Source organism: Thermothelomyces heterothallicus, assembly GCF_042370625.1.
Source record: "Thermothelomyces heterothallicus CBS 202.75 unplaced genomic scaffold P884_scaffold_22, whole genome shotgun sequence".
NCBI lineage: Eukaryota > Fungi > Ascomycota > Sordariomycetes > Sordariales > Chaetomiaceae > Thermothelomyces > Thermothelomyces heterothallicus.
In genome coordinates, this window is record NW_027192583.1 from 452,544 (window position 1) to 521,804 (window position 69,261).

Genomic DNA, 69,261 nt, shown 5'->3' on the forward strand with positions numbered 1-69,261 from the left:
GATGGCGCCGAAGAACTTTCCTAAGTCTAGGGAGTAGTTAAGCCCTTCTCGATAGGCAGGCTTACCTATAGCTTTACCTCTCTACCCTTTAGATCTAGTTTATAGTAGGCTAACCTAGCGTTAATACCCTTATATAGACACTCCTATATGAAGTTACAAAACTCCTCCTATTCTATGTTATTAACCTATATATCTCCTCTCTTATAGACCTAAAGACTAGTCTAGAGGGTAGGTAGGAATCAGTCCTATACCTTCTAAACCGTAGATAACTAATAGACCGCCTTCTTCTTCTTAGGCACTCTAGTAAGTAAGACATCGACGTACTCTAGGTAGTTATAGATAGACTTAGCCAAATCTGTATACTAGGAATCTAAAAGATGCTCTAATTCCCGAGTAGAAGTCTCCTATCGGGAATCATTCTACTTCTAACACTCCTTAATAGTAACTTCGAACATAGCCTAATCCTTCTTCTTTGCCTCTAGCTACTAGTCTAAAATCTTATAAAGGTTATCTATATACTACTACTTAAAGTAGGAGATCTTATCTATATTATCTCCTCTAAAGATCTTATATACCTTTGTAAAGTGCTCTAGGTACTTAGTAGTATTATAACTAGAGAAGAGTCTAGGTAATCCCTTATCTATAGGTAAAGGGAATATAACCTAAATCACTTTAGTAAGTCTATCTATTATAATATCCACTTAGCTACGATACTAGACTTCTATATCAAAAGTAAGGTTTCTAAACTCTACTAACTATAGTAATTCTAATAGCGTTCTCCCTAAGGAGTTCTTAGTATATCTAGATATAAGAGGTATAAGAAGTAGTATTTTAGGTTATAATATCTGCTAAACTAATAAGAAGAGAGGTTATAGTAGTTATTATCCTTGGTTACGCCTTCCTATTTAGGTTACTCCCTTAAAGGTACTTTTACTCTCTAAATAGCTAATCTAGGGGGTCCTCCTTCCTTTCTTTAAGTCTTCTTACTATAGTTATAACCAAAGCCTAAGCTAATCTACTATCTTTAACCCTTCTAAGTACGCCTAATAAAGCTATTCCTAACCTTTCTAATAAGGAATACTCTATAGTGCCCTAGCCCCTATAGCTAGAGATCCTAAAGTAATAAGATAGATCTATACTAACCTACTAAAGAGTAATAGTATATAGGTAAAGACGGTCCTACTAGCAAGGGCTAGTACTAAGGTAACTAGGGTTAGGATAGCTACTAGACTTTCCTCGAGTGTCCTTATAACTCCAAAAGCTTATTCCTTAACTCTAAGTAGCTTTAACTATACTAATCGGTCTTCTAAAATCTCTATCCCTCTAGATAGTAGACTAGGGTAGGAACCTCTCGGTGTAACTAGAGGGGTATAGGTTATAGATTCGTTTTTCCGATTCTAAACAAGTTATATATATATTAGATATAAATAGGGGGTGCCTATCTAGGAGGTACCAGGGGGGGGGAATAACAAGGACGACAGACAGTTTTTATAGAATAGATTAATAGTAATAGCAACGGACTGCTATTACAGCATTATTTACGCGATAATAAGATTCTTCTTTCACTTGTAAGTTTGGTTATCTTTTTCTACGTAGGTAGGCTCTTTTACATCTGCCTAGAGGGGCATCGTTATCGCCGTCCCTATATTTGTCACAACCGCTATCTAGGAGGCTAGACTTATCTGCTATATCTACGAGTACCTAGAAATACTAGACACTTTGAGCTAACACTCCTCTCTATCTAACTAGACGGAGGTTTGGTCTTAGGGGTATATGACTACTACTAGGAGAGGCTGGTACTAGTTTATATTTTTAGGGGCTTAATCAGGGAGGAGCTTAGCTCTAGGTCTAAACTGGACTACCGGACCTTGAGAACAGTAGATAATAGCGTTTGTAATGGAGGAGCAAGGATATATATATAGAGGTATATATGGCAAATCTATTAGGAAACTAAGAAGGGCGAATATAAGTACTAAGAGATCGGTATATCTAGTAGTAGGCTAAGAGGTTACTCTTGCCCTAATATAGTAATACTACTAGCGGTAGTAGGAGAAGCGACAAAATGTTAAGACTAGGTAACTTCGCTATCTATCTAGAGGGATAGAGATTTCGGAAGACCGATCGGTATAGTTAGAGCTGCTTAGAGTTAAGGAACGAGCTTCCGGAGTTACGAGGATACTAGAGGAGAGTCTGGTAGCTATCCTAACCCTAGTTACCTTAGTACTAGCCCTTGCTAGTAGGATTATCTCTACCTATATACTACTACTCTTTAGTAGGTTAGTATAGATCTGTCTTATTACTTTAGGATCTCTAGCTATAGGGGTTAAGGCATTATAGAGTGTTCTTTACTAGAAAGGTTAGGAATAGCTTTACTAGGTATACTTAGAAGGGTTAAAGATAGTAGATTAACTTAGGCTTTAGTCGTAACTATAGTAAGAAGACTTAAAGGAAGGGAGGAGGACTTCCTAGATTAGCTATTCGGAGAGCGAAATTACCTTTAAGGAGGTAACTTAAATAGGAAGGCGTAATTAGGGATAGTAACTACTATAACCTCTCTTCTTATTAGTTTAGTAGACTTCGTAACCCGAAATACTACTTCTTATACCTCTTATATCTAGATATATTAAGAACTCCTTAGGGAGAATGCTATTAGAATTACCGTAGTTAGTAGAGTCTAGAAACTTTACCTTTGATATAGAAGTCTAGCGTTATAGCTAAGTAGACATTATAGCGGATAGACTTACTAAGGTTATTTAGGTTATATTCCCTTTACCTATAGATAAGGGATTACTTAGACTCTTCTCTAGTTATAATACTACTAAGTACCTAGAACGCTTTACGAAGGTATATAAGATCTTTAGAGGAGATAATATAGATAAAATCTCTTACTTTAAGTAGTAGTATATAGATAACCTTTATAAGATTCTAGATTAGTGGCTAGAGGTAAAGAAGAAGGATTAGGCTACGTTCGAAGCCGTTGTCAAGGAGTATTAGAAGTAGAATGATTCCTAATAGGAGACTTCTACTTAGGAATTAGAGCGTCTTTTAGATTCCTAGTATATAGATTCGGCTAAGTCTATCTATAACTACCTAGAGTACGTTAACGTCTTGCTTATTAGAGTGCCTAAGAAGAAGAAAGCGGTCTATTAGTTATCTATAGTTTAGAAGGTATAGGACCGATTCCTACCTACTCTCTAGACTAGTCTTTAGGTCTACGAGAGAGGAAATATATAGGTTGATAATATAGAATGGGAGGAGTTCTATAACTTTATATAGGAGTGCCTATATAAAGGTATTAACGTTAGGTTAGTCTATTATAAACTAGATCTAAAGGGTAGAGAGGTAAAGCTATAGGTAAGCTTGCCTATCGAGAAGGGCTTAACTGCTCCCTAGACTTAGGAAAGTTCTTTAGCGCTATTTGTTTAGAGGGATAATATATTCGATAAGATTATTAATAGGCTTATAGACATGCTATATAAGCTTTAGATCAATAGAGGGAAAGTTAGCCAAAGGGGCTCTAATAGAGCTAGGCATACCTATAACTAGATAGGCGACCTAAGTAACGATAAGGTTAAGGAAATCTAGACCTTCCTATCTACTATATAAGAGTCTTAATAAAGAAAGAAGAGCAGATACTAGCTAGGTCTAACCTTTATAAGTCCTTAAGGGTACTATTACTATAGTAACTAGATATACTTTGCCTATAGCTATCCTATCCTTATAGAGGATATCTATAATAGGCTTGTCTATTAGCTTGGTTTTAAATAGATATTAGGGAGGAGAGATCTAAGTCTCCCTAAGAGTTAGAAAGTTAAAATCCTTAGGGAAGATATAGCTATTATAGCTAATTAAGGAGTATAATAGTATATTATCTATACTTATATATCTCTTTGGCTAGACCTTCCTAGCTAGGAGCTATATTAGAGGTTTATAGAGGCTTATTAGAAGGAATATAATTAGGAGTACTATCCGAATTTAAACCTTATTATAGATATTACCTTCCTTTAATAAGTAAAGGGCTTATAGCTACTAAAAGTAGTTAGGATATCTCTTAACTACCTTACTAACTCTAAGTAATCCTCTTTAGAGTCTATTTATAATTATACTAAGGCTAGAGAAATCAATTTCTAGATAGATTATAAGTAGGGAGGATAGACACTTATCTAGTAGGTAAAGCGGATAGTATCTTAGAAGGATACCCCTAGCTTCTCTATAGACTGTAAAGAGTTATTAGCGAGTATGTCTCCTTCTAACTAGATAGCGACGTAGACATTTGGTGTTATCGAGTTAGAAATGGATGGTGAAGACGTGTCTAACGGTAAAGGGGAGGCTATAATAATAGTCTAAGGAACGCCACCTACGAAGCGGCTTTTCGTAGAAATAAAGGATAAACCTATATAGGATGCTATCTAACTAAAGAAAGGGAGTGAGCGTAAGACTATCCTAATAGTAAAGAGGAATCTAGGAGTATTACCGTCAGAAGGGCTACCGAAGTCTAACCCTATTAGCTAAAGGGTTATACCTACCGCTAAGGGGGGAAGTTAGCCTATAAGTAGGGACGCTACCCCTCTAGTTAGATAGAAATAAGCTATCTAGTTTAAGGAGAAAGTAAAATCAAACTAGGAGAACGTAGCTAATGATATAGTAATACTAGTTAATAAAGCTTTATAAGCTAAGACCTTTACTATTAATAAGGTACTTAGAGTCTCTCTAGTGTTTAGAAATACCCTGATCGCTTTTCTAAAACAAGAGTATAAGAATCTATAGGAGCTTATTAAGTATAAGGGCTTAGCTATCCCTTACCTAGATAATCTGATAGTAGCGAAGCTAGTAAGGAACGAGCGTCCTTAGGAGGTTAGGACTAATCTTAGCTATCTAGATAGACGGAGTAGTGATAAGGGGGAAGAGTCTGTGATTATAGTTCTAGTATTTCTAGGGGTTACTAGTGATAGCTAGTAGGCGGTAGCTACTAATAGATTCTAGAGCGAATACCTTACTAGATAGTAAGACTAGCTAGACTTGGAGGAGATCGAAACTAGCTTTAAGGCGCCAATTTATACATTTTCGGCTAGCTAGAAGATCTAGATAGGTATACTTATATAGATATATACCCTACCGATACTATATTATAACTTTAAGGACCCTAGGGGTAAGAAGGTACTTACCTTTATCGATACTAGATCTAAATATAATATAATTACCCTTAGCCTAGCCTAGAAATACTATCTCCTTGTCTAGTTGATAGTAATAATTTTAAGGGGCCTCTATAATAGTAGGCTGTTTACTAGGGAAACTATTAGTATAATTATTCTAGGAGCGATCTTAATCTAGGAGTATTTCTTTATCCTAGATAGGGATACTAGTAGCTATTAAATTTTACTAGGTATACCGTTTATCTATAATACAAGTCTAACGTTTAGCTATAATACTAGCTATCTAGTTATAGCGAACATCATTATTAGGGATAAATTAATTAAGGTATTAGTTATCTTAGACGCTATAGCTTATATAATATTTAAAAGAAAACATTAACTTCTAAGCAAGGAGTTTTAAGGCTTAGTAACAATTATTATTACTACTCCAGCCTTTATTAACATTTAGGACGGTAAAATTCTACTTAGATTTCTTGATAATTAGGCTAATAAAGCCATTTTTAATATAGTACTAAGGATTTCTTGCTTACCTCTTATTAATACGTTTACTAAAATTTTAACGTTTTATCTTACTAGATAGGACGCCTTGATATAAGTATACTAGAAGACGGAGGCTAAAATAGAGGATACTAGCTATCTAGATAGATAGAGAGGGCTTAGGAAACTTACATTAGACGTTAGGAAAGGCCTATAAGAAGTATAGACATTTATTATATAAAAATCTATAGCTAGGAAAGTTCATCCTATAGATACGGCTATTAGTAATGGCTTAGTGCCTGATAGTGACCTTAATTAGAGGGAGTAATACCTAGAAGAAGCTACTAAGAAAATGAAATTCGAATCGGAGTAGGATAGCCTTATTATACTACGGTTTTCGGACCTAAAGCCCGGAACTAGGCTAACGGACAAGTGTCTTAGGAAGATTCTTATAGCTATAGATAGTTTTCTATCTAACCAGGAGAAGAAACTCTTTATATATATCCCATAGAACCAGGAAGTAGCTCTAGCGTAGGATTTCACTAAATATAGACGGATTTACCCTGATATTATTCCTCCTTAGGTTATCTAGACTATTCCTTATATAGTATGGTAGTTAAAGAGTATCCCTATCCTAAAGCTATTAATGCTAAAGGTTATTAAACTCCTAAAGTAGAGAATTTAGTATAGGATCATTAAGCCTAGCTATAGGAGCTACCAGAATAACTAGTTCCTAGTGCTTAAGAAGGACGGTAGTCTCAGGTTAATCAATGACGCCTAGAAGGCTAATACTATAACTATATAGGATACGTTTGTATTACTAGCTATAGAGGAATTTAGTAAAGACTTTAGGGGTTATAAGATTATCTCCCTCTTAGACTTCTTCTCTAGATATAACTAAGTTAGCCTAGACGAGCAGAGTAGGGACCTTACTACCTTCTAAATACCTATTAGCCTCTTTAGGATATATACTCTCCCTATAGGTAGAACGAACTTAGTAGCCTAATTTCAAAGAGCGATAACTAGGATCTTCTAGAACCTGATTCTAGATATCTACCACGTTTACCTTGATAATATCTATATAAAAGGCCTATAGTTAGACTATAGAGGGGAAGAAGTTACCCCTAGGTTATAGAAGTTTGTAGTTAAACACCTCTAGAATATAGATATAGTTCTCCTAAATACTAAACTTACTAGAGCTACTATCATAGCTAGAAAGTCCTAGTAATGCCGGCTATAAGCGGTTTTACTTAGTTACCTTTATATATCTAAAGGGTGCCTTCCTAATGATGCTAAAATTGTAAAAATCTTAGAGTAGACTTCTTGTTCGGATTTGAAGGATGTCTATGCCTTCCTTAGGATCGTTAGCTATTACCAGATCTGGATAGAGCACTTTGCTACTATTACGTAGCCTCTTTACGACCTAATAAAGAAGAATGCCCGTTAGGAATAGGGGCCTACTTAATAGGAGGCTATAGAAGAACTTTAGAAGTAGATAACCACTACCCTAGTCCTTATACCACTTGTTTTTAATAATCCTAGATATAGTTAGATATACCTAATGACCAACGCTAGTCTATTTAGCTAGGGAGGGGTTATTAAATAAGTTGGCCCTGACAAGAAGAGGTACCTATACCGTTTTGAAAGTGAGATTTGGTCCGAAGCTGAGAAATGGTATAATCTGACCAAACGGGAGCTTCGGGGACTGCTTTTCCTATTAAAACACTTTAGGCGTTATCTCTTTAGCATTTACTTTATTGTGGAAACGGATACTCTTATCCTAGTTTATTAGCTAAACGGTATAGCTAGTGATATCCTAAGAGCCTTGATAATATAGTGGATTACATAGATTTGGCTATTTGACTTTAAGGTCAAATATATCCTAGGTTCTAAGAATATAGTGGCTGATAGCCTTTCGTAGAAGCCTCCTAGTCCCTCTAACTAGAGGGAGAAAGCGAACGAGGAAGATATTAACGATTAGGTTAACATGTAAATCTATACTAATTATATTAATGATCCTCCTAAGCCTATAGACCTAAACCTTAAAGATAGGTACTTTAACTACTCTAGAGCGATCGTATAGTACTTGGCTACTCTAGAAGAACCTATAGCTATTTGACTACACTAGTAGCGACATTTATTTAAGAAAGAAGCGCTTAAATACTTTGTAGACAAGGGATATCTATTCCTACGCCCTATAAATAATAGCTAGAACCCTTGCTATATAGTAGATACCCCGGAAGAAAGGAGAAGAATCTTCTAGTTTTGCTATAACAAGATAGGCTATAAGGGCAGAGAAGTAACTTACTAAAAGGTTACTAACTACTATTACTAGAAGGGAATATATGTTAACGTAGTAAAGTAGATTTATACCTGCCTAGAATGTTAGGCATAGGATACCTAAAGATTTAAGGAGGTACATTTATATTTATAACCTTCTCTAATTCCTTTTATAAAATGGTACCTAGATATCTAGTTTATACCCTCTGACTAGAGGGGGAAGCCCTGTTTCCTTCTCAAGGTATATGACGATCTCTTAGGATTTGTAGAAGTAGAGATTCTACCTAATAAGTTGGCCAAAGCGGTTAAGAACTTTATTAACCGAAACATTCTCCTTTACTAGGGACTCCTAGTAGTTATAGTCATTAATAGGGGATCTGAATTTAAAGGGGAAGTAAAGGCTATTTTGGAAGAGCTAGGAGTAAAACATATAGTCATTTCTCCCTATAATTCTAGAGCTAATAGTATTAGTAAAGCAGGGTATATACCTATTATAGCTACCCTAGCAAAGATAACTATAGGGACTAGAAAGAACTAGTAGTAGCTTCTTCCTTACGTCTTATATACTAACTAAACTACCGTTTGAAATAGCTATAGCCGCTTACCCTTTAACCTTATCTATAACTATAACCCTATTAGTCTAATCGAAAACGATATCCTAACTTGGTAAATTCTTTACTAGGACTCTATAGCCGTCTAACTAGACAGGGAAGATTAACAAGAAGCCCGCTTATAACTACTAGAGCTCTATACTAAGATGCTATTAGATATAGAATTTGACCTGGAAATTGCTGCTAAAAAAGTTGCTAAGGTAAGACACCGAATAGCTAAGTGTTGGAACGAAGCTTATAGTTAGAAATTTAGAGCCGAAAACGCCTAAGTCAAGGTCAAGGATCTTATCCTAGTATATAACAATATCTGGTAGATTGATATAAGTTCATTTCGAAAACTTTAGTACTAGTAGTATAGTCCTTACTACGTTTAGGAGGTTAGGAGCCAAAATACCTACCTCCTAGAGACTCTTAACGGTATAACTATAGGGATACTATACGCTATAAACCATATTAAGAAGTTCTTTAAGCAGGATAGAGTTTAGCTCGAAGCCGACGGATCTGACGGTTTCCTAGCTAACTAAGGGCCTTAGACCTGTAAGATAAGATCTTTACTATCGGAAGCACTTAAGGAAATGGTAGTAGAAGAAGAGGTACCTAGACAAGCTAGTTAACTATAGCCGACCAAATAAATTACTAGATCGAAAGCCTATAAGTAGCGATAGTAACAATAGGAGCTTATAGTCAAACTAACTAGAGGGAGACTACCCGGATTCTAATGTTTTAGTTAATAAGAAATGCAAAAAACAAGCCTTTAGATTTTACTTCTAGTTACTCGTTACTACCTAAGCCCTAGAAATTCCCCCCTATTATATAAATGTCTACTCCCCTATTCTACCCCTTAAGTATCTGCCTTTACCCTATACCTACCCTAATCATATATAGCCTATTAATTCTTAATAGCCTCTTCTAAATCCGATGAGATCTATATACCCTTCTTCTATATAGTAAGCTAGACGTTCTTTGGCTAACCGTTTAGGTTAAATTTAGCCTGCCCTAGGAGCCAAGGGTTAGGATCTTAGGAGCCATTATTAACTATATCTTCCTAGGAATACTTCTTGTCAGTCTAGTAGTAGTTTCTATACTATCTGTCTAGAAGGGGACCTATAGAAACGTAGCTATAGAACAGCTATATAGCGTAGATCGTTATAGGTTTCTTACTACTAGGAGGAGTGACCTTAGTGGTCGACCTTCGGTATAACTACTCGTAGGCTTGGTACAGCGCTAGATTCCTATTCCCTAGTTAGCTCTTGATATAACTAGAGGGAGAGACCTATTCTTATATATCTCTAAATACCTAAATAAATAGGCTAAGGACTTAAGCCTAGTAGGCGACTATAGTATAAATCTACTAGCCAAATAGACTACTATTATTGATTTCTATAAACACCGAGTAGATTTGCTTTGCTAGGGCTCCCTTGTAATAGTAAAAGAATTCTATATAGGAAGGAGCAAGCTTTAAGATTCTAAATAGCCTCTCTAGAGTATCTAAGTTAGGGTTTAGTTCCTAGTAAATATAGGGAACTAGCCATATCTTTAGATGCTTAATAGTAAAGAATCTATAATATAGAAGGAAAAGTTTATACTAGTACTATATTAAGGCTACTTCTAGACTATCTAAGGGTATAAGAGGATCTTCTAGGTAAGCTGCTCTTACTACCTATATAAATTTAGGAGGCGTAAGAAAACGGTTGTCCTAGGTAGTCATTAAATTTACCGGTTAGTTAGTTATCATAGGAAGAACTAGCTTAGTATCTTTGTTAACTTCTATATCTTCCTAGACAGAGGTTTTATATCTCTAGCGTTTAACTCTCTTAGTTACTATAATGTTCGAATTTACTTACAGGAGCTTATAGCAAGTTCAAAGGGGAAGTAATATAAGAGAAGGGCATTAGCCGTCTAGGTAGAGGAAGATTAATATAGAAGAGGAGTAGGTTAGAGGATTAGGGAGCTAGAAGAAGTTAGGGAGAGAAGAGGGCTATTTATCCTTTAATACCTACCTACTTTAGAGTTCTAGAGCTATAGATTCCTATATAAAGAAGGTACGCCTAGGCTAGAATGACCTACTATATAATAGGTTATACCTCTTTATTACTACCAGATAAAAAGCAATTTAGGGTTATACCCTAGAGTTATAATAAAGAATGACCTAGTTATACAAGGGCTAACTAGGTAGCTACTTCGGATAGCCCCAGAAATAGTAAAACCAGGTTAGAATAACTAGATAGGGAAGGAATCAGGGAGGGACCTAGAGGTCTATAAATACCCCTAACTTAAACCCTTCTCCCTCCTCTAACTTCTAACTAATAACTAACCACTTTATAAATTGGCTACTTATAAAAATACTAAATAAAATATTATCTATATCTAGTTAGAAGGCTAGAAGCCGATAGGTAAGTGTTCTACTAAGCGATTCTTTTCCGAATGTTAATAGTCTAGGTTTTAAGCGACTCTATATAAGCCTTCTAACGTCAAATACCCTTGGCGATAATATTAGAGACTTAGAGCGCCGAAGAAGAGAGGGATCGGTACCTCTCTATCTGACTAGAGGGCCGAACTAGCCAAATACTAGCCTGCCTTTACTACTCCCGGGGGAGGACCCCGAAATATTAAGACAGTTCCTATAGTACCTCCTTATAAGCTAGACTCTAGGACTAGAGGCCGGAAACTACCCTAGACCTAGCGATTCTGATAGGCTTTTTAAAGAGCTATATAAGGGGCCTATTCCCTACCTAAGCGGGGTGCTATAATAGAGGCCTAACTAGATTATAAGCCCTGGTTTGTTAGCAAACGAGTAGATTGTTAGCTACCTCTTTCCCTTATATATAGGACTATATAGCTAGGGGGAGATATACTTTAATATACCCTAGTATAATATTATAGTAAGCCTCTATAATATTAAAGGGCTTATATTAAGAAGGGAGTACCTAAATAGCTTTAACCTCCTAAATCTCCTCTACTATATATTAGTAGCTTATAAGCTATATATATATATCTTCCTAGACGCTATAATCGACTAGCGGCCTAAGTAGGTAGCTCTACCCCTAAGAAAGTAAAAGGAGGCTATAGGCAAACGCTTTTAGGTCCTTGTCTACTACCTATAGGAGTTATATTAGGTAGTAGCTATATATAATTAGATAGAGTACTATATTTATTATATAGATTTGTACCCCTCTGATAAGTAGGCTCGTAAAGACCTATATAAGGACTTATAGGACAAGGTTATCTACCTAAGCTCCTTTTTCCCTCTACCTAAGGATACCTAAGTCTAGGCTATAGTATAAGTAACGTTAAGATAGTAGGGATAGTAGGAATATGGGATCTAGGTCGCTAAATTCTGTCGATTCTATTTCTAGGAGATACGACAGAAGGATAAGGCCTATCTTAAACTCCCCTAGTAGAAGGGCCGTCTATATATAGGGCTAAAGATAATAGCTACTAAGAATAAGATGCTAATACTTTAGCTCGGAACGATCCGGATAGCTCTAGGCTATTAGCCTAATAATCCTTTGTACGTAGAGAAGCTAAAGACTCTATAGGGTAATGTCAATCCCTACTAGCCGCCCGGATGGCTAGTAAACGATAGGTAGTAGAAGCTACCTATCTAGTCGCTATAGCTAGCCCCTAGATATATAAAATTGGTTATCTCCGTCTAGATAGAGGAAGAAGATAATCCCCTACCTATATAAGAGTAGCTAAAGGTTAAAAAGGATACCCAAGTTCCCTTAGACGTAGCCGTCTAATAGTTCCTTAGCAAAGCGCCTAAAGGACTTAAACTAGCCTAGCTCTTATAATAGGCGCTTAAGTATCCCTATAAACTAAAGATAGACATCTATTAGTAAGTAGTAATATAGGTAGAGGAGTAAATTATAGCTACTAATATATAAGGATAGATATAAGCCTTAGGTTCCTAATAATAGTAATAGATATAATACTAGGCTAAGTAGAAGCCTTTAATAGTATAATAGCTATCTAGTCAGACCAAGACAAGTATATTAGTATAGGCTAGATCGCCCTAGACTATTAAGAAAGGCTAGGTATATCGGCGTCACCCTAAGGATGATCCTGCTAAGTAGACACGGCCCCCTCTCTTTAAGTAGTCCGGGCCTAAAGATCTAGAGCTAGCTCCTAAATACCTACCCTAGTTTATAGGCTAGGACGAGCTAGAGGCCGAGACTAAAGCCTAGTAGAGGCATTGGTAGTCTAAGAAGCGACCATCGCCTAAGGGGGATAGTAGGGCCAAGAGAGCGAGATAGTAGGAGGCTAGAAAGGAGGGCGTTTAAGTGTCAAATTCGCTAGTAGGAGCCTTAGAGCGAATTTAAAGGGGAAGTATAGACTAAGGTAGGAACCTCTTAGTATAACCAGAGGGGTATAGGTTATAGATTCGTTTTTCTGGTTCCGAACAAGTTATATATACACTAGATATAAATAGGGGGTGCCTATCTAGGAGGTACTAGGGGGGGGGAATAACAAGGACGATAGATAGTTTTTATAGAATAGATCAATAGTAATAGTAATAGACCATTATTATAGTATTATTTACGCGATAATAAGATTCTTCTTTTACTTGTAAGTTTGGTTATCTTTTCCTATATAGGTAGGCTCTTTTATATCTGCCTAGAGGGGCATCGTTATTGCCGTCCCTATGTCCGTCGTGACCGCTATCTAGGAGGCTAGACTTGTCTGCTATATCTACGAGTACCTGGAAACACTAGACACTTTGAGCTAATACTCCTCTCTATCTGACCAGACGGAGGTTTGGTCTTAGGGGTGTATGACTACTGCTAGGAGAGGCTGGTACTAGTTTAATAGATAGCGAAGTTACCTAATCTTAACATTTTGTCGCTTCTCCTACTACTACTAGTAGTATTACTATATTAGGGCAAGAGTAGCCTCCTAGTCTACCACTAGATATACTAATCTCTTAGCACCTATATTTGCCTTTCTTGGTTTCCTAATAGCTTTACTATATATACCTCTATATATATATCCTTGCTCCTCTATTATAAACGCTATTATCTGTTATTCTCGAGGTCCGGTAGTCTAGTTTAGACCTAGAGCTAAGCTCCTCCCCGATTAAGCCCCTAAAAATATAAACTGGTACTAGCCTCTCTTGGTAGTAGTTACGTACCCCTAAGACCAAACCTCTATCTGGTTAGATAGAGAGGAGCGTCAGCTTAAAGTGTCTAGTGTATCTAGGTACTTGTAGATATAGTAGATAAGTCTAGCCTCCTAGATAGTGGTTATAATAGACGCGGGGACGGTGATAATAATGCCCCTCTAGGTAGATGTAAAAGAGTCTACCTATATAGAAAAAGATAGCTAAACTTACAAGTGAAAGAAAAATCTTATTATCGTGTAAATAATACTATAATAGTAGCCTGTTATTATTACTATTAATTTATTCTATAGAAAACTGTCTATCGTCCTTGTTATTGTTCCTTGGTACCTCCTAGATAGGTACCCCCTATTTATATCTAGTGTATATATGACTTGTTTAGAACCGGAAAAACGAATCTATAACCTATGCCCCTCTAGTTATACTAAGAGGTTCCTACCCTAGTCTATTATATATAAAGATACTACTCTAATCTAGGTATAAGTCGCTAGTTAATATAATTGTTAAGCTAGGTTTGTACTAGCAAAAGTACTATTTAAACTAGCTATAGAGTATCTTATTAGGAGTTCTAAATAAGTAAGTATAGCTTAGGCTTATTATATATAAGTACGCCGCTACTTGTATACTTTCTAACTAGAGCTTTGTAGGTAGATTCGCGCCGTTAAGTATCTTGATTAAGTGTAAGATTAGTTCTTGCCCTACTTGCTCTGCCAGTCTATTAGGCTTATAGGTATATAAAGGTAAGAGTTTAAGATCAATCCTACTCTCTGCTACCTAAGTCTGGTAGCGTATTAGCGCTCGCCCTACTAAACTAATTATCGTAATATCGTTATCCTACTTGATCTTATAGATAGTAAGCCTGTATTGGCGTCTTACCTAGCTCTTAAAGTTCTAAATAACTCCTATAATTTAGTCTAGCGACTTCGTTATTAGAAGGAAAGGGAAGAGCTTCCTACTATACTTGTTAATAATTATAAGTAGCTATCGCGATCTATCAATCGATTCGGGATAGTTAAATAGATCCTAGGCTACTCGCTAGAATAGACGTATAGACTTCTACTTAGGTAGCGTTTTCCTAGAGATAACCTTACTTATATAAGTACAAGTATAGCTCTCGCACTTAATATATATTATCCCCTTAATATAGACGTTTCTAGTATTATTAATAAGCGCTTTTAATGCTTCTAATCTAAGGTAGCTAGCTCTTAAGTATTAAAGATCCTTAGTATCCTCTCTTATAGTAGGTAACACTTATATATATAACCTTCTACTATATATAGTAAACACATTCTATAAAGATATATAAACGTTTATGATACCCGCTTTACTAATTAAGATATAGTCTAGGAAGCTCGAGTAGTAGGAAAGTAGCTTATATTCAAGGAAGGTAAGATTATACTTATATTCTAACTTATAAAGAATAATATTATTTTCTAATGTTCTAAAACATAGTAAGTAATCTAAGCTATAGTACTAAGTACCTACCTTAAGTAATAGAGCTTCTAAGATAATATTAATATAGAACCCTTTGACGATAACGATATCCTTAAGCGTTAGGCTCTCGGTATATAGTCTATATAGTCTATCTAGAACGTTCTTAATTACCTAAGTGCCCTTCCTACTAATAGGAAAGGTCATTATACCCGCTTTAACAAACTTAGGATCTTCTACCTTAACAAATGTCTTAGGTAAAAGGAACTTCTTATTATTAACTAAGTAGGTCACGCTATATAAGTCTAGTAAAGTACTTTCTAAAAGAGGATAGCGCTATAGAGTAACTATACTAAACGTCCTATAGTAAGTCAAGAGCTTACTAAGTAGTTAAGGGCTAATAATTAATATATTAAGGGAACTAGGGTATCCTACCCCTGATTACCTAAAATAGGATAGCTCCCCTTACTTAGTAATAAGTTAACTTTTTAATCTAGCCTACTTTAGCTTGTTAAGCTCCTAGCAAATCCTCTTATACTCTTTATTAGAAAGGTATAAGCGTTACTCGTTACTATAGATAGCTTACTTAAGCATATAATAATCTACTAGATCCTATAGATATCTTAGATACTTATAAAGGCACTTCGTATTACGCTACTAAGCGTTATAAGAGTCTCTATACAAGTTTCTACCTCTCTCCTTACCGCTCTTCTAAGCTATAGGAAGTATTAGTATATTAATTATTAAGAAGATTCTATACTTCTAAGAGACTCTAGGTTATATATTATTATTAATTAGGATCTCGGCTATCGTAATAAGGGAACTAAGCTCTAGAAGTAGCTTTCCTAGACCATTAGTAACCTTGACTTTTATCCTCTTATACACTGCCTAGACTAGTAAAATATATATACTAATAGCGTTAAGAAAGGTATATAGTCCTTATATACCCTATACTTCTAGGATATTATATTAGATAGCTCGCTAGAAGGCGACATTAAAGTTATATATCTAGTACTATAGATTAACTCCTAAACGCTTAGCTATATTAAGACTAGCTATATATTACACTATAACTATTATATAAAGTATCGCGATAGATGGTATAAGTATAGAGCAAAGCGCCTAGATAATCCCCCTAATAAGGTTAATATCCTTCTTCCTATACGCTTTTATAGCTTTATAGAGTTTAGAATCTATAGTATATACTAGCTAGCATTATAGCTATCCTAACCACTTACTAATATCTATAATATATATAATATTCTTATAGAAGGAGTCTTCTAATTATATAAATTTAGCTATAATAGCTTCTTCTAAAGGTATTAGATTACTAGATATCAAGGGTAATAATCCTCCTCCCTAGAGTTACTCCTATAACGCCTAGATAAGGTTATTCCTAGCTTGCTCACAAGTTAGGCGCTCTAGAACTTGCAGATCTAGCTCGCGGTTGCTATTAGGGTCGACGAAGTCCTATATACTGGCGAATTTAGCCTATGACTATAGTTTAATATACCACAAGTTCTAGGAACTAGGCCCTATAAGGTATATAGAAGTCTTGACTAGGATCTTAGACATGGTAGACAGATGTATCGTCGAATACGTATAGAAGTAGGGTAAGAGAGTTCGTAATAGAGGAAGAAGCTACTACTAATATTGAAGATACGTCGGCAGAGGAGTAGTCAAGGCGCCGGGCTTATAACTGCCGAACGTAGTAATAAGCTTCCGGGAGCATTGAAAGCAGTCTGTAGTAGGTGGCTGTACGAAGGAAAAGAGTGCCTTATTGAAACTATCTACAAAGGAGACAAAACGACTGATATTTATAGACAAAGGAACTGGCCAATGCGTTGGCGACGACGCCTTATACGCTGTGGCACGTATGTGGCTAATACTCTTAGAAGCTCTACAGCTTCTGACACATCGTCATCGGGGGCGACCGCCTGTTCTTGTTTGGAGGAGAGATGCATCCCTCCCGGCTGCCGGTTCCCGACCTGTGGGAGGACATTCTGCAGAAGATCAAGGCCATGGGACTGAGAATGGTGTCCATGAACATACACTGGGCCTTCCATCCGCCGGCTCCGGGCAGGGTAGACCAAAACACCGGCCCCCACAACATCACCCGCTTCCTCGAGATGGCCCGGGAAGTGGGCTTGTACGTGTTGGTCCGGCCCGGGCCCTACATCAACGGGGAGCTGAATGCCGCCGGGTTGGCGCCGTGGGCGACGACGGGCGAGCACGGGTCACTGCGGCTGAACGACTCGGCGTTCACGGAGGCATGGACGCCGTACCAGGACGGCATAGCCCAGGTCGCGCGGCCGTTCTAGCTCACCGAGGAGGGGACCGTCATCATGTACCGGATCAAGAACGAGTACGGGAACCAGTGGCTGGACGCAACGGCCAAGGTGCCCAACCCTGAGCCCGTCTCCTATATGGAGGAGCTGGAGGACAACGCGAGGAGGAATGGCATCGTCGTGCCCCTCATCCACAACTCGCCGAACCTGAACTCGCCCGTTTGGTCCCAGGACTACGTCACGGTCGGTGCCGGCGGCGACGTCGATATCTACGGGGTAGACAACTACGTGAGTACAACCACACGATGACACCCTCGTGGCCATCCACAACGGAATGAAACAAGAAAACCGCTAACCACGGGGAACTTTCCCCTCCCCGCAGCCGCAATGCTGGTCCTGCGTCCTCGAGGAGTGCGGCAACGTAACCCCCTGGGCGGTTTCTGACTACTTTGGCCACTTCGAGAAGGTCTCTCCCAGGCAGCCGTGTCTCATGCCCGAGTTCCATTCCAGGGAGGCTCCTTGCAGCCCCCGGCCGGCCCGGTAACAACGTCGCCCAGAAGATCAGCATCCCCAACCTGTACATGATCTACGGCGGCACCAACTGGGGCTGGCTAGCGGCGCCGTTCATCGGGAGCAGCTACGACTACGGGGCTGCCATTTCCGAGGACCGGAGCATCGACGACAAGTTTTACGAGATCAAGAACCTCGGATTGTTCACCAGGGCCGCCAACGAGCTGGCCTTGACCGAGCGGGCGGGGACGGGGCTCGTGTACACGAAAAACACCAACCTGTTCACGACCGAGCTCCGGAACCCGGAGATCGGGGCGAGGGTCTACGTCATCCGCCATAACAACACGGCCTCGGATTCGGAGGAGTGGTTCATCCTGCAGGTCAAGATCAGCATTGGCGAGTTCTACGTGCCCAAGATGCCGAGCGCTGTCGTGCTGAGCGGACACGAGGGCAAGGCCCTGGTTGCCGACTTTCACTCTGGCAATCACACGCTGTACTACGCGACCGCCGAGGTCCTCACGTATTCCATCATCGACGACAGCAAGGCGGTGCTGGTCCTGTGGACGCCCAGTGGCCGATCGGGCGAGTTCTTCCTCCGGGGTGCCAAGAAAGGGAGAATCTCCTAGGTCCGTCGGCGACCTTGGTCACGCAGGAAGAGGGTATAATTGTCGCATACACCCAAAAGGGGGAGAGGGCCATTCTCAAGTTCGACAACGGGGTGACGGTAGTGCTCGTAGACAAGGCAGCTGCCTACAAGACCTGGGTCCCGGCGCTGACCAAGGATCCTAAAGTTCCCGTGGACCAGACTGGAAAGTCCACGACGGCCTCCCGGAGCGCTTCCACAACTACACCGACACGGGCCCGGCGTGGATCCTGGCCAACGCCAGCACGACCCCAAACCCGGTCGCCGGCCCGGACACCGCCACCACTTCATCTTCTTCCTCATCGCTGTCTAGCAGCGGAGATGACAACACGCGGCCGCCTCGCCCGACGGGCGTGTTCCTCAACGTAAGGGGCCACGGTGCACGGGTGTTCGGCGTACCTCAACGGGGGGTTCCTGGGCTCGTGGCTGGGACGGACGGACGCGGCGGCGGCGGCCGCCGCCGCCGCTCGGCCTTGCGGGAGGGCGAGAACGTGCTGCTCGTGGTGCACGACGACACGGGCCACGACCAGCTGGAGGCGGCGGCCAACCCGCGCGGGGTGCTCAACGCCACGCTGCTGGGGGGGTGGTGCCGCCTCCTAGGGAGGAGGAGGGGGAGGGGGAGGGGGAGGGGGAGGGGGAGGAGGAGGCACCGGGTTCTCCGCGTGGAAGGTCGCCGGCACGGCGGGCGGCTCGGCAGCCCCGGACCGGGCCGGGCTGGACCGGGTGCTGCGGACGCGCTACAACGAGGGCGGGCTGGCGGCGGAGCGACTGGGCTGGCACCAGCGCGGGATCGACGACTCGGCTTGGGAGACGGCCGAGGGCCCGACGGTCGGGTTCGAGGGCCCCGGCGTGCCCTTCTTCCGCGGGTGGTTGCCGCTGGACGTGCCGCGTGGGATCGAGCTGTCCCTCGCGCTCCGCTTCAAGCCGGCCGAGGAGGACGTCGAGAGGGGGAACGCTGGGGTCCAGGGTTCTCCTCTTCGTCAACGGCTGGCAGTACGGGAGGTAGGTATTACCCCTCCATCGCGTCCGAGGATACATTCCCCGTCCCGCCCGGGGTGCTGGACTACAGCGGCGACAATCTGATCGGCTTGGCCGTCTGGTCGCTGCAGGAGGAGGGAGCGCGGGTTGATCTCGACGTTGTGGTCGGGTAATATGCGGCGGACTCGTCACTGGACGTGAAATTCGACGGCAGCTATCTGCGGCGGGGATGGGATCCGGTGAGGCTCGAGTATGCGTGAAGGAAGGGAGCTTCAATGGTTGTAATTAGAGGAGGCTTTCCTCGTGTGACTGCGTACCAAGTCATTGTCTCCCGAGGCACAGGAATTATTTTTTTTATTTTTATTTTTTTTTTACTTTTTTTGGCAATTTGAGAAAAAAGTGCACGTGGCCATTTAATTAAATGCTTTGAGCAACCGGAGGCGGAAGGAGCAAACTGTCGAAAGCAAAAGCGACGCCGCAATTGCCCGCCAGCAATTGCACCTTAAGTATGGGTATTCTGACACAAACAGATCGAAAGGCCGTTCCTACAACTAATTACCAAGTCGTCCGAGAATGGAGAGGTCAAAAAACGCGAAGCGGAAAAAAATATGTGAATCATTTCTGCTCAGCCGATTAAAGCCCTACCCTCTCTCTCCCCTTGGCTCTTTCAATCATGCCTTGGATCTTTGGGCTGTGTTCTGAGGCGCGATCCGCTCAACACCTTCCGATGACCTCCGGCAATATTGTTCTTCACGACATTATCATAGCCGCCCACAACCATGGCTTGCTCCACGTTTGTCTTCTCTCTCTTTTCCGTAGCGGCATCATTGCAAGTGAGCACCTTTGCTCAAACAAGTTCAGCTCCCGGCATTCGCTCGCTTGCAGACCCTGACCTCAGGAGGCCGCATTCGCCGCAACCATCAGCTCAAGGACTCCACCTGACCTCATCCGCTGGGAAGGTCCCGTCTTCCCCGCCGAGCCACACCGTACCCTCTACGTTAAGGACGTCGACGTAAGGCTTCTTCGGTTATGGAATTTAAACCTCGTCACGGGCTGGGTTGTTGACGTCTCTTTCCCCAGGATCTCTGGAACAAGTTCCTTGAAACAAACAGCAACTGGGTCGCCGAGATGCCCGATCCGGATGAGACCATGAAGCATTTCGGCGCCAGAACTTGCGACGCCGATAGCGGCTTAGCCACCGGCAACTCAGACGAGGCCACGAGTCTTCTGACCCAGCTGCCCGCTCTCAACGAACACTGGACCCTCGGGGCCAACATGTGCCACCGCATCGGTTGCAGTGAGAGCACGGGCCTATACTGGTGCAATGTGAGTCTCTCCCTTCTTACACAGTGCCTTGGGAAGGTAAGGGTGGACGCCTGTGTGTATGCTGATCTTGGTTTCGTAGGGAATAGGACAATGCCTGGGGCGTTCGAGTGTCTGCCAAGTCTCTCTCTCTACCTCCATGGCTCCCATATCCGGGATATGTGCTGCCACGGAAGCGACGGCAGTCTCTATTCGGGCGACCACATGTCCGACGTCGAAGCCTTCCCTGACAGCGACCGCGAGGCTGCACACACCCGCATCTTGGCGGGATATGGCCGCTTCTCTGATCCCGCAAATGTCGACCCTTTGATTTACCGCTTTACGTGGAAGCTAGGGTGCTGCCGCGCTTAGTAATTAGCAGAAGGCGAGTAAGAGTTTACAACAGATTAATGAAACGTTTTGTGCGGCTGGATCCATTTCTTCGGCCTTTGTTGTTGCAGTGGCGTTCTTTCCTCTTCGTTTTCTTTCCCGGTCTCGTTTGTTGACTTTCTCCTCGGCTGTGTGCCAATGTGCCTGCTGTCAACCTGTTTAGCTTAATTGCCATCCCGACTTAAGTGTTGGTCCTCTTTGCATGTAGTCACACGGCATGCGATCTCTAGTGAAGAACGACAGGGACAGCAGGCCCGCTGTTTGGATACTTCAGAGAAAGTCGTGTGGCGCGATAATTAAGAGAGAGCGGCAAGACGGCAACACATTCGATTTCCGACATTCTTTCCAATCTGATTCAGGATTTGCCTCTTCCTCTTCAACTTAAACCAAGAGCCGTCCGCGAAGGACCGACATTGCATAGGCATACGCGCGGAGTCGCATGGTCTGCAACATTGTCCCGGAGATTGGCCAACCATCGTAACAAGGTTGGCTAATTGGGGTAATAGTAACAAATCTTGTGAGGGGGAACCCGGCAGACGAAGTCAATAACCGGCTAAGATTTCGCGTCTTGGTTGTAACACCCTTATTATGCACCACGGCCACGTCTTAGAGAAAAGCGAGAGGAAGAGATAGTTGTCTAATTACCGTTAACATGATATCCGAGAAACCTCCTTTTTCTTCTTCGCCACACACACAAACACACACACACAAAAAAAAAAAAAACAAAAAAACAAAAAAAACCAGCAACCCCCAATAATACAGTATGATGGCCGACTCTGCCATCAGCAAGCGCCGCATCCTCACCGAGAGGCGGGTCGTGTTCATCTGCTTTCTCGTCGCGCTCGGCCAGTTTCAGTACGGCTACGACTCGGCCGCCGTCGCCGGCTTCCAGAGCATGCCGGGCTTTCTCGCCGTCCACGGCTACGCCGACCCGGCCAACCCCATCGGTTTCAACATCCGCACAGACGTCCAGCGGCTGATCCAGTCGCTCATGAACGTCGGCGGCTTCCTCGCCGCCGTCGCCATCTACGCGGCCCACACCCGGGTCTCGAGGAGGGCCGGGCTGTGGGCGGGCTGCGCTTTCGCGTTCGTGTCCATCTCGCTGCAGCTGGGGCTGCGCAGCCTGGCCGGCCTGTACGCGGGGCGGCTGCTGCTGGGCGTGTCCAACGGGCTGCTGGTGCCCTACTGCCTCACGTACATGGCCTCGTCGGCGCCGTCGCTGCTGAGGGGCCCCGTCGTGGGTATGAGCACCTTCCAGACGTCGCTCGGCGCCCTGCTCGGGATCGTCGTCGACAACTACTGCCAGCCCTACGGCGGCGCCGTCTCGTGGATGATCCCGCTCGCCGTCATCTACGCCGTGCCCGCCTTCCTGACCGTCCTGCTGCTGTTCCTGCCGGACACGCCCCGCTTCTACGTCGCGCAGGGCCGGGACGAGCAGGCGATGAGGGCCATCCGCAGGCTGAGGGGCGTCCGGGACCAGGCGCGCCTCCGCGCCGAGGTGGAGGACATCCGGAGCGCCTACCTGATGGAGCGGGAGATCCACGCGGGAGTGCACCTGAGCGACATGTTCAAGGGCCCGGATCTCCGCCGCACACTGCTCAGCTACGGGGCCAACGTGGCCGGCATCGCGACGGGCGTCACCTTCATGTCCGGCTTCTCGGTCTACCTGTTCGTGCAGGCGCGGGTGGGCTCGCCGTTCGACTGGGTCATGATATCCCTCGCGATCGCGCTGACGGGAAAACATGCTGGCGTTCCCGGCGATGCGCTGCTTTGGGCGGCGCGAGCTGCTGGTGGTCGCCTCGCTCGTCTCGTCGGCCGTGATGTCCGGCATGGCCGTCGTCTACACCGTCTCGGGCGGGCACTCGCCGGGCGCGAGCAAGGCGCTCGTCGCGCTCAGCATCGTCTACACGTGGGTGTAAGGCATCGGCCAGGGCCCGGTCCTGTGGGCGCTCGGGACCGAGATCCCCTCGCAACGGCTGCGCTCGCAGACGGTCGGCACCGCGTCGGGCCTAAACTTCGTCGCCGCCTGGCTGGTGTCCTTCTTCACGCCCTACTTCATTAACCCCGACCGGCTGGGGTGGGGCCCAGAGTACGGGTACATCTGGGGTGGAAGCAATCTCGTCGTCGCGCTGTGGGCGTTCTTCTTCGTTCTCGAGACCAAGGGCAGAAGTCTGGAGCAGCTGGATGAGCTCTTCGAGAAGGGAGCGGCCGCTAGGAAGTTTTCTTCATTCACTCTGGAGCGGCAACTGGTCGACGACTATTCCGGGGAGACGGTTCGGAAGAGGAACGACGGCATCAAGGACGAGAAAGTTGGCGTCGTTCAGTTGCTGGAAAATCAAGAGAAGAGGTGAGACAGCAGCATAAAAGAGAGCTGATATCGTTTTTAACCCCGTGGCTTGCGTTTTCTTTCCCACTGTGTTCTATGAACAAAACGACTTGATCCGAAAAGGTCAGCCAAAGTGTGTGTTTGCCTCGGGCCATAAATAGGTTTCCGGAAGGGAGTTGATCCGGTGCTGCAATCAAAGCTGTCGACAGAGAGTGTCCTCGTTCATATACTTATACCATATAATAATTCCCTGATTGTAATAGCACACAGAACATAATTAATGCAGATCATGGGCCGTCACCTCTACACGCCGAGGCTGCTGTTCCGCAATTCCCCACCTACTCCGTCCAAGGCTCATAGTCACTGAAGTATTGATCGTGGATCCTCCTCGCGTATTCCATAACGACGGGGAAGCTGCGGATGATTTCCTTTGTGGTCGGTGCCCTACGCCGCCGTCAGCAACCAACACTCCCTTAACTGGCCGATCTTTGGACAAACATACTGCTTGCAGCTCAGGGACGCGACGACAAACCCAAACACAGTGGCATCGGCCTCGGTAGGGGCAGCGCCGCCCAGCGCCCAGAAGGGGCCGTCCCTGCCGGCCTCTCGCGCCTTGTTACGCGACTGGAGCAGCATCGCATTGACGCTCTCCCAGGCCTCCAGCCGCAGCGCCTGGACCTCGTCGGCAGTGAAGCGGAGCACGCCCTGGCCGTGCAACGTGTTCTTGACGTTGCGGTACGCGAGCAGGCCGACGACGAACCGCACCGGGAAGGGCATGAAACCTAGCACGCTGTCTCGCATCGCGTAGTAGTTGTCGATCCAGCGCTCGCGCACCTGCCGTCCGTCAAGACCGGCTCCTCTCCGACATGGCACAGCAAAAAGTCGCGCAAAAAAGTCCGAGCTGGATGGAGTTATGAACGAACCTGGTAAAAGTACAGCTTGTCCTCCAGCAGCGCCCGCAGCGCCAAGTCACGGGCCCTCTCGGCCGGCGTCAGCGCCCCGTTCAGGTCCGGCAGGTAGCCCTCCTCGATGAGCCTGCGCGCGATGAGCGTCGAGTCGGCTAGCTGCTCGGGCCCCGAGCCGGTCGTGTTGTTATCGTTGTCGCCGCCGCCGCCCGAGCCGCCCGCCCTGTCGAAATCGAGGTATGGGAGCTTGCCGCGGGGCGCCTTGAAGATGGAGCCCGTCTCGACGCGGTACGGTAGGCCGCCAATACGCAGACGCGCCTCGAGTTTGTTGACGAAGGGCGAAGCGGTATAGCAGCCCCGGGAAGGGAACCCGCGGTAGAGGGTGAGCGAAGGGGTCGGCTTGGAATTCGCCATCCTTGCTGTCGTCGATGGTACTGTATTATATGATCGTTATTTTTTTTTTTGTTGCTATTGGTCTTTTCTTATGGGTGATGGCCTCTGTGTGCGTTTGCAGTTGAAAGGAGGGTCGCCCCTCGAGTCTTAAAACTCAAGAAAGTGACGGCTCAGTCCAGGGAACGCCCTTCAACTATGGTGAAGGTAGACATTACCGAGGGGGACTTCGTTGCAAGCGCGCAAGTTTGCGCCTCGTAGTAGAGATATGCAGCCACGCGGCATGGGTGGCATCATTCTTCCAGGCAGCAGCAGGTCTTTCTGAGAGACGGGACGGCAAGGGTGGGTCACACCGATGTGCAAGGCTATTTATTTATTAGGCTGCCAGCGCCCTCTGGTGCCGTTGCCGCCCCCAAAATGCTGCGAGAATCCTTCTCAGCACTAAACCCCGGCACTTGCATCCAGCTCCCCATCCTTTGGTTCTGGAATGGCGGATGCAATCCACCAAGTACAAGTAAGCGAAGGCTTGTTTCCTTTAGCGCCGGACGATACTCGCCGAAGTGAGTCATTGTCCGCTTCCCGCTGCTTCCTCGCTCGCAGCCGGCTGTTGGCCGAACCACGCCTGCTGCTGCTGCTGCTGCTGCTGCTGCTGGTACTGTGGATGCAGCAGTTGTTGCTCGTTCCCATACTGCCCATCACCCGGAGTCGCACTGTGTTGCACGGGCAGCTCGTACCGGTCATGCCAGGCCTCGGGAAGCTCCGAATGTTCGCCGCCGGCGCTCGGAAGCTCCGACACGTACTTGTAAGCTCCGTGGCCCATAATATATTGAGACGGCGGCGCGCCGGTGGGGGATGTTTCTTGCCACACGGGTGGTGCTGCAGGCCCCTCCTTTGTCCTTCGGTTCCGGATAAACAGAACAATCGCCAGTATGCCCAGGAGTACGCCCCCCAGCACCGCGCCGACGGCGATCCCGGCTGTTGCGCCCGTCGACAACCCGCTTCCTCCCCCCGACTGACCACCTTGGCCAGAAACCGTCGGGAGGGAATTGAATGAAGCGGAGTTGGTGTCGGTCGACTTCGGACCATCCTGGGCACTCGACGCCGATGTGGGCGGTCGGGTGGTTGAGGTTACAAGGTCCGACGACCGGAAATTCAGCTGGAACATGGGCGCCAAAAAGACCACCTCCTGCGTATATGTCTGCGCGGCAATCTCATTCGACCCGTCGTCCGTTATGGTTGTCGGGACGTCCACGAATGCCGGAAAGGTAGCCTGGGCGAGATCAGCCAGCTGTGATCCGGAACAGAAGCCGGTGGCAACTCTCAGCCCCGTCTCGACGGCGATGCAAGTGTTGCCGTTCTTGTTGGTGCACTTGAACCCCCTATGCCAGCCGGGTCAGCCACTGCTTTCTAAGGCCCGTCATGGCTCTGTCGGGGAAGGAAACATGACATACTCGGGACAGCACCCAACTGCCGTCTCTCCCGGGATCAAGGTGAACTCAATCTCCCACTCTGGTCTCCCGCCGTACTCGGCCGTGCAAGCGGTCGTGTAGCCGGATGGGCATACCAGCCCGGGAGAGTAGAAGCCCCATCCGACAAAAGGGTGCTGGGGCGGCTCGTTCGCCTTGACGGCCGGAGGCCAGCACATGGTATGATCCTCGGGCTGGCCCGACACGCATTGCTGACCTCTGAAGCCCTCGTCGCAGGTTGCGCAGTTCCGCACATGGACGGTGCAGCTATCTGGCATGGACCAGGCCGTCGTTAGCGGCCCAAGCAGCGTGCCGGTTCTACCTGTGAATTCGAGCGCCATTGCGCGTTCGAGAGGTCGCTGATTCTCGAGAACACGCAGTGTATTCCGTGAGATGCTTGGTCGTCCCTCCGTTGCGCGCCTATGTGCGAAAGGGACCGAGGCCTTGACAACCGTTGGGGGGCGGGCCTGCTTCCTTCTTCAACGAAAGTTTATTTCCGCCCATTGGCAAATTCAGCGTGGATGCACCCAAGCGGCGTAGTCCACGGCAAACCAGACTACACTGTAAAACTCTCGCGCTGTCGTGCCCCCCCCCCCCCCCCCAAAAAGCAGGGTTCACCAATCATTCCTCTTGCCTGGTCTGCAGCTGGCGAGAAGGAAATTAGCTGTCAGCGGGATGCCCAGCACTCCTGCCCCCAACTTGGACCCTGAGCTTGGCGATCAGGGAATCCAACATCTTTGCCGCCTCACATCATTCCTCCATGCCCCTCTTCCACAACAATCAAAACATACAGAGTACGGAGCAGTACTCTGGTATGTACAACTACCTAGGTACGGATCATGGGGTAATGAGAACCTTCCGTCGGCTTTGGTAAATGCTGCATCCCGCTCGCGCATCAGAACCGCACGCCGGAACGCGCCCCCTCGCCACTAGGGCGGGGCTGAAAGCGTTAACCGCCAGATAGCTCTAGTGCTCTACTAACTAAGTAATTAATTACACCTCTCACATACATACAGTTTGGGTCATATATGTTTCTGACCCAATTAATGTGGGCGCCTCGTGGAGTGTACGGACGTACTGCTGTGCCTTGGAAACACATGGTTATTACCGAGAATTTGGCTCAGATACTGCACCCCCTTTGAAATGCTTACTATGTAATTAGGGTTTCATCTCGATCGAGCTACACACCTAATCAAGCAGTCCCGTTGCCGTCCACGAATATCTTAGTGGCCATCGATTTCAGGTTATTAATTACTAGAACACAGCAATGGCGTTGGGCGGCGAGGCCACTAGGCCCGGGTGGTTCAAGGGAGCCGAGGTCAAGAGGAAGCTGTACCTGCCCGTCTTCTTGGCGTACTCGCTCAGCGCCTTGAGATCCCAGAGCTCCCCGATGGGCATGCCGAACCGGTTGAGGAACCACGGATGCAAGACTGCGGTGGTTAGCCTCCCAGCAGCGGTTCAGGGGCGAAGACAGGACACTAACCCAGGTCCGAGACTCCGCCCACAGTCCCATCCGGCTTCAGCGCGGGCACGGCCTCGAACGCATGGGAATCGCCGGCCACGGCCGCGAACCGGCGATTCCACGCCCAGCGGGCCGTCTCCACGGTCCCGTGCACGCCCGATAGGGTCCCGGCTCGGAACTTGGCCATGTCTTCCGGGGTCGGGGCCTCGAGGATCTCCGTGTAGCCGGTCCGGATGATGAGGATGTCGCCGTGCTTGAACTCGACCCCCTGGTACTTGGCTACCTTCTCGATGTCCTCGGTCGTGATGCGGTACCCGTCGAGGGGGTGGAACGGCGTCCCCGTGGTCTCCTCGTGGTACCGCTTCCAGTCAATGAGGACGCCGCGCCCCACGACGGCGCCGCGTGAGTGCCAGTGGTCGATGGTCGGCAGCGCGTTCTCGGCGGTCGACTGCGCCGACAGGGCCTCCTCTGTCGTCTTGACGCCGTTGTACGCCGTGCCGTTGGGCGTCACGTGGCAGAGGCTGTCCCACTGGCTGCTGAACTGCGTGTTGAATTCGAGCTCGTCATCCCACCCTTCAAAGGGCACGCCGAAAGTTTCTCCCAGGTAGAGCGGCCGGTGTACGGGCGGTTTGCGGCCCGGGAGCTGAAACTTGATGCCGTTCAGTGGCCAGCTGCCCTTTTGTCAGTCCTCTTCTCGCCTTCGTAGGATCCGATCGAGCAGGTAATTATTAGCCGACGAACGCACTTGAGAGAGATTGATACCCCGTCCTTGACCTCGGCGGCGGCGGCGGCTACAATCTGGGGCGTGAGGAAGTTCAAGGTACCAAACACGTCCTTCTTGCCGTCCTTGTCGAACAACCCCCAGGCACACCCTTGGGGCTGCCCTTCGACCTTGGGCAGGTCGTCAAAGTCTGGAACCGAGCTTGGATCCATGACGGAAGGCTTGGCCGCGCAGCAGTGCTAAACAGGAACACTAATTTAATCAGACCACTATTGTTAGAGAGTGTGTTGGGGGAGGTATTGGTGACTTGGTGTGGTGAAAGTCCAGAATGGATCGTGGAGCAGGCTGTTTTCTTTGCGTACTTGGCGTGAAGTTGACATGGAGAAGTCGTATTAATTAGGGACATTAAGACTCTATTAAGACGGCCTCCCTCCTGGGCGCCTTGGGATTATCCCGCCAAACTCCCCGATTTGTCTGTTCCCCAAGAGGACGACCCCGCTCGAGCACTTCCCTTTCATAATACCGTTGCCGTCTTATTATAATTACTATCCGACTCTGCCAAGACGAGTGACTGGCTGACCGGTAATTATGGAGAGATATTTGATCCGTCCGACCTGCCTAGCAGGGGGCATCTACCCTATTGTATGTACGGATTATTAGTGTGAGCAGAGAACAAGTTGTCAAATGTGAGAACTTGCCCCCTTTCTGCATGGGGCGGGGAACACACACAGACAACTTAATCGATCCACCGTGCTTCTTACCCCACCGTTGTTACATCCGCCACGATCCCATGGAACTGCACCGCATCGGGCTTGTCGTCCCCCGGACCTATTGGAAGAGAAAGCCGCGGGTGACTGGAGCACCCCGTGCAGTCGGTCCGTAGGATGTCTGAGACGGGGTGCGCGAGCAGAACCGAATACGACGCTCTTATTCGGTTTCGTTTTCTGAGTTCTGGACCTCTTGTGTCAATCTTCAAGTCCGTGCGTGCCGGTTCCATGTCCCGTGGCCCAACATTACCCAGCAGTGCTGGGGTCGAAACTTCGCGTCCGCATCAGACGGTTTCTGGGCCGTTTGCTCTTGGGGAAACTGTCCCATATAAGCCACTCGCCCATCCCTCTTTACCCAACACTGACTTGGCAGCGTCCCGAATGACCAGACCCGTAATGGCACCCTCAGCTGAAGGCGCCAGCGGCGCCCCGACCCCCGAAGATCTCAAGCTGCACCAGCTCTCTCAGAAATACACGGCCGAAGCAGCCAAGCGTTTCCGACCCGAGGGACTTGGCCAGTTCATCCGGCTCAAGGAGGTCGGGAATGAACGGTTCCGCGCCCTCGCAGAAGATCCTTGGGTTGATCATGCGGCGCTGAACGCGAAGGAGCCGGTCAAGGACGGCTCAAGGTATAAGTTCATCATTCTCGGCGCCGGGTACGGAGGTTTGCTCTATGCTGTCCGTCTGGTCGAAGCCGGGCTGGCGGGTGGGCCGGATGATATCCTCATGGTCGACGCCGCCGGCGGGTTTGGCGGCACGTGGTGGTGGAACCGATACCCCGGCCTGCACTGCGACATCGAGAGCTACAGTTACATGCCGTTGCTCGAGGAGACCGGGTACATGCCCAAGAGCAAGTACGCGGCGGGGCCGGAGCTGCTCGAGCACGCGTACCGCATCGCGACGCAGTGGAAGTTGCATGACAAGGCGCTGTTCCGGTCGAATGTCAAGACCATCAGGTGGGATGACGAATCTCGGTTGTGGAGTCTTGAGGTCACCGAGGGCCGTGGTCCCGCGCAGCAGAGCCGTGAGCTGAAGCTCCAGGCTCGGTATGTCTTGCTTGCCAGCGGCATCCTCACCAACCCCCAGATTCCCAAAATCCCAGGCCTCGAAACCTTTACCGGACCCGTTTTCCATACAGCGCGCTGGAATTACGACGTCACTGGCGGGAGTCCCACGGATGAAGCCCTTAACCGGCTCGAAGGTAAGCGTGTCGGCATCATCGGCACGGGCGCGACCGCGATTCAGGTAGTGCCCAAGCTCGCCAAGTACGCGAAGGAGTTGTACGTGTTCCAGCGCACGCCGTCTGGGGTGTGGTGGCGGGGCCAGCGCCCGACAGACCCGGCGGAGTGGTAAGCCGACCCTAGAGAGAGCTCTCTCATCTCGGTCGCATCAGGAAGTTGTTGACGTTCGCATCCAGGAAAACGAAAATTGCTAGGAAGAAGGGATGGCAGCGGGAGCGGATGCTGAACCTTGACTCGTACCTGACCGACGCCGCCGAAGAGGGCCAGGAGAACATGGTTGCAGACGGGTGGACCGAAATGCCCGCCTTTTCTGCCGTTATCGGCTCTCCAAGACATGGAATAGTCGAGCCTACGCCGGAGAAGATCGCCGAGCACCTCGGGCGGCTGTACAAGCTCGACCTGCCTCACGCCGAGGAGGTGCGGGCGCGGACGGACAGCATCGTCAAGGATCCGGAAACAGCTGCCAAGCTCAAGGCGTGGTACCCAACATGGTATGTCGTGCTCCTTCTCGGAGGATTTCCAGCTGTCGGGAAGGGAAGAGAAGAAAGGCTGATCGTATCCCAGGTGCAAGCGGCCAACATTTAGCGACGAATATCTTCAGACATTCAACCTTCCCAACGTGCATCTCGTCGACACGGATGGCAAGGGTGTAGATGCGGCCAACCCGAGCGGGCTGGTGGTCGCGGACAAGGAATATCCTCTCGACATCCTCGTCCTGAGCACCGGCTACGTGACGCCGAGCATCGGCGGAGGGAGCCCTGCAGTGCGCACCGGTGTTGACATCTACGGCCGCGGCGGTAAGTCGCTGGACGACAAGTGGCAGGCCCATGGTGCGGCGACCCTGCACGGCGTGTGTTCGAACGGGTTCCCTAACCTCTTCTTCACTCCCCTGTCCCAGTCGTCCCAGGCGGCCAACAACGCCTTCACCCTGGATGTTGGCACGGAGCATATCGTCCAGGTCATCAAGACAGCCGAGGACAGGGTCGGCGGGGATGCCCTTGTCGAAGTGACGAGCGAGGCCGAGGAGGCCTGGTCCTTCGAGATCATGAAGCATGCTGGCTGGTTTGCGAGCGTCACTGGCTGCACGCCGGGCTACATCACCTCCGAGGGCGAGGCTCTGCGGAAGTCGGAGGACCCGATGGAAATGGCAAAAAGGGCCAGGAGTGGGAACCTGTCCCGAGGGATGGCGTCGTACATGAAGTTGTTGCAGGAGTATCGGGCCGATGGGTCGCTCAAGGGATTCGATATTTCCTCGAGAGCTTGAGGGGCTCGGAGATGCGCCGAACTGCAGTTAATTTCAAGTGTCGAGCCATCACTATGCTGTTAAGCTTTATATAACCTTGGTCAGCGAATTAACTACCCCCTGACCTCTTCGCTTGTTGCGGTCGGTCGCCATGCTCAAATGGGTAAAATGTCGATCGAAGTGCTAAGTGATACGTATCTCTTTTCCACGGTGGCTTGAAAGCGGGAACCTTTAATTTTCTGGATGAACGATAAAGAGAGTAGTGATTTCAACCCATGTGTGGTCATTGAAAGTCTGCGAGATCGATTTGAAATCAGTGATAGATGGTGTTGCTGCTTAGAGCAACAGTGCCGGTTTTTGCAATGTAACTATGCATGCTCCGTACCATGAATACAGTACGAAAAACAGTACTTCTTTGAGCACAGCTCTGTGTGATCTGTTAGGTGGGGTCGAGCACTGCCGCCGGAGCAATCCTAAGCTTGCTCCTTCTGCCACCGGAAACAAAAACCATCGTTTATTACTCCCTCAACTTGCCTTAGCAATTCGCTCAATTATTCAAGTGCTACTGCAACCGGCCTGTCAGAATCTGGAAGGGACCGTTCGATCACTCTTCCGACCACGAGTATGAGCCGATCTACCCCCCGCAAGGCGCGGCACCGCCATCACGCGAGCAACAGCGGTCCCCGCCAAGTGGCCGCCTCGGACTACGAGTCCGACGCTGCGCAGTACATGGAGAACCGCGAATCGCTGCCGTCTTCGAACCCGCAGCCCGCCCGTGACAACACCGAGCTCAGTCTGCGGGTCCTGCGCCGCTATCAACCGAGCATCCGGTCGATCCTGTCCATCGCCGCCAACGCCGTGGCCTACAATTTCCTCGAGTCTACACAAGGGTGGGAGAAGCACGGCGCCGAAGGCACCATGTTCGTCTGCGAGCAGGAGCCGCTTGTCTTGCACACTGGCGAGGTGGTGCCTCGCGTGTGCGTCTTTGTGCTCAACCGCCGCAGCATGGAGAATCTGGAGATCGACCTCTTGAGAGTGACGGACTGCGAAGTGGTCGGGGAGCTGATCGTTTTCCGGCTGGAGGACGATGCCGCAGGGACCAATATCCAGGGGGAAGAGGGAGCAGCGGCTAAAAAGATCCTCGGACTCTGGATTCACGCCGACGAGACCAACACGCGGGAGGTGCACGCAAGCCTGATCCTGGGCGCCTGGCAGCAGGGCCGCCAAGCCCTAGAATCGTACCTCCAGGCCACGACGGCTACTGCACCGGGAAATGGCGCGTTTGTTCCAGATGTCCAGGCTTCTATGGCGCCCGGGGGCAGCTCCATTGCTGGCAAGCGGTTGAGCGTATCGGAGCTCTTTGGGAAGAAAATTGGCGCATGAGGGCACGGATTTTCTCTCTTGCCGTGTTGCTGCAACTAGCGGATATCGGGAACGGTGCCCGACAAACAGAGCGAGGTTTAACGCGCGCGGCGGCGCGACGCCGGGAGCTGACCCGCCGTTGGGTATCCAGGTTGTCTAGGACCCAAGGCTTTTGTTACAGTGGCAGCTCCCCAGCATTCATACTGTGTCGTGGGCACTGTTCTTTATTAACCTTGGGTGTCTGTCTCCTCTGACGTTCCCCGCCTTCGCATTTGCCGATGAAACAAGCAACAGCAATCGGGACAACATGCCAACTCACACAGACGGTGACGATGCCATCGCCTCCGCTGTGAAAAGACAGTTGATCCTTGTCTCGTCATTCCAAAGATGGTTGGCTCGAAACATCGGGGCCGACGGAGATCGCAATGACATCATCGCCAGGGTCCAAAAGCGGCTAGACAGCTACCGGCAGTGGCTTGATGCTGGACATGCGTTGGAGAGGCCATCTGAAGATTCTGAGCCCTGGACCATGAGCGTTCAGGTTGCCTCTGGGAGTGACGATTCGGAGCAGGTGGTAGTGGTCACTGGGCCAGGATCGGGTGATCCTATTCGAATTATCGCAAAGGATGACTCGGAGCTCAAGTACCTAATCAGCGTATGTAGATTGCAGCGCCGAATGGAATCAAGAATGCTAAATGCTGACCTAGCATAGGACAGCTACCTAGGGCACATGACGAAAATCGTACGCAGCCCGCCTAAGGTCCTTTTGACGAGCAGCAGTCCTAACGAGCTATCTACGGTTCTTAGTGCCACGCCTTTGCCAAAGCGCAGGATACCTTGCGAACACTACTTCGCACCGTCAGGGAATTAGATGAAGAAACATCCCATCTAAGGTACCTTACCCACCAAAAACAGCGTGGTGTTCCCCCGGGGCCTTGTTAACGGTTTTTCATCAGCCAACCAGCGGAAATTACTGTCCGAACATATATTCGCAGTCTCCAAGAGTACAACGACATCAAGGATATTGGACAACAGCTTGTCGGCCTCATCGCTGAGAACCGGGGTGTCCCAGTTCGGTCCCTCTACGAAGCGGGCGAGTTTGGCCTCAGCTTTCCACAGTAGCTTTCCACAGTAGGGCTGCGTCTTTCCGACCCGAATCCTCGGACTTGGGAAGCTCTGAACAATGGCATTTTGGTATTCTGTACAGTAACGACCTGTTTCTGCGGCAAACGAAGAACTCCGGGTGCGATTTTCGCTAATTAATCCCTCGCTGGACCCCCTCAGCGAGGTGACCTCAGAGACTGCCAAATCCGCCGCACGACTCCTTCTCCAATCGCTCGAGTCATTGCAATCCGTGCAACAACCCCATTCAGTTCTTCTCGCAAGCAACAAAGTTGTTCCCGCTGGCACCGGTGTGCGTGATGAGGGCGTCAAAGTTCCCGCTGCCGTCGAAGATGACGCGATCCGGCCCGGGCGAGCCGCCGCTGTACACGCTGTGGCTCGACAGGATGGGGAACTCGTACCACGGCCCGGCAGTCGGGAAGTCGAATCCTTCGTAGTTGTTGTACCGGTGGGGGTAGCTGTCTGGGAATTCAAGTAGAGTCAGCGTTATTCTTGTGGCGTCTTTCACTCCTTACTATGTCCCATGTTACAAGAGCGCTTGCTGTCGCTCTTGGGTAACTAAGTAAAATCGAGGCGGCAGATGGTGGGTGAGGGATCAACTCACTGATGTCGTCGCCGGACTGCTGCAGCGAGTAGCCCTTGTTGAGGGCAGCGTTGATGTGGCTCTGGTCGTAGCACACGCTCCCGCATGTCCAGGCGCAGGCGCGGGCTTCGATGCGGCCTTCGGCCTCCACCGGGAATGGCGCGGCCGAAACGGTGAACGCCGACACGAGGGTCAGGAGGGCGGGGATGAGCTGAGACAGGAATGTCAGCCCAATCGAGGACTCAGGTGGGAAGCGAAGCGTGGTTCTTACGCGGACCATGTTTTTTCTCTTTCCGGCCGACTGTGAGAGGAGCAGCACAGGAGTTCTGGGGGTCTAGAGGAGCGCGAGTGTCGACGAATGTCGAGAGGTGGAAACGTTACTACTACTACTATTACTACTACGCTCGGAGGAACCTGAGATGAAGCTCAAATTTATAATTATGTGCTGTTTTACTTGGAAAAGCAGATCACGGGGTTGTATCCAGGAACGGAAGGTTCGATAACGTGCGGACTAGTCCATGTCGATCCCCTCAACCTCTTCAGACGACCCCATCTCGAATGTTACGGCACCGTTCTCGCTACTGATAGGCGTTCAAGTCCCACGGCGGCCATCCAACCCTATCAATTGATGCACATGTCTGTTGCTGCTACGCATGCCGTCCGCTAACCCTGAAATCTTACCGAATCTCGGGTTTTAGGCGGCGGAGGGGGGAACCCTTAATAATGGAACTTTGGCGCTGGCAAGCCCTCGGACCTGACTGTTTCACGTTCTGAACCACGGGGTCCTCCTGCCAGCACGAGCGAGGTTCTCGACACTGATTGGGCCGCAGTTCGCCTGTCTCCCGCGTGGGGCTCCCGTAGATCGGCATCGGCGCGTGCGGCACGGGCGGGGAGTTGATTTTGCCTTCCGAACCGGGAAGCTCAAATGGCTACACTACGGAGTACAACTAGTTAGTAGTGTGGTGTAGGAGGGGTCGCTGTCGGGTTGCGACCTGGGCCTGGCCGGCGTGGGCTGCTAGCTAGTTTCGCGCTATTAATATGGCTTCTGCTGTTAATTATTACACAGTAATTATCAGTTGGCGGACTCCGACAACGGCCTCGCCCGATCTCTTCTTCCCTGACATCCCGCGCCCTTCGACAACTTATCGCATTGAGACAGAGAGAGTGTGTGTGCGACCCGAGTCACTTAGGTACTTAATTACTTGCCTTAGGGCGAAAGCCGGTCTTTCTCATCGGATTATGAATCTAGTCCGAGGGAGGAGTTCTGCATGTATGTATGTACATTTTTATTGGCCAAGGGAACTAATATTAATTAACTAACTGAATACTACGATAATACCTGAAAGGTTTGTCTGTGCTCACCCAAATCTTCTTGTCGCCGTTTTCCTTCGTCGCAGTCTTCTCATGACACCTAACTAGTTCCGAGTCGGGGAAACGCTTACCTGATGGTGCTAGTGAGGCGGGCTCTGGTCCCGGCGGTCGAGTGAGACGTTGATAGTGGCCACCGAAACAAAGTTCTGAATGAGAACGGGTGGTGGCGGTGAGCAGACCTGGGATGGAAACTGGTGATGACAAACACAGGCCGGGATAATATGCTGCGGAAGGTCGGCGTTGACTCCTTGGAACGCTCCCGCGTCGGTGGGCAGCAGTAGTTGCTGCTGGTTGGCGAGCTGCCAGGGCTGACTGCTGTCGCACTCGCGGACCCGGTCGAACCGGTCGTGTCGGAAGGCATGGCCCATGTCAGACTGGTCGAATCCAGGGTAGGCGAACCGTCCATCCCGGGGCTGCAACTCGCTCAAGAGCATGTTCGGGTTCTGCCTCTCGGCCGAAAAGCAGTTAGCCCCATCAGATTCTGGTAGACTCTGGAGACTGCAAGCGTCGTGGGGCGTTTGCTCTTGCGATGTGGCCTGGAACATATGCAAGGGGAGAGGGTTGTCTAGATGGCCAGCGTTTGCGTCTTCAATACCCGTGACTTGGTCGTCGTCCAAGAACCAGGCTTCCACATCAAGTCCGAGTTCATCAACACTGGCGTCGGCCATGTCCAGATACTCGCTAGTCTCCGGGCAGAAGAAGTTGACGGGCTCCTGCTGGCTAGGCTCGGTGAAGGCATCAAAGGGGTCGACAGAGTAGATAGACATGCCCACCTCGTCCTGGAGCAAGCAATAAGCTTCGCCGGAGCCGTCTCCCAAGCAATCGGCAGTGATCTCCTCGGCCACAGCGGGGCCATTAGTTACTAACAGGCAGTCTTCTTCAAGGAAGTCTGTCTCCCGTGCCGTGACTGCAACAGCTGGGTCGGGTTCTGGTACGGCGATACTTGGGCATTCAGCATATTGCTCCCAAACTGGGGGATTGATCGTGGTGTCGTACGCGTCTTCTTCCATGCGTGGCGGCACAAGCTCGAGTGCCGTGGCGCGGACGGTTTCATACCTTGAAGATGGCCCCATCATATCCCACGCTCGCTCGGACGTTGTAGGGAAACGGAAGGGTAAGAAGGGGAAATCGATCAAGGTATTAATAACGGGTTCACGCCAATAACAAGAATGTTGCAAATATGCTAATCTTGGGATTAATACGATCTGGTCATCATGTTGGCTTGGGAGCGGGAGGCGATCATTTGAGCTGGCTATTTGTACCCTGTGCGGGCTCGGACTTGCTGGGTCAAAGAAGGAAAAGAGCATGTGTTGATGCAAGACCAGCGATGCTTCGGCGCTTTGTTGTGACAGACTCGACAATGGCATTGTCCGACTCGGCAGTTTCGAGTTCATGATGATCGTGGTTAACCCAAACAATGAGACCAAGTTCGAAAGCAAAAAGCCCTTGGTCACTAACCATGTGTCACAAAGAGTCCGACCATGCGGCTTCGGGTGGGTTGGCGAGGTGACCAAGATGGTCCACAAGAAGGAAGATTGTTGAGATTCTCGCGTATGTACAGTACAACAAACAGGAAGTACCGTAGGCAAGAGAGATACCACGATGATGAGCCAAGAACACGTCTACCCAACGGCCATCCATGGGCCACAGACGCTTTAGCAGGTGAAGACGCTGGGGCCGGGAATCTGGTAGCTGGTGACGGGGGGCCAGTAGATGTTGATCGTGACTCCGGGGTCGGTACCCTGTCGATCACGACCGCGTTAGTAATGTTGTAATTAATCATTACACAGGGGCGGTAATTAATTCGGGAAACAGCAACATATATTAAACAACGTATGTACCTTGTAAGCGCCCGGGAAGCTGACGGTGGACGGCGTCTTGCTGCCGGTGCCGCCGACGACTGGAGAACAAGAAGTATCAATGTTAGCCATCCCATCTGCCCCGCCGCTTATTTTTTTCTTTGTTTTCTTTTTCTTTTTTTTTTTTCTCTGGACAAACGTACTGTTGAGCTGGGCGCACTCCATGTAGAACTGGGCGCCGGGGTAGTTGGAAGCTCCGTGCAGGGCAAGCATCTCGGCGCGGAGGAGGTACTGGCCGGGGGCGATGCACTCGGGGATCTTGATGTTGTGGCGGCCCTGGCCGTTGATGACGCGCTCGGTGCCCCAGACGCCGTTGGTAAGGCCGTCCTCCTGGATCTTGAACCAGCCGCCGCCGACGCCCGAGTCGGTGGTGGCGTTGTCGACCCTCTTGAGGTAGGCCATGGTCGGGCCCTTGTGGCTGCTGTCCATGACGTCGTTGGGGGCCGAGCCGGTGGTGCTCAGCATGTACCGCCAGATGGCCGTCACCGTCTCGCCGGCCCGGACCGTGATGACCTTGTTGGTCGGCGTCGTCGGGTTGGGGGGCCCATTGCAGGCGATCGAGTTGGACGTCACGTCCTCGATCGGACCGTTGTACGACGGCACGCGGACACCCTGCCCGATGCCCTGGTTGACGCCGCCCACCTCGAGGGACGAGAAGATGGTGTGGGCGCTGGCGGCACCGGCCAGAATCAGGGGCGCGAGAACCTTCATGGCGGGCAAGAAAAGGAAAAAATAATAATACTGGTTGTTTATGGCAGCGGGGGCACCTTGGATGTCAGACGGAAGTAATAACGAACCAGAGGATGCTGTCCTGCTGAGGGTGGAAGCAAAGGACGAGTGACCGACACGGCTGCTGATATCTCTAGAGTTATATATACATATGTATATGTGTGTATGAGAGCATGCTAATCTTGTGTGGTCTGCTGCTACTCCGGATTTGCCGTTAATTATTTGCTTCTCAACATAGGGTAACCCCCCCTTTCTCCCTTCGCGCTCCGGCATTGCTTTCCGCCTGTCCTGCCCCGATCTAGAGCGCATGTTGGGCCGGAACTCTTCGTGAAGACGATTTCGGTGGCAAGTCAATGGCCAAGGCGGGCTCGAAGAGCGAGAAGCCGGGTTGACTGAGGGCGCGATGCAACATCTCGGCATCGAGTCCAGACCCTGCAGGGGTTGCCGACTCCCAAAACAGCCTTTGCCTGGTTGGCGGAGGCTTATGGTCCGGGGCCCGGGGCATTGTAGCAGAAGGCGGCCGGTCGCCCTACCGAAAATCCCTAGACTGGTAGAGCCAAGAATCTGGGCTGTCATCTGCAGTGTCTGGGCTGACCTTCTCTGTAGTTTTTTTGGTTGCCTCGAACTGGCAACCTCCCACTCAGAAGGTCTGCTGCCTGATACCCAAGACGGAGAATGTGGTCCCGCATGGCCGGCAACGACCATCCACCGTCACCATCAAGAGGGCCCAGATACCCGGTTACTGTCGTCTAAACTTGGATAACGAATAAGAATCCTGCTCGCGATGGGGCGCCTTCTCCTTCTCTTTCTACCACACGCGCACCAAGCTATTCTCCTATATTTTCATATCGCTCGGGCCTCTTCCCTCCCTTCCCCTCAAAATAAGGTCAGGCATTGATCTCGCGCAATAATTAGGTAAAAAGGGAAAAGATGGTAGAAAGGACCAGATTCCTGCTTTCCAGCTTCGGCTCTTTCTAACCTCTAATTAGCATTTGCTTCTTCTCTTGCACCTCCGCTCGCAAATAATTATCTCAAAAATGCCTTTTTTATTGGCCTTTTTTATTGATGACGACGAAAATTATGACGTGTCATTTTCATGCTCTTCGAAGGCTTCTCTCCTATCAATTGGTGGTGATTGGAATGATCACCTAATACTTGGCGCCTCTTAGACCTTGGGCAATGGAATGATCGATTTCAGGGGCTATTAGCCATTTGCTATGAGTTTGTGCGACGGCGACAGATGGCGAAACAAGAGCGAATATGATAAATACATACAACACTTAAACACCCTCTGTAATGACACTTGGGAGCTATCTAAGTATACGCCCTTGTCTGGCTCTGCAGCCTTGCAGTTTGTTGCTTCGCTCGCGTCTGCTATTGACGGGCTGCTCTCAACTTAACACTCGGAGGTCAGACCATTCTTATTCTTCCGTCAATTGATAATACCGGACACGAGAGCACTTTTGTCGTCTTATCAAATAACTATCCGCTCACCCCATCTCCACAGCACTCAAAAGAACCCCAAACAGAACCGCCCGGTGTGGATACAATTCATCGTGCCCTGCGTCAGACAACCAATATCTCTGCCATACGCGAGTCCATCATCACATCGAGGATCGCGAGGGACCATCTGCCCCGACACCATCGGCGGGGTTCGCCAGTTTCAATACGATTTAAGCCTTCCTAGCCATCTCCTCTAACCGATAGTGATTTTACCTATGCTATAATTAATACGGTGTTTATTAAACATGTCGCATAGTGGTTCACTCTTTTGTTGCTCCTTACAACAAGATGTCTAACGTCACACTTGTAGTGTGAGTAATACGTGCACCGCGCACAAAGAACTTTATTATTATTTTTTACCGCCGTTAGAGGGAATTAGACCTTTCTGCCCTTGTGTCTCGTTGCTTATTAGGTGGTGAACGCGACGGCCAAGGATTGCTGAGAAAAAGGTAATATATAATAACATTTCTTAGGCTGACAAGGGTTAACACATCAGAGGTAGTGTTGAGTAATGCGCCAGAAAGGAAAGTGAAAGAGCTGTGGTTGACAACTGTTGCCTTGCGCTGGCAATTGACACAGCATGCTATGAACGAAATCGGTGCGAAGGTGCCCAAGTTCTCAGCAGGTATGTATATAACGTTACAGTACGGATGGCAAACACTACAAAGCTGACCGCGCACGGGTGACGGAGAGTCGGTGTTTCAAGAACGGCGGAGCCCCACATTCCCCACGCGCGTGCTCCGGCCCGCTGACGGCATCGGCCTACCCATCCGCCATCGCGTATCGCACTTCGCTCAATCGGTTTGCAACAGGCTGCCCCTGCCAGCCACAGTCGTCGGCAATTGGATTAGCTGTCATGTGGCCACTTTATGCCTTATAAACCTCGCGCATTCCCCCCCCCCGGCTCCTCAACCCAGACTTCTTCTGCCCGCGGATGCTCGAATCAACCTCTAACCTCGCCGAATGCCTCGATCGATCGTTGCGGAGCTGCCGCGCCGTCTGTTACGACAGAGAGCGCGCCCAACCCTGCCAACCCAAAACGCGCCCGCCGCATTAGCCGCCACAGGCATACTCAGTTTCGAGACTCATCGTCGCCCAGCTCGGCGAACCCGTCGCTGATGTCGTCATGGGTTCATCGGGAACCCCGACGGGCTCGACAAACGCTGATGCCGTCGTCGATCTGTCTTCTGCCAATCCGTACTCGCTTCACAAGACTACACATGCCCGCCGCTCAGAGTATGTGCGTCCGCATCGCATGCGAATAAAGGTCGGCACTTGGAACGTTGCTGCATGTCCCGGCACGGATAAGGACCTCGCAAGGTGGTTTATCGATGGGGAAGGTCTGGACCCCTCACTCGGATCGTCAAAGCCGCCGGACGATGGTGGACCGGCAGGAAGGAGAGGCTTCGATGGTCCTTCCCGCGGCGAGATCCCGATTGAGCTTGCAGAACGTGGCAAAATCGGCCTCTATGTTCTTGGCCTCCAAGAGGTTAATGACCTCGCGGCTCCGAGCCAGTACATGTCCTGGATCTACGCCGCGGACGATTCGATGATGGGGAAGTGGAAGGCGGCTCTGGAAGCGGCTTTACCACCAGACTACCAGCTCGTTGTCGCTGAGCAGTTGGCCGGACTCCTGTTGCTGGCTTACGCCTCCCCAGAGATCGCGCCGACAATAAGCAATGTCAGCACGAGCTCTGTCGGCACTGGTGCCCTGGGATATTTGGGGAACAAGGGGGCTGTGTGCACCCGCATAGTGTTGGGAGAAGTCACCCAGCTGTTGTTCGTGAACTCGCACCTGGCGAGCGGCGTTGAGGACTATTATCTCGAGCGTCGGGTAAGCCAGGCCCAACAGATCATGAACCAGGCCCGTTTCGAACCTATCGTCATTTCTGGCGTCTCCGAGGATGAAAAGACCAAGATTGGGGATGAGGACTTTGCGTTCTGGTTCGGTGATCTCAACTTCCGCCTCGACCGGCTTCCGGGTGACGACATCCGGCGGCTCCTGATGCTCCATACTCAAGGAGAATACGACCTGTCCAAGAGGGAGCTGCGCCGGGAGAGCTCGCTTGAGGGTGAACCCATCGTGGTCCACCGCTCGTCTGATAGCACTGACGAAGTCACGGACAGAGATCCCAACCGAGAACCCCAAGACCGGTCCGACGACAGGGTTGTTGATGCCAAAGGAACCGACGATGACTCGATCAACCTTCCGGACCCAGACGACTTCCCGCAGGACCCGCAGGAGGATCCCGCGTCCCTCCAAGCCACGCTCAGCTCTCTCCTTCCCCATGACCAGCTGAAGCGACTTATCAAAGAACGCAAGATCTTCCACGAAGGCTGGCGCGAAGGGCCAATCACCTTTCTGCCTACCTACAAGTACGATGTGGGCACAGTTGCGCTCTTCGACTCCAGTGAAAAGCGCCGGCCGCCGAGCTGGTGCGACCGTATCTTGTACCGCACACGCAATGACATCGAACAGTACAAGCGTAAGGCCAAAGAAGAGGAGGAGGCGCGCAAAAAAGACGAGGAGATGAAGGCGCGGGGCATCGAAGAGGCGGTCGATGACGACGTGCTCTTTTCGTACGATCCTGAAAACGACGGCGAGGAGCAAACGAATAGTGCAAAGGACCTAGGATGCGACGAATATGACGACGCCGAAGATGGCGGCCGTGATCAATCTCCGGATCCAACCGAGGACGACAGGATACGCTTGGAGCTCTACACCTCTCACCAACGAATAACATCATCGGATCACAAGCCTGTCAGCACCATCTTCACGCTCTACTACGACGCTGTCGTGCCGGAACTAAAATCCAAGGTGCACGCGGAAGTGGCGCGAGCGCTGGATCGGGCAGAGAACGAGGGGCGTCCGGGAGTCACCATCGTGGCTGACCATCATGATCCCCGAGGTGGATCCCGACGCGGCGGCTCTGACTCCCCTACGCACGTTGATTTTGGGGAAGTCGTGTTTCTGAAAAAGTACACTTTCTCACTCACGTTAGCGAATACGAGCAGCGTGTCTGCAAAGCTATCGTTCGTCGAGAAGCCGGCAATCGACGATTCAGGGAATGACGAGTCAGCGGAAGTACAATGGTTAACGACGTGCTTTGTGCGCTCCGAGGTTGCTGATGATGACACCGAATCCGTGGACTTGGGGAAGGAGGTGACGCTCGAACCTGGCGAGACGCTCAATGCTGTGCTCGAAGCCCAGGTCACGGATATTGCACATTCCCGGATGCTCAACGAGGGGCAACCGACCCTGGAAGACGTTCTAGTCCTCCGCGTCACAGACGGTAGAGACCATTTCATCCCCGTCCGCGCATCCTGGGCTCCAACATGCATAGGACGCTCTGTCGATGAGCTTATCCGAGTTCCCGACGGGGGCATACGGGCATTCGCCCTCTCACTCTCGGAACAAAAGGGGGGAAGGACAGGCGCGATCCCATACGATCTCCCAGTTCACCGCCCGGCTCCCAAAGAGCTCTTCCGACTGACCGAAGCCATTGAAACCACGACCCAGCGCGCCCTAGCCGACGCTCAGATGCTCGACGATTGCAGCGTCCCGTCAGACCCCGGCTGGCCCTTCGACGAGGCTGCTTGCAAGTCGACAGATATCGACACCCGCACTTCCCACATCATCTCTCTCCTCGACGCCCTCGACCAAGACCAACCCCTTCCCGCCGTCTTCGCCCCGGAGACGCCCGCCCTCCACCGGCTCGAGTCCCTCGCACAGACGCTCGTCCTCTTCCTGCGCAGCCTCACCGACGGCGTCGTTCCCACCCCGCTCTGGAACCGGATCGACCAGGCCGCCCCTTCCATCCCCTCGCTCGCCAACCCGGCCAGCCCGCCCGCGGACGAGGCAACGCTCGAGAACGACCGCACCACGGTCCTCGACATCCTCCAGTCCGCGCCCCACCACAACATCTGCTTCGTCTTCCTGACCACCACCCTCGCCAGGGTGGTGTCGGAGCTCTCTCCCCTGTCGAAGGCCGACTTGGCCGTCCTCAAGAGCGCCGAGGCGTCCCTGCCGAAGGGTGGCGCGGGCGCGGCGCTCGGCGGGGTCCTGGGCGGGGTCGGAAGGAGATCGTTCGGTTTCGTGCGCAAGGCGGGTGGTGTAGGTGCAGCTGAAGCAGCAGCAGGAGGAGGAGGTACACCCCTGGCGGCGGCGTTGGCGGCACTGGAGAAGCGACGGGTAAGAGAGAGACGGGTGGCTGAAGTTCTCGGCGAAATCGTTTGTAGGGGTTCGGCCGGCGGCACGTCGGCGGAGCGAAAGTTAGGGGAGGCGAGGAGGAGGGCGGTCGTAGAGTTGTTTGTGAGGCAGCGGGGGAGAGGTGAATGAATGAGCGATTCTTCACCCTCTGAGTCTTGTCTGTCTGTGGGATATACCTAATTATCGGGCGTGATCTTTTGATTTGTGCCGGTTGAGCTTGCTTGGGTGAGGTCGTTAAATACCGATGAGGTTCACGGTGGGCGGAGTATTTAATAGGGGTCGTCTTAGGCAGAACTTCAGCTTCTGGGTTAATTATTTAGTGGTACAAGGAATGGCGTCGCTGATTTCAAACTTTCGAGCTATACCGTCGAGTTGAATACCCTACCTATATACGGAATACTTTTGCTCGCATTCCGTTCGCTACCCCGTCCCACAGGACCATGGGGAATCTCGGTTTACCTGGTAATATACTAGACCTAGGCTCAGCCACCAACGATCAGTTGGTTTTGACGTTCTTCCCGAGTACTCCTGTATGAGTCTTATCTTCTTACAGCCCTTTCGCGTGACAGGTCGTCACCAGCGCAGCATCCAATTCCAGCTACTGACACATTGATGATTGCCAAACGCAGTGATGAGCTTCCGGGAGCGTTGAAAGCAGTCTACAGTGGGTGGCTGTACGAAGGAAAAGAGTGCCTTGTTGAAACTATCTACAAAGGAGACAAAAAGAGTGGTATTTATAGACAAAGGAACTGGCCAATGCGTTGGCGACGACGCCTCATACGCTGTGGCACGTATGTGGCTAATACTCTTAGAAGCTCTACAGCTTCTGATACACCCCCTAGTTAAACGTAGTAGTCGTTTAACTACGCTTTGTGGTGATACTGTTCCTGGTGTTATGTCCTTTGTCGCTCTTACCTCGATAGCTCCTTTAGGGGGCCTGCCTTCTGTATTTGGAAGTCTGAAAGAGTCGAGTATAGTAGAGCGATTCCTTTAAAGCTGTAGTTTAAATATAGCTATTGTAACTATAGTAGTGATAGTATTATTAGCTTTAATTGTAATAATAATAAAATAATGCCTTCTATACTTATATCTATAGATAACTTATCATCTATACCTATTGTAAATAATATAGCTCCTTCGAGCTTAACTATAGCTGCTACCGGGCTAGCTCCTGCTCCTATTATACCTAGGAAGCGTAAGCATACTAAAGGGTCTACCCTATAAGTGCTTATTCTATTGCTAATTTCGTGGTATTTTAGCAATTCTAGCAAATCTAGTGGTTTTAAGCGACTTTGCGTGGTTTGGTTTCTTTTAGTTAATTTGATAGCGGTTCTATTATAATTTCTAAGCGCTTTACTAGTCACGTTAAGATTATTCGAGTTAACTAAATATAGTAATATTAAAGCTAACAAGCTTTGTAAGGTGCCCTATAAAAAATATATATAGTCGGCTCTAGTAAGATATTCCTTTAGTAAATATTATAATTATTCTAGTATTAGCTCCTATTACTACTATTATACTTATAGTTACTATAAGTATAAGGATATATATATTAATTGCCTATATATCTAATAGCTCTTGTAATATTTATATTAACTATAATAGTAGTCCTACTTCTTATATTAGGTTAGTAAAGAATTTAACAAAGGCTTTACTAGATAGAGCTAAGGCTTCTATAAGTCCCTAGATCCTATCCTCTTATAACAAACCTAACTTAGACTTCTTCTAAAAGGGTTCAGACAAAGGTAAGTAATACAGGACAAGTATATAGGTCGTCTAAGGGATTCGGTAAAGCCAAAGGGTTTATAATAACAGAGTTATCTTTTATAGTAGTACGATACTTATTAGGAGTACTATAATTATAAGTTACTATCACTAGTAAACTCTAGAGTCTACTAGAACAAGTAACTAGCTATCTAATATACGTATCTAGTTCCCTTATTCCTAGGTGTTCCCCCCTTAGGTTCTGATCGTATGATCGCTACTACGATCCTTCGATCATTGTTTAGGTGCTCGCCTTAATCAAAGTACGATCACTATAATCACTTTCTAATTAGTCCTTAGGTCTTGTAGTTCCTAATTGGTTCTATATACCTTATCGGGTCGCCTTATACGGCTATATCGTGATACGATGCCCCTCCCCTAGGTCTTTTATCCTCGAAAGACTTAGGTCTGTTTTAAATAATGCTAATACCCCCCCTTGCTTATATATAGTCATGTTCCTTAGTCCCCTTCCTTTCTTCTTTTATGATATTATTAAGATAATTAATTGTATAAGAAAGAAGTTAAAGTCTAAGCCTATTATATTGACTCTTTGTATTAACTATCTTCTAGCTACGATTCTTTCCTTAGATAATCTTTTAATAATATATCTTTATATGTTATATAAGTCTAAAGGCCTTAGTTTATACGAGGTTTCGAAAAGCGATTCTTCTTGATATATAGAGTATATTTATAATAAGCATTTAAATTATAATGTTCTTAGCGTTTCTCCTACTTAGCTTTAGTCTATTATAGCTTAGTATTAAAAACTTAAAGATAAGCTTATAACTACTAAGGAGTAGGTCCTTTATCTTCGGAAATAGAAATAAATGTAGTTTAAAAAGATAATAAAGGCTATTACTTAGGGTATTAATAGTATAGAGGAGTTAGAGTAAGTAGAATGTAAGGAGGCTAAAGCGGTGGTAGTAGTAGAGGCTTCTGGGATTATTACGTCTTCTTTAACCTTATCTCGCTTATCTACCGATTTCGGATAGCTTTAGGATTCTATATATCCTAAAGTTCCTTTAGATCTGTCCTTACTAGCCGATTTCGGGTTGGTTTTAGGTCTGTCGCTTTCGGTCGGTTAGGGTTCCTCTAATAGAACTATTGAAGTTTCTTAGGGTAATTTAGGTTTTTAACTAGTTCCTATAAGTTGTCTTCTAGTCTAAAATTAAGCTATTTAACTAGATACTATAGTTCCCTATTAATAATATATAAATCTAGAATTTCTTTAATATCCTATTTTTCCTCTTTGTCTTTTACTTCGATATTTATAGCGATTTTAGCATTCTCTGGCGCTAGTTCTAAAAGTGAAATATAAAAAATATCTATCTATAGTTATATAGATGATGGTAATAATAGTCAATAGTTAGATATCGAGATTCGTTCTTTGATAACGAAGGGTCTAACCTTCTTAAAGTCTAGCTTTGTACTTGGTTGCTTGGTTCGTAAGTTTCGTATAATTAGGTAGACTTTATCTCCCCTCTCTAGGTAAGGTCCCTTGAGCCTATATTTATTATAGTAGTTCTTTATTCTGGTTCTGATAAACTTGAGTTCCTTTTTAAGCTTTTTGTATAGTATATATATCTATTCTACTTTGACTATTGCTCTTAGTACTATAACCTCTAGTCCTTGCCTAAGGTCTACTTTGTATCTATAGTTTATAAAGAATGGTATGACTTTAGTTATTTCTATTGGTGTTATATTATAGGCGAGTTATACTATTAGTAGTAGTATGACCTAGTTATCTTGTTAGTAGTTAACGTAAGAGCGGAGGTACTGCTTGATAACCTAGTTTAGTTGCTCTGTTTATCTGTCGGTTTATAGGTAATATGCCGTTGATAGCTTACTATTAACGTCTAATCGTTATATTAATGCTTGCTAGAACTTTGATACAAACTTAGTATCTCTATTGGTAATCTATTCTTATAGCTAAGTATATATTAATATAACTTGCCGATAGATTATATCTACTAGCTATTTAGCTATCTAGGACTCCTTATAGGAAAAGAAGTATGCCTATTTAGTTAGGCGATCTACTATAATAAGAATACTATTATAGATTACTCCTATAGCTATATCCTTAGATTCTAGTAGCTTTGTAATAAAGTCTATCGTAACTAAACTCTATAGTTTGTTAGCTATTAGCAGTAGCTAAAGTAGCCTATATAGCTTATATCATACCGTCTTACTTCGATTATAGATATTATAGCTCTATATAACTTCCTTGACTTGTACCATTATTTATAGAAAGTCATAGTATTTCTTAACTTATATAATAGTCTTTATAACCCCTTTATATCCTCTAAGTTTTAACTTGTAAAGTTCTCGAATTATTTGTAGCTATTAGTCTTTATCGTAGATATACGCTTTACCTCGGTACTAGAGTTTCCTATCTTTTTCTTCTACTCCGTTAGGTACCATTGGTCCAGGTGCTACTTAATACTATACCTTGTTAATCCTTTCTTCTCAAAAGATTACATAGTATTCTAGGAACGAGTCGAGTAGATTATCTTCTATAGGTGTCTACGTTTCGTGATATAGCGTTCTATCTATTCGTTCCTTAAATAACGGTAGCATTATTTCCGTTCATCCTTCTATATAATCTGTTCGTTGGCTTAAAGCATCCGCTCGTACGTTCTCTTTGCCTTTCTTATAGCGGATCTCGAAGTTAAATTCTACAAGGAATTCTACCTATTATATTTGTCGTCCATTAAGCTCCTTTATCGTTATAAAGTACTATAAATTCTTATAATCTATATATACTTATATTAGTTCGATCGTACTACTAAGGTATAATCGCTACTCCTTAAAAGCTTTGATAATCGTAAGTAGTTCCTTATTATGGATTAGATAGTTAAGATATAGTCTATCAAGCTTCTTTAAAAAGAAGGCTATAGGATATAGCTTCCCTTGCTTATCTCGTTATCCTAACTGTCCTCCGATGGCGTAGTCTGAAGCGTCCGTTTCTACCTTGAATAGCTTTTTAGGGTCTAGTAGTACTAGTATTAGATCCTTGGTGATGGTATTACAAATCTACGTAAATGCTTGCTTGTATCGCTCTTCCTATTAGAACTTAGCGTTCTTCTTAGTAAGCTTGTATAATAGTTATATAATCGCTCTAAAGTTCCTAATAAATATCTAGTAGAAGTTTGTAAACCCGATAAAACTTCGTACTTCCGTGATAGACGTCGGTTATAGCTAATCTTTGATAGCTTTAACCTTTAAGGGTTCCATCCGAATTTATCTTAGGGATATCTTATATCCTAAAAATACTGTCTTCCTAACATGGAATTCGCTCTTTTCCTTATTAACTAATAGCTTGTATACGTATAATGTATCTAGTACTACTCTTACGTGTTTTCGATATTTGTCTATCGTCTTAGAGAAGATAAGTATATCGTTAAGATAATATACTATAAATTTATTAAGAAAGGGTTGGATAGCTTAATCAATTAGGGCTTAGAACGTTACTAGTATATTTGTAAGTCTAAATGGTATAACAAGGTACTTATAGTAGCTATAAGGTATCCTAAAGGCTATTTTCTACTTATCGCCTTCTTTAATCTATATATAGTTATAGGCCGATAGTAAGTTAAGATACGTAAAATATTAAGCTCCTACTAACTAATCTTAGAGCTATAAGATTAGTAGTAACGGGTATCAATTCTTTATAGTCTATTTGTTAAGTTACCGATAGTCAATATATAACTATAGCTTTCCGTCTTTCTTAGGTATAAACAGGATTAGGTAACCTACTAGCGATGTCAACAGGTAGATATATCCTCTTCGAAGGTTCTCCTCTAAATATCACTTAAGTTCTTCGTTCTATATCTAGCTTATAAAGTAAATTTTAAAGAACTTTAATTATACTCCTTCCTTAAGCTTAATCTCGTAATCCTATAGGCCGTATTCTAGTAGTCCTTCTAGGTATTTCGGTTCGAATGCTAGGTATCCTTTGTATTCCTTTGGTACTTCCCTAGTCTTGTCTCGTTTCTTGGTTTTCTAATAGTATACAAATTTGGTTCCGTCTATAGCGATACTAGCGATTTCTCCTATCTTAACCTACTACTCTAATTGCAGTGCTTTACATTTGTCAACTAAGAGAATAGCTATCGGCGGTTTAGCTCGTTCCTCTTGTCGTAACGTTGGTATTGTTATACCGCTTCTTCTAGAGTCTATAGTAGTCTATCTACTACTACCCGTCTCTTATAGTAGATCTATAGGATATACCTTCCTTTAAGCATCGTCTATTCGCGATCCTTATATACTCCCTATCTTGCTAGTTAAGTACGACTCCGTTTGGGGTTATAGGTAACTACTATTCTTCTAACTAATGTCTAGGTCGTAGTCTTTATACTATAGTAGTCCTAGTATTATATCTTTATCGTTACCTATATTTATAATGCTAAATACGACTACTATAGTCTTCCTTACTATAGTGATATTAATTGGTTCGGTCTCCCTATATACCTATTATGTCAGGAATAGCCCTTTAACTATACTATGTTTCTATTTCATTCTCTAGGGTATCTATAGCTAATTTACAAGTATCGGCGAAATTAGGTTTATCTCTGCTCTACTATCTACTAGTATAAGTATTTCGTACTACTTCTATTATACCGTTATCTATAGTCGCTTGTCTTGCCGTCGTCGTCTAAAGATTACAGCGATTTCCTATATTTCTACTAGGAGGTCTTAATATAGTAGTCTCTTATACTAGTTCCTCCTATACTATGCTACTACTTGCTGCTATATAGGCGTTAATAGTTTTTAGGCCCCTTGAAGGGCCCTGACCCGTTTCCTAGGTTAGTATTAACCTCTTCGATTGTTCGACTAATAGCAGCTTCGTCAATTATACTTATTTCCGCAAGCCATTAAGCGCTTATAGCTTTCTACTATTAGGTCTATTCTGCTTTCCGTTGTATACGCTATAGCTTTATCTAAAGCTCCCGAATTCGCGATTTCTTTTCGTCTATATAATAAAGATAATCGTTACTCTAGCATAAGTCCTATATATCTCGTCCTGTTCTATAGTACCTAGGCCAGGCTTGTCTTAGAACTACTATAATGCCTTCTAGACTCCGGGTTTCGATCTTCTAGAGTAATTCGGCGGCTCTATTTCCCGTATTATGGACCTATTCTATAGGGCGTAAACTTCTGTCCCCGTTTTCCTATCGGGTTAGCTAGTAATTATTTTTAAATTTATTATAGAAGTGGTATCGGCATTTATATATTATATACTAGAACTAGAGCACTTGTATATATACCTTATATCAAGGGTATAGTTATATAACGTTACCTAGAATATATCGGAATTCTTTTCTAAATCCTTCCTACTATATATAGATTATAGGTACCCTAATACTAAGGTAGGAATGTTTCTTCTAGTAGCTTTCCTACGTACGTTCGTCTTTTCTATAGTTTATATATATAAATTAGTACTCCGAGTTCCATATATTATAGCTAAGTTGCTAATTATCAAAGTACTTAATATAACTATTAGGTCTATTATATATTATAGGCTATTCCCCTTTGATGGTTTTTATAATACGTCAGAATTCCCTTATTTCGTTCCTTATCTTATTACTCTACTAGGCAAGTCGAGTTAGGCGTCTATCTCATTCGTATAACTCCGTATTAAGCTAGAAAACTTTATTATAGTACTATTCGATCCGTTCCTAAAGGAATAGGATATTCGGTCTAGGTCGGTCAACTCCTTAGATATTAATTGTCCACGATCTATCCTACCTCTACATGACTATAAAACCCTATTACCTTAAGACTAGGAGAATCGAAATCGGTAGTATATACTCCCCTACTATATCCTATTCGGCAATACCTATCTCGGGGTCTATAGTAACTAGTTCGGAGTACGGCGTCTATTCGTCTTTGCCGTTATTATCGTGTTCGAGACTGTCTATATTACTATCCCTATCTTCGTAGCTTATAGTTACTACTTTGACGACGTCCTTAGTCTTGTCAATAACTATAGTTTCCTTTCCTAGGACTAGTTTCTAATCTTTCTTTAGGCTTCGACATTCTTACTTATAGTATCCTTTCTTTCTATAGTTATAGTAGGTAGCGTTAGACTTGTCTTTGGCTATCTTCTTCTTGTCTTACTTCTATACTATATCTATATCTATAGCTCTAGGATATATTCTATATAAGGTACTAATATACGCTCGCTTTTTCTTATCATTAGCCTTAATCGTAGTTCCGTTTATTCGACCTTATTTCTATTATTCCCTTATATAGAGCCGATTATCGATTTTGATAGCTTGTATAATATATTCGTCTAGAGTTTTAGGCTAGTTATACTTATATAGCTCGTCTTTGACCTTTTCCTTTAAGCCGTTATAAAATAGTTATATTAACGCCTCGTTGTTAAACTAAGACTTAAGTATATCCTATCTAAACTATATAGCGTAGGAGGCTGCTAACTTGGCCTATCGAAGGTTAGTAAGCCTTTCTTAGGTATGAATCTTCTTGTCTTTGTCGCCAAAGACCTTCCAAAGCTCTTCTTCGAAACAGTCGTAGGACCGAAAGACTACCTACGTAAACGTGTCTTAGTCATCCTTGTCTTCCTCGGTAAGATAGTCGTTCTATATAGGTTTAAACTATCTAAGTGCCTTGCCCTCTAGTCTTGTAGCTATATAGAGGACTTTGGCTTTATCATCCGGAAACTTATTATTATTAAGCTAGAAATAGGATTAGAGGTTAGTTAAAAACCCTACAAGGTCCTCCTTGGTTCCTCTATACTTGCTAGGCGGTTCGATCTTAATACGGCTTACTTTAGTAGTCTCGAGCGCCTTGATTTTAGCGTAGGCCTTGTTAACCAGTTTCTACGAGTACTTTTTACCGTTCTCGAGTTCCTTGATTCGAGCTTAAGCAGCCTTATCTCTCTAGTCTAACTCCTAGATTTGCTACTAGAGTTAACTAAGCTAGGCGAGTAGCTATTTGGCTATAACGCTAGTAGTTATATCAATATCGAGGTCGAAGTTACCTCTATTCTAAACTATAATAGAACAAAGGGAGTGATAGTAATATATAACGAACCTAACTTAGACTTCTTCTAAAAGGGTTTAGACGAAGGTAAGTGATATAGGATAAGTGTATAGGTTGTCTAAGGGATTTGGTAAAGCTAAAGGGTTTATAATAATAGAGTTATCTCTTATAGTAGTACGATATTTGTTAGGAGTACTATGATTGTAAGTTACTATCGTTGGTAAACTCTAGAGTCTATTAGAACGAGTGACTAGCTATCTAATATATATGTCTGGTTCCCTTATTCCTAGGTATTCCCCCTTTAGGTTCCGATCGTGTAATCGCTGCTATGATCCTTCGATCATTGTTCGGGTGCTTGCCTTGATCGAAGTATAATCACTGCGATTACTTTCTGATTGGTCCTTAGGTCTTATGGTTCCTGATTAGTTCCGTGTGCCTTGTCGGGTCGCCTTATATAGCTATATTGTGACACCTCTACCCCTAATATATAGGTAAGATAGAGATATTAATAGTTATATATAGGATCTTAAGAAGTTATATATAGTTCTTTGGAATAACCTTAAATGTGTTAGCGTTTCCTCTGAGCAAGTTAAGGATGATATAGAGGAGTACGAGGTTAATAAGGCTAAACTTATACGCTTTACGAAGATCGTCTACTTTATTTACGATATCTTCTACTAGCTAGGTAAAATTAAGGAAGGTTGTAAAGCTTGTATTAGCGTTTCTAATAATATGTTAGGTACTATACTATTATCTAGTAAGGATAAAGGCAAGGGTAAGGCTATTGATCCTAGTGATAGCTAATAGTAGTAGAAGGTTATATTAATATATCTAGGAGTACTAGGCAGAGTATTAGATAGTATCTTAGGTACTTATATACGTGCCTTGGTTTGTTTTCTTGAATTTAACTTATTTGCTACCTCCTAGTTATATAAGCCTATAACTAATATCCTAAAGGTTAAGGTATATTCTCTAGCGCTCGAAAGCTTATTAGCTAAGTCGTTTCGTAAGCCTATCTATTAGTATCTGACTAGTTAGTAGATATATAGCTTTAAATGTTCCTTTTACTACTTCCTAGTATAACTATATATTATAGATATCTATATACTATAGATAAGTATTAATACGTTCGTTCTTAGCTATTACTAGTTATATAGTTTACTAGTTATCATAGTAGATGTTCTAGAGTTCTCTAAGCTTAAGATCGATATCTATAAATAGCCTTTTAAGTGTTATAGCCTCTCTTACTATAAGGGAGAGCGTTAGAAGTTCTACTTTAGTGCTCGACGTTATAATAGTATCCTAGTACGATACCTTCTATATAATAGGACCGCCAAATAGGAAGAAGATATATCCCTATAACAAATACCATATATCTAGATCATCTATATATAAAGCGTTACTAGCGATTATAAGCGTCAGACTATCTAACGCTTACTTGCCTCTATACTAGATTAATAGGCAAGAGCTCCTAAATAAATATCTTACTACTTACTATACCTCTAATAAGTAGTCTAGTCCTAGGTTAGTCAGGTATTAGGATAATACTAAATAGGTATATATAACGTCTAGATATAGTATAACTATATAATAGACTAGGGTAGAAACCTCTTAGTGTAACCAGAGGGGCATAGGTTACAGATTCGTTTTTCCAGTTCCAAACAAGTTATATATACACTAGATATAAATAGGGGGTGCCTATCTAGAAGGTGCCAGGGACAACAAGGACAAGAGACAGTTTTTTTTACAGAATAGATCAATAATAATAGCAATAGACTACTATTATAGTATTATTTACGCGATAATAAGATTCTTCTTTCACTTATAAGTTTAGCTATCCTTTTCTATATAGGTAGACTCTTTTATATCTACCTAGAGGGGCATCGTTATCGCTATCCCCGTATCTATTATAACCGCTATCTAGGAGGTTAGACTTATCTATTATATCTACAAGTACCTAGATACATTAGACACTTTAAGCTAATACTCCTCCCTATCTAACTAGACAAAGGTTTAGTCTTAGGGGTATATAACTACTACTAGGAGAGGCTAGCACTAGTTTATATTTTTAGGGGCTTAATCGGGGAGGAGCTTAGCTCTAGGTCTAAACTAGACTACCAGACCTCGAGAATAGCAGATAGTAACGTTCGCGATAGAGGAGCAAGGATATATATGTAGAGGCATGTATGGCAAATCTGTTAGGAAACTAAGAAGGGCAAATATAGGCGCTAAGAGATCGGTATATCTAGTGGTAGGCCAGGAGGCTACTCTTACCCTAATATAATAATACCGCTAGCGGTAGCAGGAGAAGCGACAAGATGTTAAGATTAGGCGAGTTTGCTATCTGTCTAGAGGGATAGAGATTTCGGAAGATCGATCGGTATAGTTAGAGCTGCTTAGAGTTAAGGAACGAGCTTCTAGAGTTATAAGGACATTAGAGGAGAGCCTTATAGCTATCCTAACCCTAGTTACCTTAGTATTAGCCTTTGCTAGTGGGACTATCTCTACCTATATATTGCTACTCTTTGGTAGGTTAGTATAGATCTATCTTATTATCTTAGGATCTCTAGCTATAAGGGCTAGGGCACTATAGAGTGTTTCTTACTAGAAAGGTTAGGAATGGCTTTGCTAGGTGTACTTAGAAGGGTTAAAGATAGTAGATTACCTCTAGCTTTGGTTATAACTATAGTAAGAAGGCTTAAAAGAAAGAAAGGGGACTTTCTAGATTAGCTATTTAAGGAGTAAAATTACCTTTAAGGAAGTAACCTAAATAGGAAGGTATAATTAAGGATAGTAACTATTATAACCTCTCTTCTTATTAGTTTAGTAGATATTATAACCTAAAATACTACTTCTTATACCTTTTATATCTAGATATACTAAAAACTCCTTAGGGAGAATACCTTTAGAATTACTATAGTTAGTAGAGTCTAGAAACTTTACCTTCGATATAGAAGACTAGTATCGTAGCCAAGTAGATATTATAATAGATAGACTTACTAAAGTCATTTAGGTTATATTCCCTTTGCCTATAGATAAGGGATTACCTAGACTCTTCTCTAGTTATAATGCTACTAAGTACCTAGAACGCTTTATAAAGGTATATAAGATCTTTAGAGGAGATAATATAGATAAGATCTTCTATTTCGAGTAGTAGTATATAGACGACCTTTACGAGATTTTAGATTAGTAGCCAGAGGTAAAGAAGAAAGATTAGGCTACGTTTAAAGCTACTATTAAGGAGCGCTAGAAGTAGAATAATTCCTAATAGGAGACTTCTACTTAGGAGTTAGAGTGTCTCTTAGATTCCTAGTATATAGATTCGGCCAAGTCTATCTATAACTACCTAGAGTATATTAATATCTTATTTACTAGAGTGCCTAAGAAGAAGAAAGCGGTCTATTAGTTATCTATAGTCTAGAAAGTATAGGACCGATTTCCGCTTACTCTCTAGACTAGTCTTCGGGTCTATAAGAAAGGAGATATATAGGTTGATAATATAGAATAGGAGGAGTTTTATAACTTTATATAGGAATGCCTATATAAGGGTGTTAATGCTAGGTTAATCTATTATAAACTAGATCTAAAGGGTAGAGAGGTAAAGCTATAGGTAAGCTTGCCTACTAAGAAGGGCTTGATTGCTCCCTAGACTTAGGAGAGTTCTTTAGTATCATCTGTCTAGAGGGATAACGCATTTAATAAGATTATTAATAGGCTTATAGATACGCTATATAAGCTTCGGATCAATAGAGGGAAAGTTAGCCGAAGGGGCTCTAATAGAGCTAGGTATACCTATAACGAGATAGGTAACCTAAGTAATAACGAAGTCAAAGAAATTTAGACCTTCCTATCTACTACCTAAGAGTCTTAGTAAAGAAAGAAGAGTAGATACTAGCTAGGTCCGACCTCTATAAGTCCTCGAAGGTATTATTACCATAACGACCGGATATACTTTGCCTATAGCTATCCTATCCTTATAGAGGATATCTATAATAAACTTATCTACTAGCTTAGCTTCAAGTAGATATTAGGGAGGAGAGATCCGAGTCTCCCTAAGAGTTAGAAAGTTAAAATCCTTAGGGAAGATATAGCTACTATAGCTAATTAAGGAATATAATAGTATATTATCTACGCTTATATATCTCTTTAGCTAGACCTTCCTAGCTAGGAGCTATACTAGAGGTTTATAGAGGCTTACTAGAAGGAATATAATTAGGAGTATTATCCGAATTTAAACCTTATTATAGATACTACCTTCCTTTAACAAGTAAAGGGCCTATAGCTATTAGAAGTAGTCAAAACCTCTCTTAATCGCCTCTTTAACTTTAAATAATCCTCTTTAGAGTCTATTTATAACTATACTAAGGCTAGAGAAATCAATTTCTAGATAGATTATAAGTAGGGAGGATAGACACTTATCTAGTAGGTAAAATAGATGATATCTTAGAAGGATACCCCTAGCTTCTCTATAGACTATAAAGAGTTATTGGCGAGTATATCTCCTTCTGACTAGACGGCGATAGAAGCATTTAGTACTATCAAGTCAGAAATAAACGGTAAAGATATATCTGATAGCAAAGGGGAGGCCATGACAATAGTCTAAGGAGTACTACCTATAAAGTGGCTTTTCGTAGAAATAGAGGACGAACCTATATAGGACGCTATCTAACCAAAGGAAGGGAGTAAGCGTAAGACTATCCTAATGGTAAAGAGGAATTTAGGAACGCTGCCATTAGAAGGGCTGTTAAAGTCTGACCCTATTAGCTAAGGGGGTATACTAACCGCTAAGGGGGCAAGTTAACCTATAAGTAGGGATATTATCTCTCTGGTCGGATAGAAATAAGCTATCTAGTTTAAGGAAAAAGCGAAATCAAACCAGGAGAATATAGCTAATAATATAGTAATACTAATTAATAAAGCTCTATAAGCTAAGACCCTTATTATTAATAAGGTGCTAGGAATCTCCTTAGCATTTAGAAACGCCCTGATCGCTTTTCTAAAATAAGACTATAAGAGTCTATAGGAGGTTATTAAGTATAAGGGCTTAGCTATTCCTTATCTAGATAACCTAGCGCTAGCAAAGCTAGTAAGGAACGAGTATCCCTAGGAGGTTAGGACTAATCTTAGCTATCTAGATAGACAAAGCCGTGTTAAGGGGGGAGAGTCTGTAATTATGGTTCTAGCGTTTCTAGGAGTCACTAGTAATAGCTAGTAGGCGGTAGCTACTGATAGATTCTAGAGCGATTACCTTGCTAGGTAGAAAGACTAGCTAGACTCCGAGGAAATTGAAACTAGCTTTAAAGCGCTAATTTATATGCTTTCGGCTAGTTAGAGGATCTAGATAGGTATACTTATATAGATATATACCCTACCGACATTATATTATAACTTTAAGGACCCTAGGGGTAAAAAGGTACTTGCCCTTATTAATACTAGGTCTAAATATAATATAATTACCCTCGACCTAGCCTAGAGATATCATCTCCCTATCTAGTTAATAGTAATGATTTCGAGAGGCCTCTATAATAATAGGCTATTTACTAGGGAAACTATTAGTATAATTATTTTAGGAGCAATCTCAATCTAAGAGTATTTCTTTATCTCAGATAGGGATACTAGTAATTACCAAATCTTACTAGGTATACCATTTATCTATAATATAAGCCTAACATTTAGCTATAATACTAGCTATCTAGTTATAGTAAATATTATTATTAGGGATAAATTAATTAGGGCGTTAGTTATCTTAGACGTTATAGCCTATATAATATTTAAAAGAAGATATTAACTCCTAAAGGAGAAATTTCAAGGCCTAGTAATAACTATTACTACTGCCCTAGCCTTTACTAACATTTAGGACAGTAAAATTCTACTTAGATTTCTTAATAATCAGGTCAGAGAAGCTATTTTCAATATAATACTAAGGATTTCTTACTTACCTCTTATCGATACGCTTACTAAAATTTTAATGATTTGTCTTACTAGATAGGACGCCTTAATATAAGTATACCAGAAGACGGAGACTAAAACGGAGGACGCTAGCCGTCTAGACAGACAGAGAGGGCTTAGGAAACTTACGTCAGACATTAGGAAAGGCCTACAAGAAGTATAGACATTTACTATACAAAAATCTATAGCTAGGAAAGTTTATCCTATAGATATAGCTATTAGCGATTGTTTAGTGTCTAATAGTAACCCTAACTAGAGGGAGCGATACCTAGAAAAAGCTACCAAGAAAATGAAATTCGAATCGGAGTAGGATAGCCTTATCATACTACGGTTTTCAGACCTAAAGCCTGGAACTAGGCTAATAGACGAGCGTCTCAAGAAGATTCTTATAGCTATAGATAGTTTTCTATCTAACCAGGAGAAGAAACTCTTTATATATATCCTATAGAACCAGGAAGCAGCTCTAGCGTAGGATTTTATTAAGTATAGATAGATTTACCCTAATATTGTTCCTCCTTAGGTTATCTAGACCATTCCCTATATAGTATAGCAATCAAAGAGTATTCCTATCCCGAAGCCGTTAATGCTAAAGGTTATCGACCTCCTAAAGTAGAGAATTTAATATAGGATTATTAAGCCTAGCTATAGGAGCTACTAGAACAACTAGTTCCTAGTGCTTAAGAAGGATAGTAGTCTTAGGTTAATTAATGACGCCTAGAAGGCTAACGCTATAACTATATAGGATATATTTATACTACTAGCTATAGAGGAATTTAGTAAAGACTTTAGGGGTTATAAGATTATCTCCCTCTTAGACCTCTTCTCTAGATATAACCAAGTTAGCCTAGACGAATAGAGTAGGGACCTTACTACCTTCTAGATACCTATTAGCCTCTTTAGGATATATACTCTCCTTATAGGTAGAACGAATTTAGTGGCCTAATTTTAAAGAGCGATGACTAGGATCTTCTAGAACCTAATTCTAGATATCTACTATATTTACCTTAATAATATCTATATAAAAGGTCTATAGTTGGACTATAGAGGGGAAGAAGTTATCCCTAGGTTATAGAAGTTTATAGTTAAATACCTCTAGAATGTAGATATAGTTCTCCTAAATGCTAAGCTTGCTAGAGCTACTATCATAGCTAGAAAGTCCTAGTGGTGCTAGTTATAAGTGGTTTTGCTTAGCTACCTCTACATACCCGAAGGGCGTCTTCCTAATAATACCAAAATTGCGAAAATCCCAGAATAGACTTCCTATTTAGATTTAAAGGATATCCGTACCTTCCTTAGGATCGTTAACTATTACTAGATCTAGATAGAACACTTTGCTACCATTATATAGCCTCTTTACGACCTGATAAAGAAGAATGCCTATTAGGAATAGGGGCCTGCTTAATAGGAAGCTATAAAAGAACTTTAGAAGTAGATAACTACCGCCCCGGTCCTTGTACTACTTGTTTTTAATAATCCTAGATATAGTTAGATATACCTAATGACCGACACTAGTCTATTTAGCTAGGGAGGGGTTATTAAATAAGTTGGCCTTGATAAGAAGAGGCACCTATACTGTTTTAAAAGTGGGATTTAGTCTAAAGCTAAGAAACGGTATAATCTAACTAACCAGGAGCTTCGGGGACTACTTTTCCTATTAAAATGCTTTAGGCGCTATCTCTTTAGCGTTTACTTTATCGTAGAAACGGATGCTCTTGTCCTAGTTCATTAGCTAAATAGTATAGCTAGTAATATCCTAGGAGCCCTAATAATACGGTAGATTATATAGATTCGGCTATTTGACTTTAAGGTTAAATATATCCTAGGTTCTAAGAATATAGTAGCTAATAGCCTTTCGTAGAAGCCTCCTAATCCCTCTAACTAGAGGGAGAAAGTAAACGAGGAAGACATTAACGATTAGGTTAACGTATAAATCTACACTAGTTATATTAATGATCCTCCTAAGCCTATAGACCCGAACCTTAAAGATAGGTACTCTAACTACTTTAGAGCGATCGTACGGTATTTAGCTACTCTAGAAGAACCTATAGCTATCTAACTATACTAGTAGCGGCGTCTATTCAAGAAAGAAGCGCTTAAGTACTTTATAGACAAGGGTTATCTATTCCTATAGCCTGTAAATGACACCTAGAATCCTTACTATATAGTAGATACCCTAGAGGAAAGAAGAAGAATCTTCTAGTTCTACTATAATAAGATAGGCTATAAGGGTAGAGAAGTAACTTACCAAAGGGTTACTAACCATTATTACTAGAAGGGAATATACACTAATATAGTAGAGTAGATTTATACCTACCTAGAATGTTAGGCATAGGATGCCTAAAGATTTAAGGAGGTATATTTACATTTATACCCTTCTCTAATTCCTTTCGCGAAATGGTACCTAGATATCTAGTTTATACCCTCTAACCAGAGGGGGAAGCCCTATTTCCTTCTCAAGGCGCGTGACGATCTCTTAGGATTTATAGAAGCAGAGATCCTACCTAATAAGTCGGCTAGAGCGGTTAAGAACTTTATTAACCAAAATATTCTCCTCTACTAGGGACTCCTAGTAGTTATAGTCGTTAATAGGGGATCTAAATTCAAAGGGGAAGTAAAGGCTATTTTAGAAGAACTAGGAGTAAAACGTATAGTTATTTCTCCCTATAATTCTAGAGCTAATGGTATTAGTAAAGTAGGGTATATACCTATTATAGCTACCCTAGTAAAGATAACTATAGGGACTAGAAAGAACTAGTAGTAGCTTCTTCCTTATATCCTATATACTAACTAAACTACCATTCGAAATAGCTATAGCCGCTTACCCTTTAACCTTATCTATAACTATAACCCTATTAGCCCGATTGAAAACGATGTCCTGACCTAGCGAATTCTTTACTAGGACTCTATAGCTATCTGACTAGATAGGGAAGATTAACAAGAAGCCTACTTATAGCTACTAGAGCTCTATACTAAGGTGCTATTAGATATAGAATTCGACCTAGAAGTTACTACTAAAAAAGTTACTAAGGCAAGACGCCAAATGGCTAAGCGCCGGAACGAAGCTTATAGTTAGAAATTTAGAGCCGAAAACGCCTAAGTCAAGGTTAGAGATCTTGTCCTAGTATATAACAACGTCCGGCAGATTAATATAAGCTTGTTTCGAAAACTTTAGTACTAGTGGTATAGTCCTTACTGTGTTTAGGAGGTCAGGAGCCGAAATACCTACCTCCTAGAGACTCTTGACGGTATGACTATAGGGATACTATATGCTACGAACCGTATTAAAAAGTTTTTTAAGCAGGATAGAATTTGGCTTGAAGCTAATAGATATAACGGTTTTCTGGCTAACCAAGGGCCTTAGACTTATAAGATAAGATTTTTACCGCTAGAAGTACTTGAGGAAATGGTAGTAGAAGAGGAGATACCCGGATAAGCCAGTTAGCTATAGCCGACTAAACAAATTACTAGATCGAAAGCCTATAAGTAGCGATAGTAATACTAGGAGCTTATGGTCGAACTAACCAGAGGGAGACTACCTAGATTCTAACGTTTTAGTTAATAAGAAACGCGAAAAATAGGCCTTTAGATTTTACTTCTAGTCACTTATTACTACCTAAGCCCGGAAATTCCCCCCTATTATATAAATACCTATTACCTCTATTCTACCCCTTAAACATCTGATACCTTTATCCTATACCTACTCTAATTATATATAGCCTATTGATTCTTAATAGCCTCTTCTAAATCCGTCGAAATCTATATACCCTTCTTCTACGTAGTAAGCTAAACGTTCTTTAGCTAACCGTTTAGGTTAAATTTAGCCCGCCCTAGGAGCTAAGGGTTAGGATCTTAGGAGCCGTCATTAACTATATCTTCCTAAGAACACTTCTTATTAGTCTAATAGCAGTTTCCGTACCGTCTATCTAGAAGGGGACCTATAGAAACGTAGCTATAGAACGGCTATATAGCGTAAATCGTTACAGGTTTCTTGCTACTAGGAGGAGTAACCTCGGTGGTCAACCTTTGGTACGACTACTTACAGGCCTAGTATAGCGCTAGATTCCTATTCCCTAGTTAGCTCTTCGTATAACTAGAGGGAGAGACCTATTCTTATATGTCTCCGAACACCTAAATAAATAGGCCGAGGACTTAAGCCTAGTAGGCAACTATAGTATAAATCTACTAGCCGAACGGACTACCGTTATTAATTTCTATAAATACTAGGTAGATTTACTTTACTAAGGCTCCCTTATAATAGTAGAAGAATTCTATATAGGAAGGAGCAAGCTTTAGGATTCCAAATAGCCTCTCTAGAGCGTCTAGGTTAGGGTTTAGTTCCTAACAAATGTAAAGAACTAGCTATATCTTCGGATATTTAATAGTAAAGAATCTATAATATAGGAGAAAAAGTTTATACTAGTACTATATTAAGGCTACTTCTAGGCTATCTAAGGGTATAAAAGGATCTTCTAGGTAAGCTACTCTTACTACCTATTATAATATACTAGCCTTATAGTAACTATAGATAAGTATATAATGTTTTATTTAACTACCTTAAGGGAAGAAAGAGGAGAAAGTAAGTATAGGTACTAGAAGGGGTTCCATTTCCTAATATAGGGGGTATATATATACTCTAGTTAGGGTCTAGTTAGGCGTCAGGTTAGAGCCTAATCAGGTACTAAGCACGTACCCTACAAACGCCCTATAAACGTATATAGGTCCGGTCCAAAGCCGGGTATAGCCTATTATCAATTAGCTTAGGTAGAGCCTAGGCTTATAATATACCACCCCTCTTTTTTATAACAAACCCAACTCAGACTTCTTCTAAAAGGGTTTAGACGAAGGTAAATGATATAGGACAAGTATACAGGTCGTCTAAGGGATTCGGTAAAGCCAAAGGGTTTATAACAACAGAGTTATCTCTTTATAGTAGTACAATGCTATTAGGAGTACTATAATATAAGTTACTATCACTAGTGAACTCTAAAGCCCACCAGAACAAATAACTAGCTCTCTAATATACTTATCTAGTTCCCTTATTCCTAAGTGTTCCCTCTTAGATCCCGATCGTATAATCGCTATTACGATCCTTCGATCATTGTTCGGGTGCTCGCCTTGATCGAAGTACGATCACTACGATCACTTTCTAATTAGTCCTTAGGTCTTGTAGTCCCTAATTAGTTCCGTATACCTTATCAGGTCGCCTTATACGGCCAAATCGTGACACGATGCCCCTCCCCTAGGTCTTTTGTCCTCGAAAGACTTAGGTCCGTTTTAAATAGCGCTAATACCCCCCCTTCTTATATATAGTCGTGTTTCCTTAATCCCCCTCCTTTCTTCTTTTATAATGTCGTCAAGATAACTAATTATATAAGAAAGAAGTCGAAGTCTAAGCCTACTACGTTGACTCTTTGTGCTAACTATCTTCTAGCCGCGATTCTTTCCTTAAATAATCTTTTAACGATATATCCTTATATACTATACAAGTCTAAAGGCCTTAGTTTATACGAGGTTTCGAAAAGCGATTCTTCTTAATATATAGAGTACATTTGTAATAAGTGTTCGAATTATAATATTCTTAGCGTTTCTCCTATTTAGCTTTAGTCTATCATAGCTTAGCATTAAAAACTTAAGGATAAGCTTATAGCTATTAAGGAGTAGGTCCTTTGTCTTTAGAAATAGAAACGAATGTAGTTTAAGAAGATAATAAAAGCTATTACTTAGGGTATCGATAGTATAGAGGAGTTAGAGCAAGTAGAACGTAAGGAGGCTAAAGTGGTAGTAGTAGTAGAGGCTTCTAGGGTTATTACGTCTTCTTCGACCCTATCTTACTTATCTACCGATTTCGAATAGCTTTAGGATTCTATATATTCTAAAGTTCCTTTAGATCCGTCCTTATTAGCCGATTTTAGGTTAGTTTCGGGTCTGTCGCTTTTGGTTAGTTAGGGTTCATCTAGTAGAATTGCTAAAGTTTCTTAGGGTAATTTAGGTTCTTAACTAGTTCCTATAAGTTATCTTCTAGTCTAAAATCAAGCTATTTAACTAGATATTATAGTTCCCTAGTAATAATATGTAAATCTAGAATTTCTTCGATGTCCTATTCTTCCTCTTCGTCTTCTGCTTCGATATTTGTAGCGATTTTGGCATTCTTCGGTGCTGGTTCGAGAAGTGAAATATAAAAAACATCCGTCTATAGTTATATAGATGATAATAATAATAGTCGGTAGTTAGATATCGAAATTCGTTCTTTAATAATGAAGGGTCTGACCTTCTTAAAGTCTAGCTTTATACTTGGTTATTTAGTTTGTAGATTTCGTATAATTAGATAGACTTTATCTCCCCTCTCTAGGCGAGGTCCCTCAAGCCTATATTTATCGTAGTAGTTCTTTATTCTAGTTCTAATAAACTCGAGTTCCTTTTTAAGTTTCTTATATAGTATATATATCTGCTCTACTTTAACTACTACTCTTGGCACTATAACCTCTAGTCCTTACCTAAGGTCTACTTCATATCTATAGTTCGTAAAGAACGGTATAACTTTAGTTGTTTCTATTAGTATTATATTATAGGCAAGTTATACTATTAGTAATAGTATAACCTAGTCATCTTATTAGTAGTTAATATAAGAGTAGAGGTACTACTTAATAACTTGGTTTAGTTACTCTATTTATCTATTAATCTATAGGTAATATACTATTAACAGTTTACTATTAATGCCTAATCGTTATATTGACGCTTGCTAGAACTTTAATATAAACTTAGTATCTCTATTAGTGATCTATTCTTATAGCTAAGCATATACTAATATAACCTGCTAATAGATCATATCTACTAGCTATTTAGCTATCTAGGACTCCTTATAGGGAAAGAAGTATACCTATTTAGTTAGGCGATCTACTATAGTAAGAATACTATCGTAGATTACTCCGGTAGCCGTATCCTTAGATTCTAGCAGCTTCGTAATGAAGTCTATCGTAATTAAACTCTATAGTTTGTCAGCTATTAGCAGTAGCTAAAGTAGCCTATATAGCTTATATTGTGCCGTCTTACTTCGATTATAGATATCGTAGCTCCGTATAACTTCCTTAACTCGTACCGTTAGCTATAGGAAGTTATAGTGTTTCTTGACTTATACGACAGTCTTCGTAACTCCTTTATATCCTCCGAGTTTCGACTTATAGAGTTCTTAAATCATTTATAGCTATTAGTCTTTATTATAGATATACGCTTTACCTTGGTACTAGAGTTTCCTATCTTTTTTTTCCACTCCGTTAGGTACCATTAGTCTAGGTACTACTTAATACTATGCCTCATTAATCCTTTCTTCTCGAAAGATTATATAGCATTCTAGGAACAAGTCAAGTAGATCATCTTCTATAGGTATCTACATTTCGTAATATAGCGTTCCATCTATTCGTTCCTTAAATAACGGTAGTGTTATTTCCGTTCGTCCTTCTATATAATCCGTTTATCAGCTTAAGGCGTCCGCTCGTACGTTCTCTTTGCCTTTCTAGTAGCGGATCTTAAAGTTAAATTCCGTAAGGAATTCTACCTATTATATTTGTCGTCTATTAAGCTCTTTTATCGTTATAAAGTACTATAAATTCTTATAATCTATATATACTTATACTAGTTTAATTATACTACTAAGGTATAGTCACCATTTCTTAAAAGCTTTAATAATCGTAAGTAGTTCCTTATTATAGATTAGGTAGTTAAGATATAATCTGTCAAGCTTCTTTGAAAAGAAGGCTATAGGATATAGCTTCCCTTATTTATCTCGTTATCCTAATTATCCTCCAATAGTATAGTCTAAAGCGTCCATTTCTACCTCGAATAGCTTCTTAGGGTCTGGTAGTACTAGTACTAGATCCTTGGTAATAGCGTCGCGAATCTACATAAATACTTGCTCGTATCGCTCTTCCTATTAGAACTTAGTGTTCTTCTTAGTAAGCTTGTATAATAGTCATACGATCGCTCCAAAGTTCCTAATAAACATCTAGTAGAAGTTTGTAAACCTGATGAAACTTTATACTTCCGTGACTAATATTAGTCGTAGCTAATTCTTGATAGCTTTAACCTTTAAGGGTTCTATCTGGATTTGTCCTAGGGATATCTTATATCCTAAAAACACTGTCTTCTTAACGTAGAATTCGCTCTTTTCCTTATTAACTAATAGCTTATATATATATAACGTGTCTAGTACTACTCTTATATACTTCTGATATTCGTCTATCGTCTTAGAGAAGATAAATATATTATTAAGATAATATACTATAAATTTGTCAAGAAAGGGGTAGATAGCTTGATTAATTAGGGCTTAGAATATTACCGGTACATTTATAAGTCTAAATAGCATGATAAGGTACTTATAATAGCTATAGGGTATCCTAAAGGCTGTTTTCTACTCGTTGCCTTCTTTGATCTATATATAGTTATAGGCCGATGGCAAGTCAAGACGTATAAAATATTAGGCTCCTACTAACTAATCTTAGAGCTATAAGATTAGCGGTAATAGATATCGGTTTTTTACGGTCTATTCGTTAAGTTACTAATAGTTGACGTATAACTATAGCTTTCTATCTTTCTTAGGCATAAACAGGATTAGGTAGCCTACTAGCGATATCAATAGGTAGATATATCCTCTTTAAAGGTTCTCCTCTAGATATCGCTTAAGTTCTTCGTTCTATATCTAGCTTATATAGTAGATCTTAAAGAACTTTAGTCGTACTCCTTCCTTAAGCTTAATCTCGTGATCCTATAGGCCGTATTCTAGTAGTCCTTCTAGGTGTTTTGGTTCGAATGCTAGGTATCCTTCGTACTCCTTCAGTACTTCCCTAGTCTTATCTCGTTTCTTAGTTTTCTAATAGTATATGAATTTGGTTCCGTCTATAGCGATACTAGCGATTTCTCCTATCTTAACCTACTGCTCCAATTATAGTGCTCTATATTCGTTAATAGAGAGAATAGCTATCGGCGGTTTAGCTTGTTTCTCCTATCGTAGTGTCGATATCGTTATACTACTTCTTCTAGAGTCTATAGTGGTCTGTCTGCTACTACCTATCTCTCATAGTAGATCCGTAGGATATGCCTTTCCTTGAGTATCATCTATTCGCGATCCTTATATACTCCCTATCTTGCTAGTTAAATACGACTCTATTCGGGGTCGTAGGTAGCTACTATTCTTCTAGCTAATGTCTAGGTCGTAGTCTTTATACTATAGTAGTCCTAGTATTATATCTTTGTTATCGCCTATATTTATAATGCTAAATATAATTACTATAGTCTTTCCTACTATAGTGATATTAATTAGTTCGGTCTCCTTATATATCTATTATATTAGGAATAGCCCTTTAACTATACTATACTTTCGTTTTATTCTCTAGGGTATCTATAGCTAATTTACAAGTATCGGCGAAATCAGGTTTATCTCTACTCTACTATCTACTAATATAAGCATTTCGTACTACTTCCATTATACTATTATCTATAGTCGCTTGTCTTACCATTATCGTCTAAAGATTATAGCGGTTTCCTATATTTCTACCAGGAGGTCTCAATATAGTAGTCTCTTACACTAGTTCCTCCTATACTATACTACTACTCGCCACTATATAGGCATTAATAGTTTTCGGGCCCCTCGAAGGGCCTTGACCCGTTTCCTAGGTTAGTATTAACCTCTTTAATTATTCGGCTAATAGCGGCTTCGTCAATTATACTTATTTCCGTAAGCCATTAAGTGCTTATAGCTTCCTACTATTAGGTCCGTTCTACTTTCCGTCGTATATACTATAGCTTTATCTAGAGCTCCCGAATTCGCGATTTCTTTTCGTCCTCGTAATAAAGATAATCGTTACTCCAGTATAAGTCCTATATATCTTATCCCGTTCCGTAGTACCTAGGCTAGGCTCGTCTTAGAACTACTATAATGCCTTCTAGACTCCGAGTTTCGATCTTCTAGAGTAATTCGGCCGCTCTATTTCCTATATCGTAGACCTATTCTATAGGGTATAAACTTCCGTCCCTATTTTCCTGTCGGGTCGGCTAGTAATTATTTTCAAATTTATCGTGGAAGTAGTATTAGTATTTATATACTATATA

General features: G+C 44.3%; 11 protein-coding genes across 11 annotated transcripts; 5 read left to right on the forward strand and 6 right to left on the reverse strand.

The window, feature by feature from the left end:
* Positions 1-17,029: 17,029 nt before the first annotated feature.
* P884DRAFT_271784 (glycoside hydrolase superfamily) lies at positions 17,030-19,663 on the forward strand (the record flags this gene model as incomplete). The annotated part of the gene is made up of 7 exons (XM_069442468.1): positions 17,030-17,374; positions 17,405-17,647; positions 17,742-17,825; positions 17,917-18,469; positions 18,675-19,069; positions 19,113-19,514; positions 19,544-19,663. 7 exons carry the CDS (start codon positions 17,030-17,032, stop codon positions 19,661-19,663), a joined length of 2,142 nt encoding a protein of 713 aa, XP_069295404.1.
* Positions 19,664-20,269: 606 nt separating this feature from the next.
* P884DRAFT_293902 (uncharacterized protein) lies at positions 20,270-23,551 on the forward strand (the record flags this gene model as incomplete). Its single annotated transcript, XM_069444245.1, has 6 exons — positions 20,270-20,323; positions 20,389-20,502; positions 20,571-20,816; positions 20,853-21,148; positions 21,945-23,097; positions 23,144-23,551. The coding sequence occupies 6 exons, from the start codon at positions 20,270-20,272 to the stop codon at positions 23,531-23,533; spliced, it is 2,253 nt and encodes a 750-aa protein (XP_069295405.1). The 3' UTR covers positions 23,534-23,551.
* A 2-nt stretch (positions 23,552-23,553) lies between these two features.
* On the reverse strand, positions 23,554-25,106 carry P884DRAFT_228873 (uncharacterized protein). Its single transcript, XM_069439734.1, has 3 exons — positions 24,432-25,106; positions 24,011-24,342; positions 23,554-23,952 (listed from the first exon to the last, which is right to left on the reverse strand). The coding sequence occupies exons 1-3, from the start codon at positions 24,825-24,827 to the stop codon at positions 23,847-23,849; spliced, it is 834 nt and encodes a 277-aa protein (XP_069295406.1). The 5' UTR covers positions 24,828-25,106; the 3' UTR covers positions 23,554-23,846.
* A 586-nt stretch (positions 25,107-25,692) lies between these two features.
* P884DRAFT_179882 (uncharacterized protein) lies at positions 25,693-26,580 on the reverse strand (the record flags this gene model as incomplete). The annotated part of the gene is made up of 4 exons (XM_069437332.1): positions 25,693-25,823; positions 25,899-25,986; positions 26,056-26,182; positions 26,255-26,580. Coding segments are annotated over 4 exons (672 nt in total), but the record flags the coding sequence as incomplete, so codon positions are not given.
* Positions 26,581-27,523: 943 nt separating this feature from the next.
* P884DRAFT_206911 (uncharacterized protein) lies at positions 27,524-28,664 on the reverse strand (the record flags this gene model as incomplete). Its single annotated transcript, XM_069438752.1, has 3 exons — positions 27,524-27,699; positions 27,753-28,402; positions 28,477-28,664. The coding sequence occupies 3 exons, from the start codon at positions 28,662-28,664 to the stop codon at positions 27,524-27,526; spliced, it is 1,014 nt and encodes a 337-aa protein (XP_069295408.1).
* Positions 28,665-29,615: 951 nt separating this feature from the next.
* P884DRAFT_207085 (pyridine nucleotide-disulfide oxidoreductase-like protein) lies at positions 29,616-31,724 on the forward strand (the record flags this gene model as incomplete). The annotated part of the gene is made up of 3 exons (XM_069438764.1): positions 29,616-30,568; positions 30,637-30,951; positions 31,025-31,724. 3 exons carry the CDS (start codon positions 29,616-29,618, stop codon positions 31,722-31,724), a joined length of 1,968 nt encoding a protein of 655 aa, XP_069295409.1.
* A 603-nt stretch (positions 31,725-32,327) lies between these two features.
* On the forward strand, positions 32,328-34,241 carry P884DRAFT_228880 (uncharacterized protein; the record flags this gene model as incomplete). Its single annotated transcript, XM_069439735.1, has 5 exons — positions 32,328-33,043; positions 33,360-33,720; positions 33,778-33,807; positions 33,873-33,958; positions 34,022-34,241. 5 exons carry the CDS (start codon positions 32,328-32,330, stop codon positions 34,185-34,187), a joined length of 1,359 nt encoding a protein of 452 aa, XP_069295410.1. The 3' UTR covers positions 34,188-34,241.
* Positions 34,242-34,434: 193 nt separating this feature from the next.
* On the reverse strand, positions 34,435-35,050 carry P884DRAFT_301920 (guanyl-specific ribonuclease; the record flags this gene model as incomplete). The annotated part of the gene is made up of 3 exons (XM_069444899.1): positions 34,435-34,649; positions 34,792-34,981; positions 35,042-35,050. The coding sequence occupies 3 exons, from the start codon at positions 35,048-35,050 to the stop codon at positions 34,435-34,437; spliced, it is 414 nt and encodes a 137-aa protein (XP_069295411.1).
* An 829-nt stretch (positions 35,051-35,879) lies between these two features.
* On the reverse strand, positions 35,880-37,129 carry P884DRAFT_262808 (uncharacterized protein). The gene is made up of 2 exons (XM_069441693.1): positions 36,117-37,129; positions 35,880-36,040 (listed from the first exon to the last, which is right to left on the reverse strand). The coding sequence occupies exon 1, from the start codon at positions 36,906-36,908 to the stop codon at positions 36,222-36,224; it is 687 nt and encodes a 228-aa protein (XP_069295412.1). The 5' UTR covers positions 36,909-37,129; the 3' UTR covers positions 35,880-36,040; positions 36,117-36,221.
* A 400-nt stretch (positions 37,130-37,529) lies between these two features.
* On the reverse strand, positions 37,530-38,856 carry P884DRAFT_293908 (glycoside hydrolase family 61 protein). Its single transcript, XM_069444246.1, has 3 exons — positions 38,144-38,856; positions 37,983-38,041; positions 37,530-37,883 (listed from the first exon to the last, which is right to left on the reverse strand). Exons 1-3 carry the CDS (start codon positions 38,709-38,711, stop codon positions 37,797-37,799), a joined length of 714 nt encoding a protein of 237 aa, XP_069295413.1. The 5' UTR covers positions 38,712-38,856; the 3' UTR covers positions 37,530-37,796.
* A 2,365-nt stretch (positions 38,857-41,221) lies between these two features.
* P884DRAFT_262810 (Endonuclease/exonuclease/phosphatase) lies at positions 41,222-44,813 on the forward strand. Its single transcript, XM_069441694.1, has one exon. It carries the CDS (start codon positions 41,359-41,361, stop codon positions 44,569-44,571), a length of 3,213 nt encoding a protein of 1,070 aa, XP_069295414.1. The 5' UTR covers positions 41,222-41,358; the 3' UTR covers positions 44,572-44,813.
* The last annotated feature ends 24,448 nt before the right edge of the window (positions 44,814-69,261 follow it).

What these genes read in the sequence shown, in the direction of transcription:
- P884DRAFT_228873 (XM_069439734.1), bottom strand. Translation starts at nt 24,827, where the DNA reads ATGGCGAATTCCAAGCCGACCCCTTCGCTCACCCTCTACCGCGGGTTC. An exon ending in ACAAGCTGTACTTTTACCAG is followed by an intron (nt 24,343 to 24,431) that starts GTTCGTTCATAA and finishes GACGGACGGCAG; the next exon opens with GTGCGCGAGCGCTGGATCGA. An exon ending in GCGTCCCTGAGCTGCAAGCA is followed by an intron (nt 23,953 to 24,010) that starts GTATGTTTGTCC and finishes ACGGCGGCGTAG; the next exon opens with GGCACCGACCACAAAGGAAA.
- P884DRAFT_262808 (XM_069441693.1), bottom strand. Translation starts at nt 36,908, where the DNA reads ATGTCTATCTACTCTGTCGACCCCTTTGATGCCTTCACCGAGCCTAGC.
- P884DRAFT_293908 (XM_069444246.1), bottom strand. Translation starts at nt 38,711, where the DNA reads ATGAAGGTTCTCGCGCCCCTGATTCTGGCCGGTGCCGCCAGCGCCCAC. An exon ending in GGAGTGCGCCCAGCTCAACA is followed by an intron (nt 38,042 to 38,143) that starts GTACGTTTGTCC and finishes CTTGTTCTCCAG; the next exon opens with TCGTCGGCGGCACCGGCAGC. An exon ending in GCTTCCCGGGCGCTTACAAG is followed by an intron (nt 37,884 to 37,982) that starts GTACATACGTTG and finishes CGTGATCGACAG; the next exon opens with GGTACCGACCCCGGAGTCAC.
- P884DRAFT_262810 (XM_069441694.1), top strand. Translation starts at nt 41,359, where the DNA reads ATGGGTTCATCGGGAACCCCGACGGGCTCGACAAACGCTGATGCCGTC.